At 47.2% G+C, this 72,089-nt stretch overlaps 1 protein-coding gene across 1 annotated transcript; it reads right to left on the bottom strand.

Annotated features, from left to right (window-relative positions):
- Positions 1-37,281: 37,281 nt before the first annotated feature.
- aqp4 (aquaporin 4) lies at positions 37,282-54,009 on the bottom strand. The gene is made up of 5 exons (XM_080194738.1): positions 53,836-54,009; positions 46,800-47,208; positions 42,118-42,282; positions 41,950-42,030; positions 37,282-39,646 (listed from the first exon to the last, which is right to left on the bottom strand). Exons 1-5 carry the CDS (start codon positions 53,931-53,933, stop codon positions 39,371-39,373), a joined length of 1,029 nt encoding a protein of 342 aa, XP_080050864.1. The 5' UTR covers positions 53,934-54,009; the 3' UTR covers positions 37,282-39,370.
- Positions 54,010-72,089: the final 18,080 nt, after the last annotated feature.

The following is a 72,089-nucleotide window of genomic DNA, read 5'->3' as shown; positions in this document are numbered from 1 at the left end:
TGCGAAGAAAGCTTATGGAATGCTAGCCTTTATAGGAAGGAGTGTAGAGTATAAGAGCTGGAGTCTAATGCTTCAGTTGTACAGAACGTTGGTTAGGCCGCATTTGGAGTACTGCGTCCAGTTCTGGTCACCTTACTACCGGAAGGACGTGGAGACCCTGGAGAGAGTGCAGAGGAGGTTTACCAGGATGCTGCCTGGTATGGAAGGACTGGGTTATAAGGAAAGGTTGGGTAAACTGGGGCTCTTCTCTTTAGAAAGATGGAGATTAAGGGGGGATCTGTTAGAGGTGTATAAAATAATGAAGGGTATAGATAGAGTCAACAGTGGTAGGCTTTTCCCTAGATTGGAGACAAATATCACAAGAGGTCATGAGCTAAGGGTGAGGGGGAGAAGTATAATTTGGATACTAGAGGGAGGTTTTTCACACACAGGGTCGTGGGGGTATGGAATGCACTACCAAGTAAGGTGGTGGAGGCAGGCACGCTGGACTTGTTTAAGGTTTACTTAGACAGGCACATGAGTGAAACAGGGATGGAGGGTTATAGAAGACGGTTTTAAAAAGGGTCAGAGTCTCGGGACGATACTGGAAATGTAGTATTACATGTTAATGTTTTGTCTCTTTTACTCTGCAGGTGTGTCAGTCCACCTTGTTGTCAAACGAGGGGCATGCACACGGTGGGTCGTGCGTGGGCTGCTCTTGGAGGTTTCGAGAGTGGCCTAGTACTAAGCGTCGTTGTGTGTGTATAAAACTGGACCAGTAGACGGGCACCATGACAGCTCAGTGACTATCACTGCTAGCTGTGCAGATACATGGATTTGGGCCTGTGTCTGTGGGAGTTTGCGCATTCTCCCCGTGGTTGCGTGGGTTTCCTCCGGGTGCTCCGGTTTCCTCCCACACCCCAAAGATGTGCCCTTAGGCTGATTGATGTAACAAATTGACCCTACACTATTCTCCCCTGAATCTGGCGACAATAGGGGTACCATTCACATACACACGGGGCAAGGTAGGTGTAGGAAAATGCTTTGTTAAGATGGCGGCGTGGGCTCGTTGGGCCGAAGGGCCTATTTCCCGTTCTGGGTTGTTCTTTGTTCTTTGTACTACCTCTGGCGGCTTGTTCCAGACACTCACCACCCTCTGTGGGAAAAAAATTGCTCCTCTGGATCTTTTTTCACCTCTCCCATCTCACCTTAAATCTATGCCCTCTAGTTTTAGACTCCCCTACCTTTGGGAAAAGATATTGACTATCTAGCTGATCTATGCCCCTCATTAATTTACAGGCCTTTATAAGATCACCCCTAAGCCTTCTACGTTCCAGGGAATCTATCCAGTCTCTCCTTATAACTCCAAATTGTTGATTGTTGGAAAAACCCATCTGGTTCATTTATGTTCCTTTAGGGAAGGAAATCTGCCGTCCTTACCTGGTCTGGCCTACATGTGACTCCAGAGTCACAGCAATGTGGTTGACTCTTAACTGCCCCCTGAAATGGCCAAGTGAGACACTCAGTTCGAAGGGGCAATTAGGGATGGGCAATAAATGCTGGTCCAGCCAGCGAGGCCCAAATCCCACAAATAAATTGAAAATAATGTCCCTACACAATGACGGACAGTACATTCTCAGTAATGTTTCATTACTCTGCCAATTGTGTGATCGGAGGAGCAAGGCACTGTCACAAACAACAGGACTGGAGTTACAGAAGGAGGCCACTCAGCCCCTCCCATATGTCCTGCCATTCAATAAGATCAGAGCAAAGGGTGGCGAATCGCTGGAAAAGGTGGTGGAGGCTGGATCATTAGAAATATTCAAGGTGGAGGTGGATAAATATTTGATAGATCGAGGAAAATCTGTGGGGAAATGGAATAGACAAAGAGCCAAGGCCAGCACACATCAGCCATGATGGTAATGAATGGCGGGGCAGGTTTTAAGGGCTTGGTGGCCATTCCTGTTTCTATTTCTTGTGTTCTTGAGTTCATAGCTGACTCAGTATAGACTCATGTTTAAGATGATTCACTGAGCCCCACTCTCAAAGACCAAAGAACAAAAACAGCCTGGGAAACAGGCCCTCCGGCCCAACGAGCCCGCGCTGCCATTTTAACATTACCAGTCCCCCCCTCCACCCATGACCCCTATCTATGCTTATGGCATTCCACATTGAGGGAAAACTAATTTAGGGAAAATTTATTACCTCCAATCAGCCTAATAGCACATCTTTGGGGTGTGGGAGGAAACCGGAGCACCCGGAGAAAACCCACGCAAGCACGGGGAGAATGCGCAAACTCCCACAGACACTGGCCCAAATCCATGTGTCTGCACAGCAATCAGCGATTGTCACTGAGCTGTCGTCTTGCCCAGCATCTAAGAACATAAGAACATAAGAAATAGGAGCAGGAGTAGGCCAACTAGCCCTTCGAGCCTGCCCCGCCATTCAATAAGATCATGGCTGATCTGTCGTGGCTCAGTTCCACATTCCCACCCTCTCCCCATAACCCTTAATCCCCTCTCTTATCAAAAACCCATCAACCCGCTTCTTAAAAATATTTAGCGAGGGAGCCTCCACCACTTCAACGGGCAGAGAATTCCAGAGATTCACCACCCTTTGAGTGAAGAAGTTCCTCCTCAACTCCGTTCTAAACTGCCCCCCTTTTATCTTGAGGCTGTGCCCCCGAGTCCTACTGTCTTTTTTGAGCGGGAAGAGTCTCTCCACCTCTATCCTATCCATCCCATTCATCATCTTATACGTCTCAATGAGATCTCCCCTCATTCTTCTAAACTCTAACGAGTACAAGTCCAGTTTAAGCACACACTATCGACGTGAAGCACTAGGCCAATCTCGAACAACCAAGAGCAGCCCCAGTACGACCCATCGCGTGTATGCCCCTCGTTGGACAACAAGGCGGACCGACTTAAAACCTGTGAATTAACTCTCGACTGCTTTTAGACAGAGGTTCACAATTCATCGCTGTTGGTGTGATGAAGTATTTCCTAACCTCACCCCAGAAGGCTTGGCTGCGATTTTAAACTTTTGGTTACAGCCCAGAGGACGGCCATCCAGCCCATTTTGTCAGTTTCTGGCTCTCTGTGAGGGCACCTTAGGTGATCTCTGTTTTTGTTTTGTATCCAGAGGTCCAGTTCTTTACAAATGGGCCTAGGGATTTGGAATGGGGATGGAAGCCTCCAGCTTCTTAAAGACAAGGATGCCACCGTCTCTTGCTGCAGTTGCCGTCCTGGTGGTTTTTGTAGATTGCCCAGGCCTTTTTGGGTCTTCAGATGAAACTCCTTGGCTGGGATTCTTCGGCCGCGTTCACCTGCAAACGGGAGATTCCTGCCAGATTTTGGTGGACTTTTACATGGTCCCTCCACCCCCCCCCAGCCCGCTAGAATTCCAGTGGCGAGCGGGATGGGAGAATCCTGGCCCTTATCCCCAGCTTGTTTCACTCACATGACCAATACTAGCACTGACCACCTGGAAAGCTATTATTACACAATGGAGATACTGGGTGAATCCTTCACACTTGCTTCGGATGGATTGGTTTCCACCCAGCCCTCATTGTTGGGGTTCCAGTTTGGACGTACAGAAACTGGACTTTGTAAATCCCCAATCAATATCAAGTCTGAATTCCACAGCTCGTGTTTGGAGTGATATATCCATTCCAGGGGGAAGACCCCACCCAGGATAATGCAGTCAGAACACAGAATCCCTACTACAGTGCAGAAACAGGCCCTTCAGCCCATCGAGTCTACACTGACCACAATCCCACCCAGGCCCTATCCCCATACATTCACCCGCTAATCCCTCTAACCTACATATCCCAGGACACGAAGGGGCAATCCACCTAACCCGCACATCTTTGGACTGTGGGAGGAAACCGGAGCACCCGGAGGAAACCCACGCAGACACGGGGAGAATGTGCAAACTCCACACAGACAGTGACCCGAGAATTGAACCCGGGACCCTGGAGCTGTGAAGCAGCAGTGCTAACCACTGTGCTACCGTGCCACCCCTTCCCTATGTTTTTCCCGAAACTTCCCTATGTTTACCTTCCATGACAGTATACTCCAATACTGGGCTGCTTCCAGGATGTCTGTCCTGTCTCAATGAATCCTCGTTAGTGGTGTCCGATTTTTGATGGGAATTCCTTTCCGCCCAGATAATTGGTGATTATTTCCTTCTGGCAGGCTCCCCTTTTCTGTCATCTGGCCATTTATTAAACTCTTTGCCGCGTTCGCCTCTTTCCTGACTGTTTTAATTCGATTTGATTTATTATTGTCACATGTATTAACACGCAGTGAAAAGTATTGCCTCTTGCGCACTCTACAGACAAAGCGTACCGTTCATAGAGAAGGAAAGGAGAGGGTGCAGAACATAGTGTTGCAGTCATAGCTAGGGTGTAGAGAAAAAACAAAGAACAACACAGCACGGGAAACAGGCCCTTCGGCCCAACGAGCCCGCGCCGCCATTTTAACATTATGAGTCCCCCCTCCACCCATGACCCTTGTCTATGCTTATGACATTCCACATCGAGGGAAGGCTAATTTAGGGACAATTTGTTACACCAATCAGCCGAATAGCACATCTTTAGGGTGTAGAAGGATCAACTTGATACGAGGTGGATCCATTCAAAAGTCTGACGGCAGCAGGGAAGAATCTGTTCTTGAGTCGGTTGGTATGTGATCTCAGACCTTTGTATCTTTTTCCCGACGGGAGAAGGTGGAAGAGAGAATGTCCGGGGGTGCGTGGGGACCTTTAATTACGCTGGCTGCTTTTCCCAGGGCAGCGGGAAGCGTAGACAGAGTCAATGGATGGGGGGCTAGTTTGAGTGATGGACTGGGCTTCATTCATGACCCTTTGCAATTCCTTGCATTCTTGGGCAGAGCAGGAGCCCATACCAAGCTATTTGTCTCATGGAATTTCCGTTCAGCAGTGAGAACTTCCCATGTATTGATTCTGATTACACTGACTTGTGGTGTCTCCTGCAGACATCCTTGTATTGCCGAGATGGGCGTGGTATTGATACGTTGCCAATTGCAAGCTGGCCAAAGGGTCTATCCTTGGGGATATGGCTGTTAAGCTCTCATAGCCCAACCAACAGTCCCGCTGGCTCAAGAGTACAACAGTCTAAAGATGTGCGGGTTAGGTGGATTGGCCATGAAAAATTGCCCCTTAGTGTCAGGGGCACCAGCTAGGGTAAATGCATGGGGTTATGGGGATAGGGCCTGAGTGGGATTGTGGTTGGAGCAGACTCGAAGGGCTGAGTGGCCTCCTTCTGCACTGTAGGGATTCTGTGATTCTAAGACTTGCATTTCTGTAGCACCGTTCACAATCTGGCAATATACCAAGGCACATTGTGTTGCAATGTACAAAACAGAGCAGCCAATATGCACAGAGCAAGCTCCCATAAAGGGCAATTGGTCAGATAATCTGTTTCTCCTGATGTAGATTGAGGGATGAAGGGAAAGAAACAGTGTGATGGGTGGGGGTGGGTGGCGGGGGGGGGGGGGGGGGGGGGGGAGGTGGGGGAGGGGGAGGGGTGGAGAGCTTTGATGTCAAAGTTAGTTTACACCAACGATGAAATTTGAAATCAATAAAAATCTGGAATTAAGGGTCTAACGATGACCGTGAAACCATTGTCAATTGTCGGAAAAACCCATCTGGTTCACTAATGTCCTTTAGGGAAGGAACTGCCCTCTGGGACGGCCCAGCAAGCCACCCAGTTCAAGGGCAATTAAGGATGGGTAACAAATGCTGGCCCAGCGATGCCCACGCCCCCTAAAAAAAAAGGAAAGAAACACACTTCCATCTACACTGCTTCCAAAAGACTTTGTGTCATTGGCCAATTTGTCTATCCCAGCATCCAACTCACTAATAAATACAGTGTGTTGTGTATCTGGGCACTTGGGAGCATTGGATTAAAAACAATATGAGTCTTTATTGATGGAGTGTGATCTCACCCTTGGCTGCTGCTTCTCTCACCATTTCCCACTCGAAACCTTCAAACATCATTTCCCTTTGCAGTGTTACTACAGCAGGGCTCCACAATGAGCCAACAGGAACATGTACAGACGCACAACACAGTGAATAACTCAGCAGGTAGCTCAGTGGTTAGCTCTGCTGCCTCACAGCGCCAGGGACCTGGGTTCGATTCCCCGGCTCGGGTCACTGTCTGTGCGGAGTCTGCATGTTCTCCCCGTGTCTGCGTGGGTTTCCTCCGGTTTCCTCCCACAGTCTGAAGGACGTGCTGGTTAGGGTGCATTGGCCGTGCTAAATTCTCCCTCAGTGTACCCGAACAGGTGCCGGAGTGTGGCAACTAGGGGTCTTTCACAGTAACTTCATTGTAGTGTTAATGTAAAGCCTACTTATGATAAAATTTTAAACTTTTTAAAAAGACTTTTGTACGGTTGAGGCCTAAGCACAGATGCCTGTGGAACACCACAGCCAGAACTTCACTGTGGCTGTAACTACACCTCAGGGACTGGGTAATTCAAAAAGGCAGCTTACCACCACCTTTTCAGGGCAATTAAGGATGGGCAATAAACACTGGCCTCTGCAGCGACACCTACAACCCATGAATGAATAAATAAAATCCGCTTTTTCATGTCCCAATTCCTTTCCCTTGTGCGTTACCTGTGGCGCCGACTACACAATTCATCTTCAAATCTGATGACCCCAGGGTAATCCTGGAGCACTCTCCAATTAGTCCAGGTATATAAAGAGTGGCTGACCTGATACTTTGTGTTGCCTCTGAAGGAGGGATTGAAAATAAGCCTGGTTACCATTGCAGTGGGGAAATTAAGTTACATCAAAGTTGGCAGGCAAAAATAGAAAAAACTTTTTATCAAACAAGGCCTCATTGAGGTCAATGTTTGTGCATTCAGGAAAGAGACTAATCTAACCTTGTGTCAGTTCCATAAACACTGCATTCCTGGCCTTGGCCACAGGATGAAACAAAGACAAGTTACCGTGACAAATACCAAAAAACAAGACATGGTGATATATTACGCTAAGGAAGGAGACAGTTTTCTACTGGATAAGAAAGGTCAAAAAGGTATGCTATGTTTGGTAGACTATGTATGTAAATGAAGGACAGCAGGACTAGAGGGCACAGCTTCAAGATAAGCGGGGGGGCAGTTTAGAACGGAGTTGAGGAGGAACTTCTTGGGGGAACTTCTATGATAGGGAGTGGGATAGCTTGATCTTGGGTTTGGACATAGCTCGGCACAACATTGAGGGCCGAAGGGTCTGTACTGTGCTGTACTGTTCTATGTTCTTTTCTCAAAACAAGCCTTGTTTAACTGTTATATAGTTTAATTATAACAGATGTAAATGGACGGACCACCTGGTATTGACCTGGGCATCTGAAAAGAACGGCAAAACAAACAGCCCCGTCAACCCTGCAAAGTCCTTACTAACATCCAGGGGCTGGTGCTACAACTGGGAGAGCTGTCTCTCAGCCTAACCAACAACAGCCTGATGTAGGCACTGTCACGGAATTGTACCTTACAGTTAACACCCCAGACACCAACATTGCCACCCTCATAGAATCCCTACAGTGCAGAAAGAGGCCCTTCGGCCCATCGAGTCTGCACTGAACACAATCCCACCCAGGCCCTACCTCCCACATATTATACCCACTAATCCCCTCTAACCTACGCATCCCTGGACACTAAGGGGCAATTTCTTACCATGGCCAATCAACCTAACCTGCACATCTTTGGACTGCGGGAGGAAACCGGAGTAAACCCACGCAGACACGAGGAGAATGTGCAAACTCCCCACAGACAGTGACCCGAGCCGGGAATCGAACCCAGGACCCTGGAGCTGTGAAGCAGCCGTGCTAACCACTGTGCTACCGTGCCATCCCTGAATATGCTCTGTCCCACCAGCAGGTCAGATCCAGCAGAAGCAGCAGCACAGTGGTATACACTCGGGGGGGGGGGGGGGGGGGGGTGCGGGGAGCTGCCCTGGAAATGCTCAACACTGACTCCAGTCTCTATGAAGTCCCATGGCTTCAGGTTAAACATGGGCAAGGACTCTCCCTCACTCCCCCTCACTCCTCCTCACTCTCCTCATCTGCCTCACTCTCCCTCTCACTCTCCCTCACTCCTCCTCACTCTCCTCATCTGCCTCACTCTCTCCCTCTCACTCTCCCTCACTGTCCTCATTCTCCCTCACTCTCCTCACTCTGCCTCACTTTCTCCCTCACACTTTCCTCACTCTCGCCTCCTCACTCGCAGCAAACTGTGGGGGCACCGGGATGTTTAGAGATAAACCGAGACAGTCCTGGCAAGTCTGGGACTGGTCCCCAGAACTGGGGTTTATCTCGGCTCCTGCGTCACTTGTTCCCGAACACGATTAACTCTGCTGCACGGACCGTACATCATGGGCTGTGACCGCCATCTGCTGGTCAGGGCAGGGATTGTTGGCTGATAGACTCACCTTGTCAGAGGTAACACACGGGCCAGGATGTAACCAGTTTGTCCCCATCCATCGCTGGGCGCAGCGAGCAGGTAAAATCGTGCGAGAGCCCGGATCACACCCGATTCATCGGTTCTCGCGATCATTTGGCACTGGGTTTCCAGCAAGAGGCTGAATGATTTATTTAAAAATATTAAAACTCTTATTTGCTTGTCTTTAGTGAGCCTGGATACTATTAAACTAGAAAGAGTGCAGAAAAGATTTACTAGGATGCTACCGGGACTTGATGGATTGAGTTATAAGGAGAGGCTGGACAGACTGGGACTTTTCTCTCTGGAGTGTAGGAGGCTGAGGGGTGATCTTACAGAGGTCTATAAAATAATGAGAGGCACAGATCAGCTAGATAGTCAATATCTTTTCCCCAAAGATAGGGGAGTCCAAAACTAGAGGGCATAGGTTTAAGGTGAGAGGGGAGAGATACAAAAGTGTCCAGAGGGGCAATTTTTTCACATAGAGGGTGGTGAGTGTCTGGAACAAGCTGCCAGAGGTAGTAGTAGAGGCGGGTACAATTTTGTCCTTTAAAAAGCATTTAGACAGTTACATGGGTATGATGGGTATAGAGGGATATGGGCCAAATTGGGACTAGCTTAGTGGTAAAAACAGGGCAGCATGGACAAGTTGGGCTGAAGGGCCTGTATCTATGCTTTAAACCTCTATGATTCTATGACTTGCCTCTATGGCCTTGTCAGGACAGTTTATCTCCAGCGAGGAAAACACCTGCTCCCCCCATGAACAGGGAATAGTTCTGTTGCCACCCCCACCCCCACCTCACTGGCGAAACCAGAGGCCACTAAGGCCCTCCGGGGCGGCCGGGTGCAAGGAAAGGTGTCCCTTGGGCACTGCCAGCCTGATTTCAAGAACTTAGATAAGGCTCTTGGGGCTAAAGGGGCCAAGGGGTATAGTGGGGGGGGGGGAATCGGGATATTAAATTCGAAGGTCAGCCGTGATCAGAATGAATGGGGGAGCAGGCTCGGAGGGCCGAATGGCCCCCTCCTGCTTCTAGTTTCCCCACAAAGACACATCGCACCCCCCCCCTACCCGCCCGGATCTCTCTGTGTCCCAGAACGCATGGCGAGAGGGGAATATTCCATCCAGGGATGTGGGGTGAGATCCTCCGGCCTCCCAGCCGTGTGGTTCCTGCCAGTGGGAGGTGGCACGTTGTTTGCCCGTAGCCCGGATTCCCTGGTCCCGCCGCTGTCAGTGAGAATTCCCGCTGATACCGCACGTGCCGGTTGGAAACACGTGGGTAGGGGCGCGCTGCAGGCGGGGCCAGAGAACCCCGCAGGCATGAACGGCGGGAGGGTTCCGGCCTGGATTGGAATATCCTGGATGGAGCCATCTGCTATCACGAAATGTCGCAGATTCCTCAGTGTGCAGGTACTTAACATCATAGAAATCCTACAGTGCAGAAAGAGGCCCTTCGGCCCATCGAGTCTGCACCCACCACAATCCCACCCAGGCCCCATCCCCATATCCCTACATATTTACCCACTAGTCCCTCTAACCTACCCTTCTCAGGACACAAAGGGGCAATTTTAGCACGGCCAATCAACCTAACCCACACATCTTTCAGACTGTGGGAGGAAACCGGAGCACCCGGAGAAAACCCACGCAGACACGAGGAGAATGTGCAAACTCCACACAGACAGTGACCCGAGCCGGGAATCGAACCCAGGTCCCTGGAGCTGTGAAGCAGCAGTGCTATACTCTTCGCCATGTTGAAGGTGTGCTTGAGATGTTTCGATTGTCCCCAAGACATTGTCCTGCTGTAATTCCCCTCGTTAGTGTCAGCTCATTAGTGTCAACAGTTATTGACAGACAAGAGGATTAAGGGTTATGGGGAGAGGGCAGGAAAGTGGAACTGATCCACTTCAGATCAGCCATGATCTTATTGAATGGCGGGGCAGGCTCGAGGGGCTAGATGGCCGACTCCTGCTCCTATTTCTTATGTTCTTATGTTCTTAGCTCCGCTGCGTGTTAGACCATAAGATATAGGAGCAGAGGTTAGGCCATTTGGCCCATTGAGTCTGCTCCGCCATTCAATCATGGCTGATTGGGGCAGCACAATGGTTAGCACTGCTGCCTCACAGCGCCAGGGACCCGGGTTCGATTCCCAGCTTGGGTCACTGTCTGTGTGGAGTTTGCATGTTCTCCCCGTGTCTGCGTGGGTTTCCTCCGGCTGCTCCGGTTTCCTCCCACAGTCTGAAAGACGTGCTGGTTAGGGTGCATTGACCTGAACAGGCACTGGACTGTGGCAACTCAGGGAATTTCACAGTAACTTCATTGCAGTGTTAATGTAAGCCACACTTGTGACTGATAAATAAATAAACTTTTATAAATATAAATAAACTTTAACTGATATGATTCTCATCCCCATTCTCCTGCTTTCTCCCCGCAACCCTTGATCCCTTTATTCATCAAGAACTTATCTATCTCTGTCTTAAAGACACTCAATGACCCGGCCTCCACAGCCTTCTGTGGCAAAGAGTTCCACAGATTCCCCACTCTCTGGCTGAAGAAATTCCTCCTCATCTCAGCTTTAAAGGAGTGTCCCTTCACCCTGAGGTTGTGCCTTCTGGTTCTAGTCTCTCCCACTAGTGGAAACATCCTCTCCACATCTACTCTATCCAGACCGCTCAGTATTCTGTAAGTTTCAATAAGATCCCCCCACCACTCATTTTTCTAAACTCCATGGAGTATAGAGCTAGTCTCCTCAACCACTCCTCATATGACAAACCCTTCATCCCTGGGATCATTCTTGTGACCCTCCTATGGACCCCCTCCAAGGCCCGCACATTCTTCCTTAGAAATGGAGACCAAAACTTCTCACAATACTCCAAAAGGCGTCTGACCAGAGTCTCAGCTGTACATCCCTGCTCTTGTATTCTAGACCTCTGTAAATGATTTTGATTTGATTTGATTTATTATTGTCACATGTATTAGCATACAACAAAAAGTATTGTTTCTTGCGCGCTATACAGACAAAGCATACTGGTCATAGAGAAGGAAAGGAGAGAGTGCAGAATGTATTGTTACAGTCATAGCTAGGGTGTGGAGAAAGATCAACTTAATGCGAGGTAGGGCCATTCAAAAGTCTGACAGCAGCAGGGAAGAAGCTGTTCTTGAGTCGGTTGGTACGTGACCTCAGACTTTTGCATCTTTTCCCGAAGGAAGAAGTTGGAAGAGAGAATGTCCGGGGTGTGTGGGGTCCTTAATTACACTGGCTGCTTAGCCGAGGCAATGGGAAGTGTAGACAGAGTCAGTGGCTGGTTTGTGTGATGGACTGGGCTACATTCATGACCTTTTGTAGTTCCTTACAGTCTTGGGCCACACACCTGGTGAAGGGGCAAACCCCGAAAGCTTGTGGGTTTACTATCGAATAAACTTGTTGGACTTTAACCTGGTGTTGTGAGACTTCCTACTGTCTTGGGGCACAGCAGGAGCCCATACCAAGTGGTGATACAACCAGAAAGAATACTTTCTGTGGTGCGTCTTTAAAAGTTGGTGAGGGTTGTAACTGACATGCCAAATTTCCTTAGTCTTCTGAGAAAGTTGATGGGCTTTCTTAACTATAGAGTCAGCATGGGGGGGGCAACCAGGACAGGTTGAATGAACCCTAACATTGAATTTGCCTCTCAAGGTTGTTCCATTTGCAATATCGCTGCTTCTGAGAGAGAGAGGGATGAACCCAAAGGACTGGAATTTGGCAGCTCAGTTCAATTAGCCTGCAGAGGTCGTTCAAACACTGGAAGTATTTTTTTGTTGCTTAATTAACGTTGCAACACATCACATAAATGAAAATAGCCTTCAAGATCTAATCAGATACATGCGCGCCTGGGAAAAGACTCGGAGGCTATTTGCTTTGGATCCATTATGTTTTAGCCACTTGTGAAAGCCTGATTACCAAGTAGGATGTGAACATTTATCTTTGCCTTCTAGAAAACCTCAAACTCTCATCAAATTAGAATGCCCAGGTCTTGCAATCTTTACGGTCTCTGCCGTTAGTTAAACCTTCTTTCACCTAGAGGGTTTAACATGTTCTTTGCATAACAATTCATTAAAAATGCAAAACATCATTGGATTTGATTAAAAATGTTTTTTTTAAATCATAGGCTGGTTGCAGTGCTGGAAGAGGCCATTCCGCCCATCATATTGGTGCTAGCTCTCTGCAACGACAACTCAGCTGGCCCCCAACTCTCATTTCCTTTCCTCCGCAACCCTGCAATCTTTCTCTTTTCAGATAATTGTCCAATTCTCTTTTGAAAGTTATGATTGTACCAGCTTCCACCACACGCGGGCACAGCTGAAACTCACCAAGGCTCCTTAGGCAACACCTCCCAAACTCACCACCATCTTGAAGGGCAAGGGAAGCTTCAGGTTTTTAGGTGTCCAGATCACCAACAACCTGTCCTGACCCATCCCATGCCGACACTATAGTTAAGAAAGCCCACCAACGCCTCTAGTTTCTCAGAAGAGTAAGGAAATTTGGCATGTCAGTGACAACTCTCACCAACTTTGACTCTTAATTTACTCTTATTGTTAAGGGTAAATATGATTATTTATTTATTAGTAACAACTAGGCTTACATTAACACAGCAATAGTGTGGAAATCCCCTAGTTGCCACAGTCCAGTGCCCGTTTGGGTATATTGAGGGAGAATTTAGCATGGCCAATGCACCTAACCAGTAGGTCTTTTGGATTGTGGGAGGAAACCAGAGCATCCGGAGGAATCCCACGCAGACATGGGGAGAATGTACAAACTCTGTACAGACAGTGACCCAAGCCTGGAATTCAACCTGGGTCCCCTGGTGCTGTGAGGCAGCAGCGCTAACCCACTGTGCCGTTCCATAAATGGGGGCTGCTGAGAGGGTGTGGAGGGAGGTTTACCAGAAAGTCACCAGGGGTTATGGGGATAGGGCTGGGAGGGATTGAGATTGGTGCAGGCTCGATGGGCTGAATGGCCTCCTTCTGCATGTAGGGGTTCTATGATTTCCTCCTTGAAGTGTAGAACTGGATGCAAAACTCTAATCGGCAGTTCAACATGACTTCCTCTCTCAATACCTCTGTTTATGAAGCTCGGGGTCATAGCAGAACTAGAGGGCACAGCCTCAAAATAAGAGGGGGGGGGATCAGTTCAGATCAGAGTTGAGGAGGAACTTCTTCACTCAAAGGGTGGTGAATCTCTGGAATTCTCTGCCCGTTGAAGTGGTGGAGGCTACCTCGCTAAATATATTTAAGTCACGGGTAGATAGGTTTCTGATGGACAGGGGGATTAAGGGTTATGGGGAGAAAGCGGGAAAGTGGAACTGATCCACTTCAGATCAGCCATGATCCTATTGATTGGCGGGGCAGGCTCGAAGGGCTAGATGGCCGACTCCTGCTCCTATTTCTTATGTTCTTATACGCTCTGCTAATTGCTTTGTCAAAATGTCCTGCTGATGATCTAAGCACACGAACCTCAAAGTCTCTTTATCCCTTTGTCTTTAACAATGGGCAATTTTAACAATCCTTTGATATACTTTTACCATTCAGCTTGCTGGAGGCCATTAAACATCAAACGCTGTTTATCAAATGTATGCTTATTGAACTTGTTATCATGATAATAACCAGGTAATTACATAGCTTTTCTAAAGTGGCGAGTTCTTCAGTGACAGAGGCACACATTTCTGAAATGAATGAACGTGGGAATTGGGTGAACCCTGTTTCCGGGTGTTTGATTTGAAATTAGAACATAAGAACATAAGAAATAGGAGCAGGAGCAGGCCATCTAGCCCTTCGAGCCTGCCCCGCCATTCAATAAGATCATGGCTGATCTGTCGTGGCTCAGTTCCACTTTCCCGCCCTCTCCCCATAACCCTTAATCCCCTCACTTATCAAAAACCCATCAACCCGCGTCTTAAAAATATTTAGCGAGGCAGCCTCCACCACTTCAACGGGCAGAGAATTCCAGAGATTCACCACCCTTTGAGTGAAGAAGTTCCTCCTCAACTCCGTTCTAAACCGCTCCCCCCCCTTTATCTTGAGGCTGTGCCCCCTAGTCCTACTGTCCTTTCTGAGCGAGAAGAGTCTCTCCACCTCTATCCTATCCATCCCATTCATCATCTTGTATCAGGACACGGATGACCAAAGAGACCGGCTTTAAGGAGCATCTCAAACAAGGAGGTGAAGAGATTGGAGGAGGAATCCCAGGGACCGAGGCAGATGGAGACTCAGCCCCAGTGACACAGTGACTCAAATTGGAGATGTGTAAAGGGCTGGAATTGGAGGAGTGCAGACAGCACAGAGGCTGGAAGAGGATTATAGAATCGCTACAGTGCAGAAGGAGGCCATTCAGTCCATCGAGTCTTCACCAACAACAATCCCATCCAGGCCCTATCCCCATATTTCGCACGGCTAATCCCCCTAACCTGCAAATCTAGGGAGACTAAGGGAGAATTTAGCATGGCCAATCCGTCCAATCTGCACATCTTTGGACTGTGGGAAGAAATCGGAAGAAATCCACGCAGATATGGGGAGAATGTGTAAGCTCCACATAGACAGTGACCCGAGGCTGGATATTCTGGGATAAGGTGGGAAAGTGGAATTGGGGATTGTCATATCAAATCAGTCATGATCCCATTGAATAGCGGAACAGACTCGATGGGCCAAATGGCCTGCTTCTGCTCCTATTTCTTACGTTTACAGAGATAGACAGGGGCGAGGGTATCTGGGGTGGATGATAAAGATTCCATGGCATTAGTTGGAGGAAGATCAGGTATACTGCCCTCAATGCTTTGCCTGCTCCCTCAATCAACATCACATTGCTGTCTGTGGGATCTTGCTGTGTGCAAATTGGCTGCCGCATTTCTGACATTACAACAGTGACTACTGTTATGACACAGAGATTAGTCCCCTTGACATCACATCGTAATCTGCTACAATTATTTGGGAAGATGTTAGCTGTTTTTAATTAACGGTTAGAGAGTCATTAATATAAAGGTCTGACACTCACATTAAGTGAATAACTAACAAGGTATGTTATTTAAGTAACCAGGAACTTTAACTAAATAAGTAACATATTAATTAAGGTGCAGTACAACTGAAATGCTATTCAAATAATACAAGGAATATTTATTACCAAAACAGTAATAACAGAATTTTAGTCACCCTCAAAGCAATTATACATCCAGGTCATTCAGAAGTTTTGGAGTTCTTCGGTAGTTGTCAGTTGATTTGATTTGATTTGATTTATTATTGTCACATGTATTAACGTACAATGAAAAGTATTGTTTCTTGCGTGCTATACAGACAAAGCATACCGTTCATAGAGAAGGAAAGGAGAGAGTGCAGAATGTAATGTTACAGTCATAGCTAGGGTGTAGAGAAAGATCAACTTAATGCGAGGTAGGTCCATTCAAAAGTCTGACAGCAGCAGGGAAGAAGCTGTTCTTGAGTCGGTTGGTACGTGACCTCAGACTTTTGTATCTTTTTCCCGACAGAAGAAGGTGGAAGAGAGAATGTCCGGGGTGCGTGGGGTCCTTAATTATGCTGGCTGCTTTTCTGAGGCAGTGAGAAGTGTAGACAGAGTCAATGGATGGGAGACAGCTGTCTGTAAACACTGTTTGATTTGGTACTTTTCGTTGGTTAAAGGGTGAATTATCTGAGGATCTGTCTGAAGCTGGCAGAGTTAAGAACCAACTGCTCCACATGATCTAACTGCCAATACCTGCCTCAGGTAATCGGGCCCTGTTTCTGGTTGAACTCCTGGCTCAAATCCTGGTGGAACTGAACTCAAGGCAGTTGAGTTCCTCTTATTTAATCCTTATGACCTATCAACATCCAGTACTCGGATTGGCTTGAGATTGAAGAACAACAGTAAATTCAAATCTGATAGGTCCCCTTTAACTGAATGTTTTCTTTAAACTCATAGGCTGTTAGCTGAGTGTCTCCTTTAAACTCATAGGCTAACAAAATGCAAAAACCTGCAGAGCCGGTTACCAAGGCAACAGTGATGCCGGGTCCTTCTGAAGCAAATGTTGCCGTCTGGAGTCTGTGTATACTCTGCATTTTAGCACAGAACTCAAAAACAGCTTTTAAAGGGAGCACACACTGATTTCTTTCTCTCTAGTATTTTTTACAATTCTTTTATATCTTTATGAACATTCTTTATATCTTTCCAAACTCAACTTCACAACACTAACTTCAGAAAATACTTTGTTGACTTTAGGATATGCAGAAGTCACGAATAGCGTGATATAAATGCAAACACATTGTTAATTAGACATACTGTATCTTGCCTCAGCATAGAATCCCTACAGTGTAGAAGTAGGCCATTTGGCCCATCAAGCCTGCCCCAGCTCTCCAAAAGATCATCTTACCAAGGCCCTTTCTCTGTAACTGTGCACATTTACAACGGCTAATCCACCTCTTTTTATTAATTTGTGGGATATGGGTATCACTGACTGACCAGCATTTATTGCCCTTCCCAGTTGCCCAAAAACATTGCTGTGGCTTTGGAGTCAGATGTAGGTCAGACCAGGTAGCAATAGCAGATTTCCTTTCTTAAAGAACATTAGTTAACCAGATAGGTTTTCCCATAATCAACAATTGTTTCATGGTCATCAGTATTTGATTTGATTTGATTTATTATTATCACATGTATTAGTATGCAGTGAAAAATATTGTTTCTTGTGCACTCTGCAGATAAAGCATACTGTTCATAGAGAAGGAAAGTGTGCAGAATAACGTGTTACAGTCATAGCTAGGGTATAGAGAAAGATCAACTTAGCGCAAGATAGATCCATTCAAAAGTCTGACAGCAGCAGGGAAGAAGCTGTTCCTGAGTCGGTACGTGACCTCAGACTTTTATCTTTTTCCCCAATGGAAGAAGGTGGAAGAGAGAACGTCCTTGTGAACAGGGTCCTTGGTTATGCTGGCTGCTTTTCCAAGTGTAGACGGAGTCAATGGATGGGAGGCTTGTTTGTGTGATGGGTTGGGTTACATTCACAACATTTTGTAGTTCTTTGAGGTCTTGGAGAGGGCAGGAGCCCATACCAAGCTGTGATACAACCAGAAAGAATGCTTTCTATGGTGCATCTGTAAAAGTTGGTGAGAGTCGTAGCTGACATGCCAAACTTCCGTAGTCTTCTGAGAAAGTAGAGGCGTTGGTGGACTTTCTTAACTATAGTGTCGGCATGGGGGGACCAGGACAGGTTGTTGGTGATCTGGACACCTAAAAGCTTGAAGCTCTCGACAATTTCAACTTCATCCCCATTGATGTAGGCAGGGGCATGTTCACCTCTACACTTCCTCGAGTTGACGACAATCTCCTTTGTTTTGTTGACATTGACGGAGAGATTATTGTTGCCGCACCAGTTCACCAGATTGTCCGTCTCATTCCTGTACTCTGTCTCATCATTATTTGAGATCCGACCCACTACAGTTGTGGGATGTCAGCAAACTTGAAAATGGAATTGGAGAGGAATTTAGCCACACAGTCACAGATGTACAAGGAGTATAACAGGGGGCTGAGAACACAGCCTTGTGGGGCACCGGTGTTGAGGATTATCATGGAGGAGGTGTTGTTGCCTATCCTTACTGATTGTGGTCTGTGAGTTAGGAAGTTCAGGATCCGGTCGCAGAGGGAGGTACCGAGACCCAGGCCACGGAGTTTGAAGATGAGTTTAGTGGGAATAATGGTGTTGAAGGCTGAGCTGTAGTCAATAAATAGGAGTCTGACATAAGTGTCCTTGTTATCTAGGTGTTCCAGGGTTGAGTGCAGGGCCAGGGAGATGGTGTCTGGGGTGGACCTGTTGTGGTGGTAGGCAAACTGTGGTGGATCCAGGTATCCGGGAGGCTGGAATTAATTCATGCCATGACTAAGTAATTCATAATGATGGATGTCAGAGCCACTGGCCGATTGTCATTAAGGCACGTTGCTTGGTTTTTCTTAGGTACCGGGATGATGGTCGTCTCCTTGAAGCAGATAGGGACCTCAGATTGTTGTAAGGAGAGGTTGGAGATGCCTGTGAATATCCCTGCTGATCCGCGCAGGATCTGAGTGCTTGTCCGGGTACCCCATCCGGGCCAGTCCCTCTCCGTGGGTTGACTTTCAAGAAAGCTGCTCTGACATCTGCAATGGTGACCCCAGATTCAGGTTCATCCAGGGCTTCCAGGGTGGAGGGCATGCTCTCGATGACCTCTAGCTTAAAACGGGTGTAGAATGTATTGAGCTGATCAGGGAGGGGTGTGTTGGAGCCGGCGATTTTACATACCTTCATCTCGTAGCCTGTTTTGTCTTGCAGACCTTGCTATAGTCAGTGGGGGTCAGTGTGGCTAACCTGGGACTCGAGCTTGGTCCAGTATTGTCTTTTATCATCATTGATGAATCTCCTTAGGTTGTGTCTGGCTTTCTTGTATAGATCAGAGTCGCTTAACTTAACACCTCAGACCTGGACTTCAACAAGCAGTGGATATCCCTGTTCGTCCAAGGTTTCTGGTTGGGAAACATGCAGTAGATTCTTAATTCCTGATTGTTTTTTTTATCGAATTCAAATTCCACCATCTGCCGTGGTGAGATTCGAACCCGGGTCCCCAGAACATGAGCTGAGTTTCTGGATTAATAGTCTAGCGATAACACCACTGGGCCGTCACCTCCCCTAATCTACTCATCCATTGACTGAGGATTGTGAAGAGCGTGAAGCCTCTAGATTCAGACATGGTGAGGATGTGCTTGTTAAAATATTGTCACTGATCCTGAGAGCAGACTTTTAGCCTGCTGCTGATATTAGAACAAAGAACATAGAAACTTACAGCACAGGAACAGGCCCTTCGGCCCCTCCAAGCCTGCACCGGCCGACTGAACTAAAACCCCCTACCCTTCCGGGGACCCTATCCCTCTATTCCCATCCTATTCAAGTATTTGTCAAGGCGCCCCTTAAAACTCACTACCGTATCCGCTTCCACTACCTCGATGTGGAGATGCCGGCGTTGGACTGGGGTCAACACGGTAAGAAGTCTCACAACACCAGGTTCGAGTCCAACTAGTTTATATTTAATAACCTGGTTGGACTCAAACCTGGTGTTGTGAGACTTCTTACTGTGTCCGCTCCTTCCCCCAGTAGCGAGTTCCAGACACCTGACATCCACTGTGTGAAATACTTGCCTCGTACATCTCCTTTAAACCTTGCCCCTCGCTCCTGTGCCCCCCCCACCCCCTAGTAATTGACTTTTCCACCCTGGGAGAAAGTTTCTGACTATTGCTTGGGTGCGTACACTTCTTGAGTCAAACTGCAGCTATTAGTGTGTTGGCCACTAGGCGGGAGTGCAGCTCCACTGCACGATTTCACGACCACTTAAAGCAACGTCTGGTGGGATCTCGCGCAAGTGTCGGGGGTCCCGTTTACCGGCTGGAGTGTTGGTGAGAGCCCCCCCCCCCCAACCTCCTCCCTCCCCCGCCGCCCACCATCGCCGCTGCTGTCTCTTCTCAGGAAGGCTGACCGAATCACAAGCCAGTCAGTAGGTGGCGAGGTCAGGGTGGGGTGGGGCCTTCCGTTGGAGTCAGAGCTGTTGGCCAGTCAGGAGCCAGCATGGAGTCCCAGCATCATGGAATGAGTCAGGACAAGAATAAGGGGGGGGCGGGGGGTGGGGGGGAGAGAGTGGGGTTGGCGGGGAGATGGTTTAAGACTTATCTGGACAGCCACATGAACAGGCTGGGAATGGAAGGATACGAACGAATGGTCTAGTTGGACCAATGAGCGGCGCAGGCTTGGAGGGCCGAAGGGCCTGTTTCCTGTGCTGTACTGTTCTTTGAGATGGGTGAGGCCTGGGCAGTGGCTCTAACAAGGGCCTGCTCTCTTCCCAGTGTCCAGTCACTCCATCAGGCACGGGACCCCTTGGGTTAATGGACATCTTCCTCCCACACCAACCACCGACCCTACCACCTCTCCCCCCCCCCACCCCCACCCACTCCCACCCCTTCCCTCCACCACCCCCCCCCCCCCCACCGCCGCCTGGAGGTGGCAAGAGTGGCACTTGTCATGCATGCCACATGGTAACAGGTCTGTCGGGTTAACCTTGGTGGCACGGTGGCACAGTGGGTTAGCACTGCTGCCTCACAGCGCCGGGGACCCGAGTTCAATTCCGGCCTCGGGTCACTGTCTGTGTGGAGTTTGCACATTCTCCCCGTGTCTGCGTGGGTTTCCTCCGGGTGCTCCGGTTTCCTCCCACGCTCCAAAGATGTGCTGCTTAGTTGCATTGGCCGTGCTAAATTCTCCCTTAGTGTCCCAAGATGTGTAGATTAGGGGCATTAGCCATGGTAAACGTGTGGCGTTAGATAGAGTGGAGGAGAGGTGTTGGGTTTAGATGCTCTTTCGGAGAGTCATTGCAGACTCGGTAGACCTCTTTCTGCACTGTAGCAGTTCTCTGGTGGGATGCGGCACTTTACTGGTATTTAATTGGCTACTTAAGGACACCAATTGGCAACAGGACAGGAAAGTTGACCATGGGCCGTCCTGTCAAAGAAGGTAAGCTGGGAAGGGTACGCCATCATCCTGCTTGAATGTACACACCTGTCTCCTCTGAGTCACCACCAGCTAAAACACAGGATTCCTACCTATCGTCAAAAAACAGAGAAATCACCATAACCTTCAGCACCAAAGCAGCAGTGATGAGCTAGTTGGGTTTAACATTATTATAACACAGTCATTCATTGTTCTGTGAGTCGTCCCACCTCCTCATAATATCAACACTCCAGGCATGATATGGGGTGGCACGGTGGCACAGCGGTTAGCACTGCTGCCTCACAGTGCCTGGGGCCTGGGTTTGATTCCCGGCTTGGGTCACTGGCTGTGTAGAGTCTGCACGTTCTCCCCATGTCTGCATGGGTTTCCTCCGGGTGCTCCAGTTTCCTCCCACAGTCCTGGTTGGGTGCATTGGCTATGCTAAATTCTCCCTTAGTGTACCTGAATAGGCGCCAGACTGTGGCGACTAGGGGATTTTCATAGTAACTTCACTGCAGCGTTAATGTAAAGGTACTTGCAACTAATAAATAAACTTTAACTTTTGGATTCGTTTGCCAGTTGACATGAAGAACCTACTGGTGACAATGAAACCATTGTCGATTGTCGGAAAAATCCCATCTGGTTCACTGATGTCCTTTAGGGAAGGAAATCTGCCGTCCTTACCCAGTCTGGCCTACATGTGACTCCAGAACCACAGCAATGTGGTTGACTCTCAACTGCCCTCTGAACAAGGGCAGCTAGGGATGGGCAATAAATTCTGGCTCAGCCAGAGACACCCATGTCCCACGAATGAATTTTTAAAAAGTCTTAACTCTGTGTCCTCTGACCCTGCCGTCAATACAGTAAAAAGTCTGACAACACCAGGTTTTAGTCCAACCTATTTATTTGATAATATTCTCACAAGCTTTCGAGGGGTTACCCTCTTCGTCAGGTGAATGGAGAGTTCTGGCCTCAGACAGAGCATATAAAGCACAGACAGTTTAGAGATTACTGATTAAAATGCGAATCCTTACACCTAACCTGCTGTTCAAGACCTGAAGTGGCTGACAATGTGAGTGGTAGGAGCACTGATCACAGTTTAAAGAGATGTGTATTGTCTCCAGACAGTACAGTAAGTGAGGTTTTGCAAACCCAGGCAAGTCACGGGGGTTACAGATAGTGCGACATGAACCCAAGATCCCTGTTGAGACCGTCCTCATGTGTGCGGAACTTGGCTATCAGTCTCTGCTCAGCGACTCTGCGCTGTCGTGTGTTGTGAAGGCCGCCTTGGAGAATGCTTACCCGAAGGTCAGAGGCTGAATGCCCGTGACCACTGAAGTGTTCGCCAACAGGAAGGGAACAGTCTTGCCTGGTGACTGTCGAGCGATGTTCATTCATCCGTTGTCGTAGCGTCTGCATGGTCTCCCCAATGTACCATGCAATGTACCATCCATACGGATGAATGAACATCGCTCGACAGTCACCAGGCAAGACTGTTCCCTTCCTGTTGGCGAACACTTCAGTGGTCACGGGCATTCAGCCTCTGACCTTCGGGTAAGCATTCTCCAAGGCGGCCTTCACAACACACGACAGCGCAGAGTCGCTGAGCAGAGACTGATAGCCAAGTTCCGCACACATGAGGACGGTCTCAACAGGGATCTTGGGTTCATGTCGCACTATCTGTAACCCCCGTGACTCGCCTGGGTTTGCAAAACCTCACTTACTGTACTGTCTGGAGACAATACACATCTCTTTAAACTGTGATCAGTGCTCCTACCACTCACATTGTCAGCCACTTCAGGTCTTGAACAGCAGGTTAGGTGTAAGGATTCGCATTTTAATCAGTAATCTCTAAACTGTCTGTGCTTTATATGCTCTGTCTGAGGCCAGAACTCTCCATTCACCTGACGAAGAGGGTAACCCCTCGAAAGCTTGTGAGAATATTATCAAATAAATAGGTTGGACTAAAACCTGGTGTTGTCAGACTTTTTACTGTGTTTACGCCAGTCCAACGCCGGCATACCCACATCATGCCTGCCGTCAATGGCAGCAATAGTTAGACTCGCTCGATCAAAACGCCTCTTGATTTCGAACGCCCCTGTGAAATCTCCTCATTGACCTTCTCAGCTCTCAGGAGATCAATCCCAACATCTCCAGTCTCCTCCTGTCACTGAAGACCCTCATAGAAGATAGGAGCAGGAGTAGGCCATTTGGCCCTTCGAGCCTACTCCGCCATTCATTATGATCATGGCTGATCATCCAACTCAATATCCTGATCCCCCCTTCCCCCCCATATCCTCCTCACCCCAAGAGCCATATCAAACTGCTTCTTGAAAGCATTCAATGTTTTGGCCTCAACTGATTTCTGGGAATTCTAGTAAGTCTGCTCTGCGCCCTCCCCAAGGCCTTGACTTCCTCCCTGATGTGGTGTCCAGAATCAGATCTAAACCTGCAGATGAGGCCTAACCCTAAGCACTGATATACGGAAAATGAGTTGAATTTCCTTGGAGGAGTTGCTGGTAAATGTCAACACTTTTATAAGCAGATTTCCTTTTTCAAGTTTATTCCATCGGGTTGCCAAATGAGAATTCAGTGTCTCTTGTACTGGAATGTTGCGGCTCACCCTCCTAACAGATCCGCGCGACCAGAGAATGACAGAACTGTTACGGCGCACATTCACGAGATGCGGGTGTGGCTGGCTAGAACAGCACTTACTGCCCATCCCTCCAATTCAGAGGGCAGTTGAGAGTCAACCACATTGTCGTGACTCTGGAGTCACGTGTAGGCCAGATCGGGTAAGGACAGCAGATTTCCTTCCCTAAAGGACATCAGTGAACCAGATGGGTTTTTCCAACAATCAACAATAGTTTCATGGTCATCAGTAGTTTCTTAACTCCAGATTTTTATTGAATTCAAATTTCACCGTCTGCCGTGGTGGGATTCGAACCCAGGTCCCCAGAGCCTTACCCTGGGTCTCTGGATTACTGGTCCAGTGATAATACCACATGGTCTGGCCTACATGTGACTCCAGATCCACAGCAATGTGTTTGACTCTCCATTGCCCTCAGAAATGGAGGGCAGTTGGGGATGGGCAATAAATGGTGGCTTTGTGAATGTGCTCCGTAACAGTTCTTTCATTCTCTGGTCACATGGATTGTGAATGTGCTCCGTAACAGTTCTTTCATTCTCTGGTCACATGGATTGTGAATGTGCTCCGTAACAGTTCTTTCATTCTCTGGTCACATGGATTGTGAATGTGCTCCGTAACAGTTCTTTCATTCTCTGGTCACATGGATTGTGTCTGGACCGGGTCTACAAACAAGCATCATGACTTAGCACCATTCCCCTGCCTTTTCCCCGTACCCCTGCACACGGTTTCTATTCAAATAACCATCTAATGTCCTCCTGAATGCCCTAATTGAACCTGCCTCCACTACACATCCAGGCAGAGCATTCTAGACCCCAACCACTCGCTGGGTGGAAAAGTTTTTTCCTCACATCACATTCACCTCTTTTACAAATCACTTTAAATCTGTGCCCTCTCATTATTGATCCTTTAACGGGATCCTTGAGTGGGGACAGTTTCTCCCTGTCTACTCTGATTTTGAACATCTCTGTCAAATCTTCTCTCAGCCTTCTTCTCCCCAAGGAGAACAGTCCCAACCTCTCCAATCAATCCTCATCACTGAAGTTTCTCATCCCTGGAACCATTTCTCCAGTGTGTTCACATCCTTCTGTTGAGGATTAACCAGACAATGCACAGTGAGTACTCAATCTCCTAAGCTTTTATTATTTGCTAGCAAGGACAACAGATACTATGAATTTCACTACGGTGTTCTGTTGATTCATACAGATAATTAGCAGTTATAGTTAATTACAGCAAATGAAAAGTGAGCAATGTTCTAACCCTTCATTTGCACACTTAGTCCACCAATCATAGCATAGATATTTGCCCTTTCTTATCCAATAGAAAACCATCTCCTTCATTAGCATAATATATCACCATGTCTTGTTTTTTGGTATTTGTCATGGTAACTTGTATTTGTTTCATCCTGTGGCCAATTCTGGGAATGTAGTGTTTATGAAACTGACACGAGGTTAGATTAGTCTCTTTCCTGAATGCGTAACCGTTGGCCTCAATGAGGCCTTAGTTCCATTTTTGCTGATGGAGTTGCCTGCCTTTATTGTTGTAACTTAATCTCCGCACTACGGTTTTTAACTATAGTTTCTCAAGTCGCAGCAAACCCACGGTGCTTTATTTGAAATGAACATCTTTAATCTTGCAGAACAAAGAGAATTAAATATTTGGCCACAGCTGAAATTACAACTTAATTTCCACACTTCCTACAGTGTGGAGACCAGAACTGTACACAGTACTCCAGCTGAGGTCTAACTAGTGTCTAGTGTGAGTTCAGCATAGCCTCCTTGCTCTGGTCCCTAAAGGATAAAGCCCAGGATGCTGTCCTCTCCAACTGTTCAATGATGTATGGACATGTACGCCCAGATCCCTCTGCTCCCGCACAGTTTGCAAAAATTAGGAGGCAGGGCAACAAAATGAGGGCCGTTTTGTTGGATTTAAGCGCACGGTTAGTTAGCAGATGCATTTTATTATGGGTAAAGTTAAACTAATTAATGTGGGAGCAGAGGACCGAGATAGCAGAAGGTGTTTAATGGAACCAGTTGCCACAAGCTGATGGGGATCGATGGGCCAATTGTTAGTGGAGGCAGCTCTGAGTCCCATGGCAGCTGGCGGTTTGAAGATATATCTGATTGGAAGCAAGCTGAAAGCCATTGTATTTCTGGATGCAGCAAGTTATTAGCATATAGACAAATGCCAGCTGTAATAACCATCTGCTGTTGGCTGTTCCAACAAGGACAATGCGCATTTATATAGCACCTTTAGAATCATAGAATCCTACAGTGCAGAATGAGGCCATCAAGTCTGCACTGAAAATAATCCCACCCAGGCTCTATCCCCACAACTCCATATATTTACCCTGCTAATCCCTCTAACCTACGCACCTGGACCACTAAGGGGCAGTTTAGGTTGGCCAATCAACCTAACCCGCACATCCGGGGAGCACCTGGAGGAAACCCACGCAGACACGGGGAGGATGTGCAAACTCTGCTCAGACAATGACCCCAGGCAGGAACCAAACCCAGGTCCCTGGTGCTGTGAGGCAGCAGTGCTAACCACTGTGCCACTGTGCCGCCCTTGGATTTTTTCCCCATCCCTTGAGAAGGTGGCCTGGTGGTATTATTGCTAAACTGTTAATCCAGAGACACAGGGTAATGCTCTGAGGACCTGGGTTCGAATCCCACCACGGCAGATGGTGAAATTAGAATTCATTAAAAAAAAACCTGGAATTAAGGATCTACTGATGACTATGAAACCATTGTCGATTGTCAGAAAACCCATCAAGTTCACTAATGCCCTTTAGGGAAGGAAATCTGCCGTCCTTACCTGGTCTGGCCTACATGTGACTCCAGAGCCACAGCAATGTGGTTGACTCTTAACTGCCCTCGGGATGGGTAATATTTGCTGGCCCAGCCAGCGACACCCATGTCCCATGAATGAATGAAAAGAAAATCCCTTGAGAAGGTGGTGATGAGCTGCCTTCTTGAACTGTTGCAGTCTATGAGTGGAGTGGAAAATCATGTTTCACAATTTGATTGTCTTTTTTTGAAGGGGTAACCAAGAAGGTAGATGGGGGCAGTGCAGTTGGTGTTGTCTACATGGACTTTAGCAAGGCCTTTGACAAGGTATCACGTGGCAGGTTGTTGCATAAAGTTAAATCTCATGGGATCCAGGGTAAGGTACCTAAATGGATTAAACATTGGCTTCTTGACAGAAGCCAGAGGATGGTTGTAGAGGGTTGTTTTTCAAACTGGAGGTCTGTAACCAGCGGTGTGCCTCAGGGATCAGTGCTGGATCCACTGTTATTTGTCATTTTATATTAATGATTTGGGTGAGAATATGGGGGGCATGGTTAGTAAGTTTGCAGATGACACTAAGATTGGTGGTATAGTGGACAGTGAAGAAAGTTATCTCCAATTGCAATGGGATCTTGATCAATTGGGCCAGTGGGCTGACGAATGGCAGATGGAGTTTAATTTAGACAAATGTGAGGTGATGCACTTTGGTAGATTGAACCAGGACAGGACTTACTCAGTTAATGGTAGGGTGTTGGGGAGAATTACAGCATAAAGAGATCTAGGGGTACATGTTCATAGCTCCTTGAAAGTGGAGTCACAGGTGGACAGAGTGCTGAAGAAGACATTCAGCATGCTTGGTTTCATCGGTCAGAACATTGAATACAGGAGTTGGAATGTTTTGTTGAAGTTGTACAAGTCATTGGTAAGGCCACACTTGGAATACTGTGTGCAATTCTGGTCACCCTATTATAGAAAGGATATTATTAAACTGGAAAGAGTGTAGAAAAGATTTACTAGGATGCTACCGGGACTTGATGGTTTGAGTTAGAAGGAGAGGCTGGATAGACTGGGACTTTTCTCTCTGGAGCGTAGGAGGCTGAGGGGTGACCTTATAGAGGTTTATAAAATAATGAGGGGCATAGATCAGCTAGATAGTCAATATCTTTTCCCAAAGGTAGGGGAGTCTAAAACTAGAGGGCATAGGTTTAAGGTGAGAGGGGAGAAATACAAAAGTGTCCAGAGGGACAAATTTTTCACACAGAGGGTGGTGAGTGTCTGGAACAAGCTGCCAGAGGTAGTAGTAGAGGCGGGTACAATTTTGCCTTTTAAAAAACACTTAGATAGTTATATGGGTATGATGAGTATAGAGGGATATGAACCAAATGCAGGCAATTGGGATTAGCTTAAGGAGTTGAGGGGGTTGAGCTATGAGGAGAGGCTGAATAAATTAGGCTTGTACTCGTTAGAGTTTAGAAGAATGAGGGGAGATCTCATTGAGACATATAAGATGATGAATGGGATGGATAGGATAGAGGTGGAGAGACTCTTCCCGCTCAGAAAGGTCAGTAGGACTAGAGGGCACAGCCTCAAGATAAAGGGGGGGCGGTTTAGAATGGAGTTGAGGAGGAACTTCTTCACTCAAAGGGTGGTGAATCTCTGGAATTCTCTGCCCGTTGAAGTGGTGGAGGCTACCTCGCTAAATATTTTTAAGATGTGGGTTGATGGGTTTTTGATAAGAGAGGGGATTAAGGGTTATGGGGAGAGGGCGGGAATGTGGAACTGAGCAGCGACAGATCAGCCATGATCTTATTGAATGGCGGGGCAGGCTCGAAGGGCTAGATGGCCTACTCCTGCTCCTATTTCTTATGTTCTTATGTTCTATTTAAAAAAAAAGGCGGCATGGACAAGTTGGGCTGAAGGGCCTGTTTCCCTGCTGTAAACATGTATGACTCTATGTGGTGTAGGTACACCCAAAGTGCCTGTTAGAGAAGGAGTTCCAGGATTTTGACCCAGCGACAGTAAAAGAAAGGCTGATAGATTTCTAAGTCAGGATGGTGAGTGGTTTGGAGGTGATGGTGTTCCCATTTGCCCTCTACCCTCCTCCTTCCAGGTGGTAGAGGTTGAGTTGAGGGCGAGGTGTTTTTTTAAGTACTCGTGAGCAAGTGGCGAAATGTGAAGTTGTGACAACAATCAGATCATCCATAGTCTTAATAAATGACAGAACAGGCTTGAGGGGCCAAATGGCCAATTCCTGCTCCTAATCCATGTTGGTAAGCTCCATAGTTTGATCAGGGTTTCTGCAATCACAGCCAGGCGAGGTGCAGAGATACGCCAGGCGGCCACGCACAGCCTGTATTCTATTAGGAATTGGCCTCAATCTTCAGGGGAGACTGAAGCCATCTCATTGAGCTCCAGGCTGGAATTCTCTTGTCCTGTCCACCATGGTAATTGTAGTGGGTGGGGTGGGGTGCTGGGAGGGGTGGGAGGGCGGACCATGCAAAGGTCCATTGACCTTGGGTGGGATTCTCTGATTTTGAGGTGAGCACGGCCAGAGGCTCTGGCTTGTAGGGTTAAAGACAAAGGCCAAATCTTTGCTTCAGGGTCAGATGCATCAATACGGGAGAATCTCAGCTCTGTGAACCATACCTGTAAAAATGGCTGGCTGCTGGTCCAATTTTCATTTGGGGGATGCGGGCTGGATCAGAAGTTGGGCCCACTGCCCCGACAGAGAGTGAGGAGGCTGCTTGGCGTGGAGGTGGATAGTATCCCTTGACAGTTCCTTGCTAGCTTTGAAAGTTCCAATGAGTTTATGTATTTTTTGATTTGATTTGATTAATTATTGTCACATGTATGAACATACAGTGAAAAGTATTGTTCCTTGCGTGCTACACAGACAAAGCATACTGTTCATCGAGAAGGAAAGAAGAGAGCACAGACTGTGGTGTTACAGTCATAGCTAGGGTGTAGAGGAAGATCAACTTAGTGCGAGGTAGGTCCATTCAAAAGTCTGACAGCAGCAGGGAAGAAGCTGTTCTTGAGTCGGTTGGTACATGACCTCAGACTTTTATATCCTTTTCCCAACGGAAGAAGGTGGAAGAGAGAATGTCCGAGGTGCGTGGGGTCCTTAATTATGCTGAGGCAGCGGGAAGTGTAGACAGGGTCAGTGGATGGGAGGATGGTTTGTGTGATGGACACAATCATTTTTTATACACAATCATGTTTAATTTAGTGTTTGGATCCCAGACCTGAACCCCAGGGTATACAATGTGCTGCCGGAGGATGCGGTGGAGACAAATTCTATAACAAGTCTGCACACTCTCCCCGTGTCTGCATGGGTTTCCTCCGGGTGCTCCGGTTTCCGAAAGACGTGCTGGTTAGGTGGATTGGCCATTCTAAATTACCCCCTTAGTGTCAGGTAGATTAGCAGGATAAATACATGGGGATAGGACCTGGTTAGGATTGTGGTCAGTGCAGACTCGATGGGCTGAATGACCTCCTTCTGCACTGTAAGGATTCTATGATCTGAAACATTGACCCTGCTCCTCTCTCCACAGGTCCTGCCTGGCCAGCTGTGTATAACAAACACTCTCTGCTTTAAGACAAACACAACTGCTGCCAGGGATTGGTGGGCTAGACATACCAGGGTTTAAATAAGAAACCACAATAAGATAATCACAGCGTTTTCCTTTTGTTAACTAGAAACAGCTTTCCAAACAGAGCTGGGAGAAGTTATTTTCGGAGGGCAGACCTTATGATGACATTCACTGGCCGACTGTGAATCCTGATTAAGCTAAAAAAGGAAATTTGGAGCTTAAAAAGGAAATTAGGAGAGCCAGAAGGGGTCATGAGAAGGCCTTGGCAGGTAAGATTAAGGAGAATCCCAAGGCCTTCTACAAATATGTAAAAAGTAAAAGGATGAGAAGAGAAGGGATTGGACCTATAAAAGGTAAAGGGGGAAAAGTCTGTGTGGATCCGGAAGAAATGGCAGAGGTGCTTAATGAGTACTTTGCCTCAGTATTCACGGTGGAAAGTGATCTGGGTGGTTGTACTACAGGTTTGCGGCAGTCTGAAAAGATTGAGTATGTGGATGTTAAGGAAGAGGATGTGTTAGAACTTTTAAATTCTATCAAGATAGACAAGTCGCCGGGACCGGATGGGATGTACCCCAGGTTACTGTGGGAGGCGAGGGAAGTGATTGCAGAGCCCCTGGTGATGATCTTTGCGTCATTGATGGAGATGGGAGAGGTTCCGGAGGATTGGAGGATTGTAGATGTGGTTCCTATTTTCAAGAAAGGGAACAGGGATAGCCCGGGAAATTACCGACTGGTGAGTCTGACCTCAGTGGTTGGTAAATTGATGGAGAGGATTCTGACGGACAGGATTTATGAGCATTTGGAGAAGTTTAGTATGATCAGAAATAGTCAACATCGTTTTGTCAAGGGCAGGTCGTGCCTTGCGAGCCTAGTTGAGTTCTTTGAGAATGTGACTGAACACATCGACGAAGGAAGAGTGGTGGATGTGGTTTACATGGATTTCAGCAAGGCGTTTGATAAGGTCCCCCATGCAAGACTTCTTGAGAAGGTGAGAGGGCATGGGATCCAAGGGGCTTTGGCCTTGTGGATCCAGAACTGGCTTGCCTGCAGAAAGCAGAGAGTGGTTGTGGATGGGTCTTTTTCTGCATGGAGGTCAGTCACCAGTGGAGTGCCCCAGGGATCTGTTCTAGGACCCTTGCTGTTTGTCATTTTCATAAATGACCTGGATGAGGAAGTGGAGGGATGGGTTAGCAAGTTCGCAGACGATACGAAGGTTGGTGGTGTTGTGGATGGTCTGGAGGGATGTCAGAAGTTGCAGCGGGACACTGATAGGATGCAAGACTGGGTGGAGAAGTGGCAGATGGACTTCAACGCAGATAAATGTGTAGTGGCCCATTTTGGCAGGACCAATGGGATGAAGGAATTCAATATCAAGGGTAGGAGTCTTAGCTGTATTGAAGTGCAGAAGGATCTTGGGGTCCGTGTCCATAGGACTCTTAAATTGGCCTCGCAGGTGGAGGATGTGGCCAAGAAGGCGTATGGTGTACTAGCCTTCATTAATCGAGGGATTGAGTTTAGGAGTCGGGAGGTAATGCTGCAACTTTATAAGGCCCTTGTCAGGCCCCACTTGGAGTGCTGTGCGCAGTTCTGGTCGCCTCACTATAGGAAGGATGTGGAAGCTATTGAGAGGGTACAGAGGAGATTTACAAGGATGTTGCCTGGATTGGGAGGCATGCCTTATGAAGATAGGTTGAGGGAGCTGGGACTCTTCTCCCTGGAGAGACGAAGGTTGAGAGGTGACCTGATAGAGGTTTATAAAATGTTGAGAGGAATAGATAGGGTGGATTCTTAGAGGCTATTTCCCAGGGCTGAAATGGTCGCTACGAGAGGACACAGATTTAAGGTGCAGGGAAGCAAGTACAGAGGAGATGTTAGGGGTAAGTTTTTCACTCAGAGGGTGGTGAGTGAATGGAATCGGCTGCCGTCGTTGGTGGTGGAGACGAACTCGCTGGGGTCTTTTAAAAGAATTTTGGATGAGTATATGGGATCTAATGGGATTGGGGGTTATAGATAGGTCTATGGTTTAGTAGGTATAGAAGTGATCGGTGCAACTTGTGGGCTGAAAGGCCTGTTTGTGCTGTAGTGTTCTATGTTCTAAAAGGATTTTAAAATTCTCACCCTCTGTAATCAATCTCTTCCAGGCCTACAATTCTCAATCACCTCTGCACTCCTCTGATTGGTCCTCTGATTTTGGTTACTCCACCTACAGCAACCAAGGCCCTAAATCTCCGGAATTCCCTTCCCGAACATTCCCATCCCCCTTTAGTTATTCAATGTGCCCCCCTCTCTCTCTCTTCACTTGTTCTAATATCTCTTCATCTGGCCTGGTGCCTGATAGAAATAGAAACTGGGAGCAGGAAGTAGGCCACTCGGTCTCTCGAGCCCATTCATTTTGACAAGAACAAAGAAAATTACCTTCACTCTATCTACCCACCTTGACTCCCTGATTCCCCCACTCTCTTCCCCAATAAATAACCTACCAATCTCACCTTTTGACATTTTTGAGTGACTACCAACTTCAATAGCTTTTTATGACAAAGAGTGTCCTGGATTCCGACTGTCCTTTGGGTGAAGCTCGGCCTTCTGAGATCACCCCAAATAGCCTGCCTCTGATTTCAAGGTTCTTAGTCTCTATTCTTGACCACCCCTACCACCCCTCCCCCTGACTGCCAGCCTCACTCTCCCAGACCACCCTGTCATCTCCCTCAATCAAACACCTCAATTAAGCCACCCCATCGTCTTCTTCCCTCAATGGAATACAAAGCCTGCTCTGTGTGACCTGGTCAGTAATCCTGTTAGCCCTGGTGCTTTTTTTTTAACCAGTTTGTACAGCCCAGCAAGGAATGAAATCCCTTCACTGTTTAAGGGGGAAATCTGGAAGAGCCAACGACCCATCAGTTTTGAGTTAGAACGTAGAACACTATGTCACAAACAGGCCCTTCGGCCCACAAGTTGCGCCGATCATATCCATACCTACCAGGCCTATCTATAACTCCCAATCCCATTAAATCCCATGTACTCATCCAGAAGTCTCTTAAAAGACCCCAGCGAGTTCGCCTCTACCACCACCGATGGCAGCCGATTCCATTCTCTCACCACCCTCTGAGTGAAAAACTTACCCCTGACATCCCCCAAGTTGAGGAGTTTTGAGAGTTGAGCCTCTTTTTGGATGGGGTCCTTAGTGGGGAATGGCTTGTTTGATGTTATCCCTCACTGATTACACAAATCTGATCACAACTCAAGAGGAGGCGATGGCCTAATGGTATTATCGCTTGACTATTAATCCAGAAACTCATCTGGGGGCACCTGGGTTTGAATCCCACCACGGCAGATGGTGGAATTTGAATTCAGTAAAAAAAATCTGGGATTAAGAATCTACTGATGAGCGTGAAACTATTTTCGGAAAAACCCATCTGGTTCACTATGTCCTTTAGGGAAGGAAATCTGCCGTCCTTACCCGGTCTGGCCTATATGTGACTCCTGAGCCACAGCCAATGTGGTTGACTCTCAACTGTCCTCTGAAATGGCTGAGTGAGGTACTCAGTTCAAGGGCAACTAGGGATGGGCAATAAATGCTGGCCTCATCAGCGATGCCCATGTCCAACGAATGAATTAAAAAAATATCTAGTGGTGGCATGGCATAGTGGTATTGTCGCTAGACTAGATTCCAGAGACTCAGGGTAATGGTCTAGGGACCTGGGCTCGAATCCCGTCACAGCAGATGGTGAGATTTGAATTCAATAAATATCTGGGATTAAGAATCTACTGATGACCATGAAACCATTGTCGGAAAAACCCATCTGGTTCTCTAATGTCCTTTAGGGAAGGAAATCAGCCGTCCTTACCCCGGTCTGGCCTACATGTGACTCCAGAGCCAAAGCAATGTGGTTGACTCTCAACTGCCCTCCAAGGGCAACTAGGGATGGGCAATAAATGCTCAGCCAGCCAGTGACACCCACGTTCAATAAAAGATAACAGACACAGTGCAATATTTCTGGAAGTTTTTTGTTGCTTGTTGGAAATTTGAATTGATTTCTTCAGAGTAAAGTTTACAACACAGTGACAGCATTATATCAAAGTATAAAGAGTCAGAGAATAAAGAAATCATAATCATGCAAGCTGTATCTTAGAAAATTCACAGAGCAAACCCAGAGCTCAGTGTTCATTTAAAATATGTCAGATTCTTCATATCAAGCGTCTAAAGGCGGCACAGTGGCACAGTGGTTAGCACTGCTGCCTCACAGTGCCAGGGACCCGGGTTTGATACCCAGCTTAGGTCGCTGTCTATGCGAAGTCTGCACATTCTCCCCGTGTCTGCGTGGGTTTCCTCCCACAGTCTGGAAAGACGTGCAGGTTAGGGTGCATTGACCCGAGCATGCGCAGGAGTGTGGCGACGAGGGGAGTTTCACAGCAGTTTCATTGCAGTGTTAATGTAAGCCTTACTTGTGACTAATAAATAAACTTTCTTTCACACCAGGTTCAACTGGGTAGGCAACCTATTCGAAAGACAGGAAGACTGAATGTATCTATTAGATATAAACAAAGTAAATGGCTTCATATAATGAAACACGTATGAACAAAAAATAGAAAAGGCTGACAAATTGTAAATCGGTATAACAACAACAATATGCCATGATATAGCATTTTATCACAGTAAAGCATCCAAGGTGACTCATAGCAGTGTTATCGGAGAATATTTGCCAATGAACTACAAGGGGAGCTATTGAGGCAGGTGACCAAAGCTTTGTCAAGGAGGTAAGGCAGGCGGTGGTATAGTGGTATTTTCACTGGAGTGGTAATCCAGAGACCCAGTGTGATCCCCTGGGGACCCGGGTTCGAATCCCTCACAGCAGATGGTCAAATTTGTACTCAGTAGAACATTAGAAATAAAAGTCTAATGGTGACTGTCTTTCGGAGAGGGATAGATAGGGGATCAAGGGTTATGAGGAGAATGGGCATGAGAATCATATCAGCCATGATTAAATAAATGGTGGAGCAGGCTTGATGAGCCGAATGGCTGAATTCTGCTCCTATATCTTATGATCATTGAGCCATTGTTAATTGTTGTAAATACCCATCTGGTTCGCTAATGCCCTTTAGGGAAGGAAATCTGTGTCCTTACCTGGTCTGGTCTATATTTGGTAAGGCCATACTTGGAATACTGTGTGCAGTACTGGTCACCCTTTTATAGAAAGGATATTATTAAACTAGAAAGAGTGCAGAAAAGATTTACGAGGATGCTGCTGGAACTTGATGGATTGAGTTATAAGGAGAGGCTGGATAGATTGGGACTTTTTTCTCTGGAGTGTAGGAGGCTGAGGGGTGACCTTATAGAGGTCTATAAAATAATGAGGGGCACAGATCAGCTAGATAGTCAATATCTTTTCCCAAGGGTAGGGGAGTCTAAAACCAGAGGGCGTAGGTTTAAGGTGAGAGAGGAGAGATACAGAAGGGTCCAGAGGGGCAATTGTTTCACACAGAGGGTGGTGAGTGTCTGGAAAAAGCTGCCAGAGGTAGTAGTAGAGATGGGTACAATTTTATCTTTTGAAAAGCATTTAGACAGTTACATGGGTATGATGGATATAGAGGGATATGGACCAAATGTGGGCATTTGGGATTAGCTTAGATGTTTTAAAAAAAATGTGCGGCATGGACAAGTTGGGCCGAAGGGCCTGTTTCCTTGTGTAAATCTCTATGACTTTATGTGATTCCAGAACCACAGCCTCCAGACACTCAATTCGAGGACAGCAAGTACTGGCCCTGCTGGCAACGCAGACATCCAATGAATAAAATAAAATTGAATAACACCATTTGCAAAGGGCTTCACGGACAGTGAAATATTTTCCCAGTAAAGTAGAAAATCAAGCTCACACAAACAGGAATGTGATAAGGGTCACCTGTTTTGGCCATGTTGATTAAAGCACTGACCAGACAGAACACCCCTGCACTTTTTCAAAGCAGCTCACGTGTACCTGAGGGAGCAGACAGATCGATTCTAAAAGCAGCACCTCTGACAATGTGGCACTCCCTCAGTACTGACCCTCTGACAGTGCGGCACTCCCTCAGTACTGACCCTCTGACAGTGCGGCACTCCCTCAGTACTGACCCTCTGACAGTGCGGCACTCCCTCAGCACTGACCCTCTGACAGTGCGGCACTCCCTCAGCACTGACCCTCTGACAGTGCGGCACTCCCTCAGCACTGACCCTCTGACAGTGCGGCACTCCCTCAGCACTGACCCTCTGACAGTGCGGCACTCCCTCAGTACTGACCCTCTGACAGTGCGGCACTCCCTCAGCACTGACCCTCTGACAGTGCAGCACTCCCTCAGTACTGACCCTCTGACAGTGCGGCGCTCCTTCAGTACTGACCCTCTGACAGTGCGGCACTCCCTCAGCACTGACCCTCTGACAGTGCGGCACTCCCTCAGCACTGACCCTCTGACAGTGCAGCACTCCCTCAGCACTGACCCTCTGACAGTGCAGCACTCCCTCAGCACTGACCCTCTGACAGTGCGGCACTCCCTCAGTACTGACCCTCTGACAGTGCGGCACTCCCTCAGCACTGACCCTCTGACAGTGCGGCGCTCCCTCAGCACTGACCCTCTGACAGTGCGGCGCTCCCTCAGCACTGACCCTCTGACAGTGTGGCACTCCCTCAGTACTGACCCTCTGACAGTGCGGCACTCCCTCAGCACTGACCCTCTGACAGTGCGGCGCTCCCTCAGCACTGACCCTCTGACAGTGCGGCGCTCCCTCAGCACTGACCCTCTGACAGTGCGGCACTCCCTCAGTACTGACCCTCTGACAGTGCAGCACTCCCTCAGTACTGACCCTCTGACAGTGCGGCACTCCCTCAGTACTGACCCTCTGACAGTGCAGCACTCCCTCAGCACTGACCCTCTGACAGTGCGGCACTCCCTCAGCACTGACCCTCTGACAGTGCGGCACTCCCTCAGCACTGACCCTCTGACAGTGCGGCACTCCCTCAGTACTGACCCTCTGACAGTGCGGCACTCCCTCAGCACTGACCCTCTGACAGTGCGGCACTCCCTCAGCACTGACCCTCTGACAGTGCGGCACTCCCTCAGCACTGACCCTCTGACAGTGCGGCACTCCCTCAGCACTGACCCTCTGACAGTGCGGCACTCCCTCAGTACTGACCCTCTGACAGTGCGGCACTCCCTCAGTACTGACCCTCTGACAGTGCGGCACTCCCTCAGTACTGACCCTCTGACAGTGCGGCACTCCCTCAGTACTGACCCTCTGACAGTGCGGCACTCCCTCAGCACTGACCCTCTGACAGTGCGGCACTCCCTCAGTACTGACCCTCTGACAGTGCGGCACTCCCTCAGTACTGACCCTCTGACAGTGCGGCACTCCCTCAGCACTGACCCTCTGACAGTGCGGCACTCCCTCAGTACTGACCCTCTGACAGTGCAGCACTCCCTCAGCACTGACCCTCTGACAGTGCAGCACTCCCTCAGAATAACAGTGCAGGGTCAGTTTTTGATTTTTCACCCCAGTGCTGGGAGTGAGATTCGAACACCCAACCTCCTAGTTCAGCAACAAGTGTGCTCCCTCTGCCCCCCCTCGAGAGGGCTGAAGGCAATAAAAAGGATGTAGCCTCCTGCCTACAGGAGGAGAGGAGAGAGTTGGAGCGAACCCGGGAGAAACTTCCAGTGGTTGGGATTGAACCAGCTGATGCCACCAGTGCCAATGATGGGGTTCAGGATATCAGGGCATGTGTTAGTATCCGGTATTGGTGCAAGGCTGAGATCTTGGTGGAAGTTTTAAAAAGTTCTTTAATGGGACATGGGCGTTGCTGGCTGGTCAGCATTTATCGCCCAATCCCTCGTTACCCTTGAGAAGGTGGTGGTGAGCTGTTTTTGCTGCAGTCCATGTGGTGTAAGTACACCCACAGCGCTGTTAGGGAGGGAGTTCCAGCAATTTGACCCAGCGACAGTGAAGGAACGGCCGATATATTTCCAAGTCCACAAGGTGAGTGACTGGGAAGGGAACCTTCAGCTGATGCTATTCCCATGTACCTTGGCCTTGGGTCACTGGCTGTGCGGAGTTTGCACGTTCTCCCCATGTCCGCGTGGGTTTCCTCCCACACTCCAAAGGTGTGCAGGTTAGGAGGAGTGGTCATTCCAAATTGCTCCTTAGTGTCCTAAGCGGTGTAAATTAGGGTGATTAGCGGGGTAAATATGTGGGATTATGGGGATAGGGTATGTGTGGAATGCTCTGCTGGAGAGTGATGCAGACTCAACGGGGCCAAATGACCTCTTCCTGGGTGGCACGGTGGCACAGTGGTTGGCACTGCTGCCTCACAGTGCGGGTTCAATTCCCGACTTGGGTCACTGTCTGTGTGGAGTTTGCACGTTCTCCCCGTGTCTGCGTGGGTTTCCTCTGGATGCTCCGGTTTCCTCCCACAGTCCAAAGATGTGCGGGTTAGGTCAATGTGCAAGGCTAGGGGGATAGGGTGGTGTGGTGGACCTGGGAAGATAGTCTGTCAGAGAGTTGTTGCAGACTCGATGGCCTCCTTCTGCACTGCAGGAATTCTATGATACCGCCTGCTGCCCATGACCTTCTAAGTGGGGGAGTTTGTGGGTTTGGGACTTGCGGTCAAAGAGATGGGAACGGAATGCAGAGGTCAGAACACAACAATCAGAATCCTGAACTTTTTGGCTTACTCTAAATACAGTAGGCTTACAATATTAGTCCTAGCATCACAGTATGCTGTACTATTCAACAAAGCAATTTCACTCATTGCAAATAATGCTCCATACTGTCAAAGGTGAGTTAAGAATGGACAGGTCTGTGTGCATTCTGTCACCAGACAGGCACAGATTCTTGCAGAGTTCCATTCTCGGAACCAGCAGAGGATTTAAACTCGTAGTGAACACAAAACCACCTTGGGTTTTAGATTGCAAAGGATTTTCTGCGACTAAATCCAAAACCATTTATTGCCACCTGACTAACCGTGTTGCTTTCCGCAGCTTATCTTGTTCTGCCTGCAGAGCATCAGGTGGATTTTGACTGCTGGTAACGCCCTCTCTCAAAGAAATCCTTTTAGGGACTTTTGCCATTGAGGGGGGTTCTGCATTGTTCTGGGATAAAGCTTCTCTATAAAAACATCTAAGCGAGAAGGAAAATCAGCTGGGCTACAAACTCAAACAGTGCTTCATCACATTGCGTGACCCCGAATTAACCTTCCCGAAATAGTCTGAAGCTAAAGTTATTCTCCTGACAATGGAATAACTGCGACTGGAGTTCCAAGGCGGGTACACAGTACCGTGTATTTACAGTAAATCTGTTTCCTTTATAGGAATGACACTAACACTCGACATTTCACAAGCCTCTTCTCTGTCTCCAGTGCCCTTTGCTAGTCATACAGATGACAGGAGTTCCTTTGTGGCGTCTTTCTCCTTCTCCTCACTCTTATCGATGTCCATGGCCTCGGAACTGCCAGGTTTGATGGCCAGGTCCTCGTACTCGACAGCGTGGCTCCTGTTGTCCTCCGCCTCGGTGTATTTATCCCCAGGGGGCTGCGTGTGCTTGAAAATATCTTTGAAGCGGTGCTTCAACTCTGTATCCGGGCAGAGGAGATACTCATAGAGCGCGGCTGCAATGATCCCACCTATCATTGGACCCACCCAGTAAACCTGACAGGGAGGGGGTGCAGGGGGAAAGAAAGGAACAATAAGAAACACAATCGTTTAAGAGTACGCAGCACAGAATCATAGTCGTAGAGTCATAGAGGTTTTCCAGCATGGAAATAGTCTAACTTGTCCAGATAATATAGGACAGATGTCAGAGGTGGGGCAGCACGGTGGCACAGTGGGTTAGCACTGCTGCTTCACAGCTCCAGGGGCCTGGGTTCGATTCCCGGCTCGGGTCGCTGTCAGTGTGGAGTTTGCACATTCTCCTCGTGTCTGTGTGGGTTTCCTCCAGGTGCTCCGGTTTCCCCCCACAGTCCAAAGATGTGCGGGGTTAGGTTAATTCGCCGTGCTAAGAAATTGCCCCTTAGTGTCCAGGGATGCTTAAGTTAGAGGGATTAGTGGGTATAATGTGTCGGGATATGGGGGTAGGGCCTGGGTGGGATTGTGGTCGGTGCGGACTCGATGGGCCGAAGGGCCTCTTTCTGCACTGTAGGGTTCTATGATTCTTTACCCAGAGGGTAGTAAGGGTGTGGAATGCCCTGCCTGCAGCAGTTGTGGACTCACCAACTTTAAGGGTGTTCAAATGGTCAGTGGATAGGCATATGGATAACATTGGAATAGTTTAGGTTACAGGGTCATTAGATTGGTTCCACTGGTCGGCGCAACATCGAGGGCTGAAGGGCCTGGACTGTGCTGGAATGTTCTATGTCACCCTTTTTTTTTAACCACTGAGCAAGTCCCAATTGCTCACATTTGGCCCATATCCCCCCATACCTGTGTAAGAATCTAAATGCTTTTTAAAAGACAAAATTGTACCTGTCTGCACTACTACCAGTGGAACCATTGATTGAAGGGCTAAATGGCCTACTCCAACTACTACTTCCTATGCTCCTAAAGTCATAGCCAGACTGCCTACTGTGGGCCATTGCAAACTGCTAGTAACTAACTCGGGATGTCAGAGTGTTGAATGGCCATTATTCCTGCTCCTATTGGCAAAATTACTGGGATGGGAATGATGAAGAAATTTCTTTCTGCAATGAGTTGTTGTGATCTGGAAGGTGCTGTCTGAAAGGGTGGTGGAAGAAGTCCAACTTCCAACATGTAATTGGAGCAGGAACATTTTCAGGACTATGGGAATGAGGAGAATGATGTACTTAGCCCTTTCAAAGCCATGATCATATTGAATGGTGGTGGAAACTCAGCGGGCTGAATGGCCAATGCCTCTACCTATTCATTGACCCAAACAGGCGCTGGAGTGAGGCAACTAGGAGAATTTCCGGAGGTGAGGGGGTTAGCTTCTGAGGAGAGATTGAATCGACTGGGCCTGTACTCGTTGGAGTTTAGAAGGCTGAGGGGGCTCCTTCATTATCTTATAGAGACATATAAGATAATGAAGGAGCTATACAGGGTAGAAGCAGAGAGATTCTTTCCACTTACAATGGAAACAAGATCTAGAGAGCACAGTCTCAAAATAAGGGGGAGTCAGTTTAGAACAGAATTGAGGAGAAACTTCTTCTCCCAGAGGGTAGTGAATCTTTGGAATTCTCTGCCCATCAAAGCAGTGGAGGCTACCTCGTTGAATATGTTTAAGTCATGGATAGATAGATTTTTGACCAATAACGAAATTTAGGGTTATGGGGAGTGGGTGGGTAAGTGGAACTGAACCACGATTAGATCAGTCATGATCTTATTGAATGGTGGGGCAGGCTCGAGGGGCTAGATGGCCTCCTCCTGCTCCTATTTCTTATGTTCTTATGTTCACAGTAACTTCATTGCGGTGTTAATTAAACCTTACTTGTGACTACTGAATAAACTTTATTTTCTATGTTTCTATGATGGGCAGAGTGGCCTCCTTTGGTGCTGTGTCATTGCAGTTGTGAAGGAGGCGATTCAGCCCATCCAGTCTGTGAGTGGTTAGCGCTGCCGCCCCACAATGCCAAGGACCCGGGTTCGATTCCCGGCTTGGGTCACCTTCTGGGTGGAGTGTGCATGTTCTCCTCGTGTCTGCGTGGGTTTCCTCCAGGTGCTCTGGCTGCCCAAAGCTGTGTGAATTAGGTGGATCGGCCATGAAAAATTGTCGCTTAGTGTCAAGGAATTAGCGGGGTAAATATGTGGGGGTTACAGGGATAGGGTCTGGGTGGGATTGTGGTTGACGCAGGCTCGATGGGCCAAATGGCCTCCTTCTGCGCTGTAGGGATTCTATGAGTCTGTGAGGTGGGCAATATTGACCACACAGCCCCTCATTTACCATCATTTCAAAGCGAGTTACCTTTAATTGATACGAATGATAGGTGATTAATAGTTACCCAGTGATTCTCCCAACTCCCTGTAATAACTGCAGGTCCAAATGATCGAGCGGGGTTCATACTCGCTCCCGTGTAGTTAATCTGAAACAGAGGAGGAGAAGTCAGCAAGTACTGCAGCTAGCTTTGAATCAACAGCAATCTCTTTCATGGAGAGTTCGATAGACTTACAGCAAACAAGTGGCCAATGACCACAGAGAGACCAATTGCCAAAGCAGCTGAACCCTTGAGGTCTTCGCGTCGAGAGTCACATGTGGCAAAGATGGTGAGAACCAGCTGGAATGTGATCAACAATTCAACCAACAGACCATGTCCTGCTGAAAGTTTCCTATTTACCTGCAATATTGAGGAGAATCTGTCACAGCTCGCTGCTTTATATGTGTACATCATAGAATCCCGATAGTGCAGAAGGAGGCCATTCAGCCCATCGAGTCTGCACCGACAACAATCCCACCCAAGTCCTATCCCCGTTACCCCATGTATTTACCCTGCTAATCCTCCTGACGTTAAGAGGCAATTTGGCATGGCCAATCAACCCAATCTGCCCATCTTTGGGAGCACCCGGCGGAAACCCACGCAGGCCCGGGGAGAACGTGCAGACTCCACACAGACAGTGACCCAAGGCCGGAACTGAACCCGGGTCCCTGGCATAAAGGAAAGTATTAATTCCATTCTACGGTGAGGTAGTTTAAAGTTAAAGTAAGGCTTACATTAACACTGCAATTAAGTTGCTCTGAAATTCCCCTAGTTGCCAGCTCCAGCCCCTGTTCGGGTCGATGCACCCCAACCAACACATCTTTTAGACTGTGGGAGGATACCAGAGCACCCGGAGGAAACCCACGCAGACATGGGGAGAACGTGCAAACTCCACACAGATGGTGACCCAAGCTGGGAATCAAACCTTGGCCCCTGGCACTGTGAGAACATAAGAACATAAGAACATAAGAAATAGGAGCAGGAGTAGGCCATCTAGCCCTTCGAGCCTGCCCCGCCATTCAATAAGATCATGGCTGATCTGTCGTGGCTCAGTTCCACTTTCCCGCCCTCTCCCCATAACCCTTAATCCCCTCTCTTATCAAAAACCCATCAACCCGCGTCTTAAAAATATTTAGCGAGGCAGCCTCCACCACTTCAACGGGCAGAGAATTCCAGAGATTCACCACCCTTTGAGTGAAGAAGTTCCTCCTCAACTCCGTTCTAAACCGCCCCCCCTTTATCTTGAGGCTGTGCCCCCTAGTCCTACTGTCTTTTTTGAGTGGGAAGAGTCTCTCCACCTCTATCCTATCCATCCCGTTCATCATCTTATACGTCTCAATGAGATCTCCCCTCATTCTTCTAAACTCTAACGAGTACAAGCCCAGTTTATTCAGCCTCTCCTCATAGCTCAACCCCCTCAACTCCGGTATCAGCCTAGTAAACCTCCTCTGCACTCCCTCCAAGGCCAAAATATCTTTGCGCAGGTGCGGCGCCCAAAACTGCACACAGTACTCCAGCTGCGGCCTCACCAATGCCCTATACAGCTGCAGCAAGACCTCCCTACTTTTTTATTCAATCCCCCTCGCTATGAAGGCCAGCATCCCATTCGCCTTCCTGACCACCTGCTGCACCTGCAAGCTGGGTTTTTGCGACTCATGCACAAGGACCCCGAGGTCCCTCTGCACCGTCGCCTGCTGCAGTTTTTCGCCCCGTAAGTAATAGTCCTTCCTACCATTATTCCTACCAAAGTGGACCACCTCGCACTTGCCAACATTAAATTCCATTTGCCATTTCCTGGCCCATTTGCCCAGCCTATCTAGATCCTTCTGCAGACTCTCCACACCCTCCGCACAATTTGCCATTCCCCCAATCTTGGTGTCATCAGCAAATTTCGACACCGTACACTCGGTTCCCTCCTCCAGATCATCTATATAAATGGTAAAAAGCTGAGGCCCCAGCACCGACCCCTGGGGCACTCCACTAGTCACCATCCGCCAATCCGAATAGCACCCATTGACCCCCACTCTCTGCCTCCTATTTGACAACCAATCCTCTATCCATGCTAACACCCTACCCCCAACTCCATGTCCCTCGACCTTCTGCAATAACCTCTTGTGAGGTACTTTGTCAAACGCCTTCTGAAAATCTAGAAAGACCACATCCACCGGCTCTCCTCTATCCACCGCCCTAGACACATCCTCATAGAACTCCAGTAAATTTGTCAGACACGACTTCCCTTTAATGAAACCGTGCGGCGTCTGCTCTATCAAGCAATTCCCTTCAAGATGCCTTGCAATTTCCTCCTTAATGACAGATTCTAACATTTTACCTACCACAGACGTTAAACTAACCGGCCTATAATTCCCCGCCTTTTGCCTGGCACCCTTCTTAAACAGTGCTAACCACTGTGCCACCATGATAGTGGTAATATCATTTGGACTAGCAATCCAGAGACCTAGGCTAATGCTAGATAGATGTGGGTTCAAATCCCACGACGGTTGTGTTTAAATTCCCATCCAAAGGCATCAGACTTTTGAACGGACCTACCTGAAATTAAATTGATCTTTCTCTACAGCTTAGCTTTCACTGCAATATTACATTCTGCACCTTCTTTCCTGCTCCCCTAACTGCTCTATGAACAGTATGCTTTGTCTGCATACCATGCAGGAAACAATACTATTCACTGTATACGTGTTTACCCCAGTCCAACGCCGGCATCTCTACATCATGACTACCAATACATGTGACAATAAATCAAATCAAATTTATATTCAGTGAATAAATCTGGAGAATGAAGTTAGTCTCAGTAATGGTGACTGTGAAACTATTGTCAATTGTCATGAAAACTCATCTGATTCACTAATGTCCTTTTGGGAAGGAAATCTGCCATCCTTACCCGGTCTGGCCTACATGCGACTCCAGACCCACAGCAACGTGATTGACCTTAAATGCCCTCTGAAATGGCCAAGAAAGTCACTTGGCTCAAGGACAATCAGGAATGGGCAATAAATGCTGATTTTGACAGTGATACCCGTAAAAAAATGGGTAGAAGTACATCCGTCTGTCAGACATGGTCTGCAATGACCACAGATATCTCTTGAGTGAGGAGAACCTCTCCAAACCCAACATGGCTGACCAGGAATCTCTGGAGCTCTTACGTACTGGAGGGTAAGCAGCTTGGTTGTTAACTTGTCCAGCCATGTCATGTCGACCACTTCCGTGGCCAACGAGTCTTGGAATTATCTGATTTGATTTATTATTGTTATGGTTCAAGCGCAGGTCAGTGGGACTGGGCAAAAAATGGTTCGGCACAGACAAGAAGGGCCAAAAGGCCTGTTTCTGAGCTGTAATTTTCTATGGTTCTTTTCTATGGTTCTATGTATTAGTATACAGTGAAAAGTATTGTTTCTTGCACACTATACAGATAAAGCATACTGTTCATAGAGAAGGAAACAAGAGACACCCCCTCTAAACCTCCCGCCCCTCATTTTTAACTTGTATCCCCTTGTAATTTACCCTTCAGCTAAGGGGAACAGCTGCTGCTCATCCACTCTGTCCATGTCCCTCATAGTTTTGCACACCCTACTGCTCCAGAGAAAACAACACAAGCCTTTCCAACCTGTCTTTTTAATTAAATATTTCATCCCAGGCAGTATCCTGGTTAATCTCCTCTGCACCCTCTCCAGTGCACTCACATTCTCCCTATAGTGTGGTGACCAGAACTGCACACACAGTACTCCAGCTGTGGTCTCATCAAAGTTCTGTACAACTCCAACACAACCTCTCTGCTTTTGTAATCTGTACCCTGATTGATAAAGGTGAATGTGCCGCATGCTTTTTTCACCACCCTATTTAGATGCCTTTCTACCTTCAGGGATCTATGAACAAACACGCCAAGGTCTCTTTGTTCTTAGTGTTCGACACTTTGTCAAGCTTTCCGTCTTTCACTCATCAGGACATTCACAAGCGTACCAATGTCAGGGGAAACAACAACCTTACGCTGAATGAGGAGTATTGTTTGGTTGGCAAGAGGACTCTGATTGGTAGAGACTTTGCCATGGAGAATGCATCAGTTGATGGTGACTGACAGTTAACTGCCGAGCATAGTTTGAAATTTTAACCAGGCAACTTGACTCCCTCAGTATTTCACTGCATTATCAGCCTACATGTGTTTAAGTCTCCGTGGTGGGGCAATGTGTGACCCGCTGAGTGACGGCTGATCATATTGTCCTTAACAACTTTTGATAATTCATTGTGGCATGGTGGTTGACACTGCTGCCTCACATTGCCAGGAACCCGTGTTCAATCCTGCCCTCGGGTTACTGTCTGTGTGAAGTTTGCACGTTCTCCCACTGTTCTGTGTATGTTTTCTTTGAGTGCTCTGGTTTCCTTCCAAACTCCAAAGATGTGCAGATTAAATGGAGTGGCCATGCTAAATTGCGCCTTAGTATCTCAAGATGTATAAGTTAGGGGAGATTAGGTCCACGTTGTACTGATAACAACTAGTGGCTCTGCATTCTAAACTTTTCTCTGGCACGGTGGCACAGTGGTTAGCACTGCTGCCTCACAGCGCCAGGGACATGGGTTGAGCTCCAACCTTGGGCCACTGTCTGTACAGAGTTGGCACCTTCTCCATGTGTCTACATGGGTTTCCTCCGGGTGCTCCAGTTTCCTCCCTCCAGGTTAGGTTGATTGGCTGTACTAAATTGCCCCTTATTGTCAGGGGGATTAGCAGGGTAAAAATGTTGGGGTTATGATGATAGGGTCTGGGTGGGATTGTTGTCGGTGCAGACCTAATGGGCCGAATGGCCTCCTTTGGCATTGTAGGTATTCTATGATTCTACCAATCAGCTCATAGCTTTCTGAGATTGAATTACCATGGTAACTCCTAGTCCACCCTTGACATCTGATGGCGTGATGAGGTAGAGGATTCCTGCTCCCGCGATGGCACCAAGACATTGCCCAACAACGTAGAAGAATCCCTTGGCCAGGCTTAGCTTCCTTGTGCACACCATGGCAACAGTTACCACGGGGTTAATGTGTCCCCCACTGATGTGTCCAAAACACTGTACCATGGTCGCAATGCTGAGCCCAAAACACAGAGCTATGAGGACAAGGTCCAACTGTTCATTTTTACTGTCCCAGTCAATGGTGGAGCCCAGACCAAGGAGGACAAAGATGAGTGTGGCCAGGAACTCCCCAGAAACTGCTCTCCAGAAGCGCTGTGTCCAGATCCCTTTGAAAGCTGTCATTGCTGCCCTGAACCTGCACAGTGGTGAGTGCTTACTGAAAAGAGAAAGAGACAGGGTCAATTTAGGATGTTCTAAAAGAGACCTTCCCAAATACATTAGCCCCAGTATTGAAACCAACAGAACTGTAGCGGCAATCTGTCATTAACCTTCATTATAGGGTGGGCACGGCGGCACAGTGAGTAACACTGCTGCCTCACAGTGCCAGGGACCCGGGTTCGATTCCCGGCCTTGGGTCACTGTCTGAGCGGAGTCTGCATGTTCTCCCCGTGTCTGCATGGGTTTCCTCTGGGTACTCCGGTTTCCTGTGTGTCTGAAAGACGTGCTGGTCAGGTGCATTGGCCGTGCTAAATTCTCCCTCAGTGTACCTGAACAGGTGCCGGAGTGTGGCGACTAGGAGGATCACTGGCATGGTCTTCTCGGGCTGAATGGCCTCTTTCTGGGAGTATATTCCATGTAATGTGATCCTGTGCGGTGTGGTTTTCCAAGTACCCTCATGATTGGTTCCTGTGGTGCTGTATTATTGGTGTCCCCTTTATCTGTGAAAATACCCACTCAGCCCAGATGAATTCTGACAAATAACATTCACCCTTAAGAGCGGGTGATTCAGTCCCCACTGCCCTGCTCGACATTAATTCAGATTATCTGGCCATTACCTCTGTACTGTTTGTGGGAGCTTGCTGTGCACAAATTAGCCATCATGTTCTCTTCATTTCAACAGTGGCCCCACTTCAGAAGAAGCATAGAACCATAGAATAGAATCACTACAATGCAGAAGGGGGCCATTCAGCCCATTGAGTCTGCATCAGCTCTTTGATAGAGTATCTTCCCTGGGCCCTCTCTTCCTCCCTATCCCTGTAGTCCCACACATTTGCATTGGCTAAGCCATCTAACCTACACATCTTGGGACACCAAGGGGCAATTTAACATGACCAATCCCCCTAACCAACACAAGGGGCAATTTAACATGACCAATCCCCCTAACCAACACATCTTGGGACATCAAGGGGCAATTTAACATGACCAATCCCCCTAACCTACACACTTTGGGACACCAAGGGGCAATTTAACATGACCAATCCCCCTAACCTACACACTTTGGGACACCAAGGGGCAATTTAACATGACCAATCCCCCTAACCAACACATCTTGGGACATCAAGGGGCAATTTAACATGACCAATCCCCCTAATCTACACATCTTGGGACACCAAGGGGGAATTTAGCATGGCCAACCCATCTTATTTGCACATCTTGGAACGTTAAGGGTCAATTTAACATGGCCAATTCCCTCTAACCTACACATCTTGGGACATCAAGGGGCAATTTAACATGACCAATCCCCCTAACCTACACATCTTGGGACACCACAGGGGAATTTAGCATGGCCAATCCACTTAGCCCGTATATCTTTGGAGTGGGGGAGGGAACTGGAGCACCCGGAGGAAACCGATGCAGGAACGAGAAGTATAAACTCCACACAGTCAGTCACCCAAGATTGGAATCGAACTGGGGCCCCCGGTGCAGTGATGCAACAGTACTGACCACTGTGCCACCGTGCTGAAGGAAGGGATGTCCTGAGGTTATGAAAGATATTGTAGAAATGTGAGCCTGGTATTTTTAATGATTAAATCATGGAATCATTGAATCTTACAGTGCAGAAGGAGATCATTTGGCCCATCGAGTCTGCACTGACCACAATCCCATCCAGGCCCTATCCCCACAATCCCATGCATTTACCCCAGCTAGTCTCCCTGACGCTGAGGGGCAATTTAGCATGGCCAATCCACCTAATCCACGCAGACATGGGGAGAATGTGCAAACTCCACATAGACAGTGACCCAAGCCAGGAATCGAACCTGGGTCCCTGGAGCTGTGAGGCAGCAGTGCTAACCATGTGCTACTGTGCATCCTTGAGGTGCCTTTAATTCATTTGTATATCAGTTCTAGCCAATTGCTTGTGATCCAATGTTATCCTTAAGACTATCTGGGTGGGACTGTCTGCGTTGTATGATGCTAGGACTGTATGACCCCTGTGTTGCAGTGAAATGTTTCCCATATCTCATGGAGATCCAATAGCTTTGTACCAAAAGCTGTGCTCAACTGCAGCAAGTAACTGAGCTCCATCCTATATTCCTACCCAAGATTGGACAACAAGATCAAGAACTTGCATTTATATAGCACCTTTAATATGGTAAAGCCAGCGCAAGGTGTATGACAGGAGGATCATCACTAAAATTGGGAGGAATCACGAGGACAGGTGACCAAAACTTTAGCCAGGTGAGTAGTTTCAAAGAGTTTACCTCCTGGAGGAAGAGAGAGAGAGAAAAAACATGGGAGATGCTTAGGGAGAGAATTCCAGAGTGTCGGCCCAAGCAGCTGAAGCACAGCTTCCAATGGTGGAGTGGTTAAAATATGTAAGCTGAGGGCAGAGATCTCGGAGGGTGGTGGGGTGAGAGGAGGTTACAGAAATAGAGAGGGAGGCGAGGTTTTGGAGAGATTTGAAGACCTGTGCTTCAAAGCCCCCTAGTGCGGAGAGTTTTGGGACCTTCTACAGATGCCCAGTTTCATCACATAAGATTAGACTGAATATCGAACGCAGAAACAGGTCATTTATCTCAACTGGTCAATGTTCTATTTAATGAAAGATAAAGAGCCAGAGTCCATTTTAGAATGCAAACCTTATTGGAGTCCCAGTCATATAGTCATGAAGTTTTACAGCATAGAAACATCAAAACTAGAAGCAGGAGCAGGCCATTCGGCCCTCCGAGCCTGCTCCACCATTCATTTTGATCATGGCTGATCATCGAATTCAATATCCTGATCCCTCCCTTTCCCCCCATATCCCTCGATCCCTTTAGCCCCGAGAACTATATCTAATTTCTTCTCGAAATCAGACAATGTTTTGGCCTCAACTACTTTCTGTGGGAGTGAATTCCACACATTCCCCACCCTCTGGGTGAAGAAATTTCTCCTCACCTCAATTCTAAAAGGTTTACCCCTCATCCTCAAACTGTGACCCCTAGTTCTGGACTCCCCCACCATCGGGAACATTCTTTCTGAATCTACCCTGTCTAACCCTGTTAATATTTTATATGTTTCTATGAGATCCCTTCCTCAGAAAGAGGCCTTTCAGCCCATGGTGTCTGTGCCGGCCATCAAACATCTATCCATTCTGATCCCATTTTCCAACACTTGCTCTGTAGTCTTGCCTACTATGGTGCTCATCCAAATGCTTCTTAAATGTTGTGAGGGTTCCCGCCTCTACCACCCTGTCAGGCAGCGAGTTCCAGATCCCCACCACCCTCCGGGTGCGAAGGATTTTCCTTAAATCCCGTCTAAATCTCCTGTCCCTCCCCTTAAACCTAATGCCCCCTGATTATTGAGCGCTCTGCTACGAGGAAACGTTCCTTTCTAACCACCTTATCTATGACCTTTATAATCTTACACACCTCAGCTAGGTCCCCCCTCAACTTTCTCTGCTGGAAGGAAGCTGAAACACTCCATCCCAGGCATCACCCTGGGGAATCTCCTCGGCACCCTTTCTGTCAAAGGCACCAAACACATGAAAGCAATCAGTAATCTGACTGTGTTTGTAGAATGATACAGCACAGAAGGCCATTCAGCCCATTGTGTCTATGTTAGTTTTTCGATAAAGCTATCCAATTAACCCTCTGTTTCTTCTCCATTGGTAGCACAAGCCGCTAGCTTTTGGAGCACTGCTCCCTGTTTGTGAACAGAATTCCCACTTACCTGATGAAGGAGCAGCGCTCTGAAGGCTAGTGGCTTGTGCTACCAAATAAACCTGTTGGACTTTAACCTGGTGTTGTGAGATTTCTTACTGTGTTTACCCCAGTCCAATGCCAGCATCTCCACGTCTTCTCCATTGTCCAGCCAATGTTTCGCTTCCTAATATTAATTGAATTCCCTTTTTAAAGGATTTAGCACTCGTCGAATGCATTAATCATAAAACGTCAGGGACCTGGTTCGATTCCCGGGTTGGGTCACTGTCTGTGTGGAGTTTGCACATTCTCCCCGTGTCTGCGTGGGTTTCCTCCGGGTGCTCTGGTTTCCTCCCACATTCCAAAGATGTGCAGGTTTGGTGGATTGGCCATGCCATGCAGTGCGAATGTAAGCCTACTAATAAATATACTTTAGCCTTTTGGTCCTAATCGACGTCAGTAACAGATCGCTGACAGTTCCATCATTGACAGTCGTGTCTTCAGCTGCCTGGGTCTAAACTCGGGGATTCTCTCTGCCCTGTGTCTCACCTCCATTAAGATGTTCCTTCAAGCTAACGTCTTTGACTAAACATTTGGTGACCTGTTCTAATGTCTCCTTACATAGCTGGCTGTCAGATTTTTGTGGTGATGTTTCTATGAAGCACTTTGGGAAGTTTTACAAGAAGGTGCAAAGACAATTAATTAGTCTGTTTAATGTGAGTAAGTGTTAATATTTGGGATTTGGATAAATATTTGAAAGGGAAACACTTGCGGGATAGCAGGGAAAGAGCAGGGAAATTAATTGGATAGCTTTAGAGAAAAAAGAAACACTTGTGTATTATTATGCAAATAGAATTTTCTGCTCTGTATCATTCAATAAACACATTCAGATTGCTGATTGCCTTGACATGTTTGTTCTTTTAACTGACAGAATAAAATTAGCGTCACTAAAATGGATTTTAATTCTCTTAATTATGCCTTTGTACTTGGGTAGCACAGTGGTTAGCGCTGCTGCCTCACAGTGCCAGGGACCTGGGTTCAATTCCTGGCTTGGGTCATTGTCTGTCTGGAGTTTGCAGGTTCCCCCCATGTCTGCGTGGGTTTCCTCTGGGTTCTCCAGTTTCCTCCCAGAGTCCAAAAGCTGTGCTGGTTAGGGTGCATTGGCCATGTTAAATTCTCCCTCAGTGTACCCGAACAGGCACTGGAGTGTGGCGACTAGAAGATTTTCACACTAACTTCGTTGCGGTGTTAATGTAAGTCTACTTGTGACACTAATAAATAAACTTTCAACCTTTTAACCTATTAAATTGGGCAGCAGCGACCAGTTAGAGCAACAGAAATATTACAGCACAGGAGGAAGCCATTCTGCCCATCTTTTCTGTGCTAGTTGGGCTGAATATTGGACATTCTAGTTAATTCTATCTGATGGTGTAGAACATTCCAAAACTCTGTATTGTGATTTGAAGCATACAAAACATATGGCATCCCCTCCATCCCTATCTCTGTAGCATTCCCCAGCCCTAGAACTCTCCTGGACTTCTGCAACACTTCACTTCAGCCTTGATTGTAACCGTTCCATCATTGACAGATGTCCTTTTTGCTACCCAGGCTCAAGACTCTGGAATTCTCTCCACACACCCCTCCCTCATCTCTTTCTCTCTCTCTGTCTCTCTTTCTGAAAGACAGTCCTGAAACCCAGCCCTTTGGCCAAATCTTTGGTCACCTGCCCTAATACCCCCCCCCTTGTCTGCTTCAGTCTCACCTCCTGTGGGATTGTCTTTTTAATTCATTCATGGGACACGGGTGTCACCGGCTGGGCCAGCATTTATTGCCCATCCCTAGTTGCCCTTGGGGGACAGTTGAGAGTCAACCACATTGCTGTGGCTCTGGAGCCACATTGCAGGTCAGACCAGGGTAAATATAGCAGATTTCCTTCCCTAAAGGACATTAGTCAATCAGATGGGTTTTCCGACAATCGACAATGGTTTCGTGGTCATCAGTAGATTCTTAATTCTAGATTTTTTTAATTGAATTCAAATTCCATCATCTTCCATTGGGTCCCCAGAACATTAGCTGAGTTTCTGGATTAACAGTCTGGCGATAATGACACTCGGGCATCGCCTCCCCTTTACCATGTTAAAAGTCACCATATAAATGCAGGTTGTTGTTGAAAGAAATAAGTTTTGACTGGAGAGAATTTAACCCCAAACTCCCCAAAGAGTCAGAAATGAACGTGATATTGTAATGAAATCATCAGCAGCTCAGCCCTGGATGTTTTCAACGCACAACAAGGCAATCACATCTCACTTCAGACTGGACAATTTCCTGTGATTAATTTATTACGTAAAATCACAGAATCCCTACAGTGCAGAAAGAGACCATTCGGCCCACCCAGTCTGCACTGACTGCAATCCCATCCCAGGCCCTATCCCCATAACCTCACGCATTTACCCTAGCTAGTTCCCCTGAAACTAAGGGGCAATTTAGCATGGCCAATCCACCAATCTTTGGACTGTGGGAGGAAACCGGAGCACCCGGAGGAAACCCATGCAGACACGGGGAGAATGTGCAAACCCCACACAGAGAAGCCGGGAATTGAGCCCGGGTCCCTGGCACTGTGAGGTAGCACTGTGTCACCATGCCATGATCGTGCGGCGCTAGCTATTATTGGGATTTAAGCAATCAATTTTTGAATGCACAATCCTTTCACTAGCCGAACATGAATTCAAAGTGCTTGCTTACTCTCACTGACCATTTCTCCGTTGCTAACCTTGCGCTTGCTCCAGCTCTGATATTTTAGTTGCAAATTTAACTCCTGCCAAAAGCCACTACATTTACAATGGATTGTTTCCAACACATATTCCTTACTTTTCGCAAAGACTGCCTGCAAGGCTCGACCTCCTCTTAAACCCGACGTGTAAGAGGTTTTCAAAGTTAAATACCTTGCTGCCGGTGGCTGGGAAGTTGTGACAGGGACCAGAGAGCGGACCAAAGGCTGGCATTGAGATTCTGGCTCTGTTCCTTGGTGTGAGCGATGCATTGTACTCCTGCAGCCCCAGTGACTCTCTTTAATAAGCAGCCAGAGAGAGAGAGAGAGAGAGACGTCCCACACTGGGTAACACCTGAATAAGTAGGACAGTTTGCTCCATCTCACTCATGTCTTAAATAACAGACCAGCACATATCACATATACACATACACATATAATTTATATAAATAGACAAGCACACACACACACACATATACACACACATATAATATATATAAATAGACACACATACTTGCATACACACAGATAATATATAAATAGACACACAGACACACAAACATGCACACATATAATATATATAAATAGACACATATATATATAAACACACAAACATACACATAATTTATATAAGTAGACAACACACACATATAAATAGACACATATATATATACACACACGCAATATATTAATAGACACACACACATATACAAACACACAGAAATTCTTGCACACATAAACACACAAACGTTCTCGTACACACACTAACACTCATTCACACACACACGCACACACATACACACGTGCATATACACATGCATGCATACACACACACATACACACACACATATGCACACACAAGTACACATGCATGCACACACTTGCACACACACATACGCACACACATAAACGCACTGATATAGAGACACGCGTATAGATACACGCACACATATTGACAAACACACATGTAAACACACACATTTCTCTGTTCCATTGTCTTCCGTCGGGAAAAAGGTACAAAAGTCTGAGGTCACGTACCAACCGACTCAAGAACAGCTTCTTCCCTGCTGCTGTCAGACTTTTGAATGGACCTACCTCGCATTAAGTTGATCTTTCTCTACACCCTAGCTATGACTGTAACACTACATTCTGCACTCTCTCCTTTTCTTCTCCCCTATGTACTCTATGAACGGCATGCTTTGTCTGTACAGCGTGCAAGAAACAATACTTTTCACTGCATGTTAACACGTGACAGTAATAAATCAAATCAAACAGACACACACACACATACACACAGATATGTAGAGATTTAGTAACACACACACATTGTAGACACTCTTGCACACATATACTCAATCGTATACTCGTTCACACATACACATGCACAAATCCTCACTCAGGCACTGGGCTGAACAATGTGCTTCCGATGGTGGGTTCTGCACCCGGAACCTAGTGGTTTTTCGACTTCTGAGCCCCAAGTTGGCGTAGGCCTGATAATACACTAATCGCTGCCAATTAGCAGGTTATATACATCGACCCTGCCCAAAGCACGCTGGAGGGTGGGATGTCCAGTCTGAGGCTAAAAATAGAGAATTTGCAAGAAATCTTGATCTCTCCAACCAGAATATGGAATGCGTGTCCACTGGGAGTGGTGAGGCGAATGGTGTAGATGCATTTACAGGGAAAACGAGATAAACATGGTTGTGGGGGGGGGGGAGTGGGGGATTGGAAGGTTGGGGGATGGGGAAGATGGGAATAGAAGGCTATACAGAAGGTGTGTGATGTGGAAATCCAGGAGGAGGTTTGAGAGAAGTATAAACACCAGTCTGGTCTGAGTGCTGCTGGGTTCTGTGTAGAGGAACAGAGAAATGCATCCATTCCAGCAATTGGGCATCTTCACTATTGAGTAGAGTAGCAAGAGTAATCCAGGTAATTACAGGCTGGTGAGCCTTACATCAGTGGTAAGGAAGTTATTGGAGAGGATTCTTCGAGACAGGATGTATTCCCACTTGGAAATAAGTGGATATATTAGTGAGAGGCAACATGGTTTTGTGAACGGGAGGTCATGTCTCACGAACTTCACAGAGTTTTTCAAGGAAGTGATGAAGATGCGGGTAGAGCAGTGGATATTGTCTACATGGACTTCAGTAAGGCCTTTGACAAGGTCCCTCATGGCAGACTGGTGCAGAAGGTGAAGTTGCATGGAATCAGAGGTGAGCTGGCAAGGTGGATACAAAACTGGCTTGGTCAAAGAAGGCAGAGGGTAGCAGTGGAAGGGTGCGTTTCTGAATGGAGGGCTGTGACAAGTGGCGTTCCTCAGGGGTCAGTGCTGGGACCTTTGCTGTTTGTAATATATATAAGTGATTTGGAGGAAAATGTAACTGGATTGATTAGTAAGTTTGCGGATGACACAAAAGTTGGTGGATTTGCGGATAGCAATGAGGACCAACAGAGGATACAGCAGGATATAGATCAATTGGAGACTTGGGCAGAGAGATGGCAGATGCAGTTTAGTACGGCAAATGTGAGGTAATACATTTTGGAAGGTCTAATACAGTTAGGAAATATACAGTAAATGGCAGAACCCTTAAGAGTATTGGTATGTAGAGAGATCTGGGTGTACAGGTACACAGATCACTGAAAGTGGAAATGCAGGTGGAGAAGGTAGCCAAGAAGGCATATGGCATTCTTGCCTTCATAGGCCGGGACATTGAGTTTAAAAATTGGCAAGTCATGTTGCAGCTTTATAGAACCTTAGTTAGGCTGCACTTGGAATATAGTGTTCAATTCTGGTGGCCACACTACCAGAAGGATGTGGAGGCTTTGGAGAGGGTACAGAAAAGATTTACCAGGATGTTGCTTGGTGTGGAGGGCATTGGCTATGAGGAGAGGCTGGAGAAACTTGGTTTCTTCTCACTGGAATTACGGAGGTTGAGGGGAGACCTGATTGAAGTCTATAAGATTATGAGGGGCATGGACAGAGTGGATAGTCAGGAGCTTCTTCCCAGGTGGAAGAGTCAATTACTAGGGGGCACAGGTTTAAGGTGTGAGGGGTAAGGTTTAAAGGAGATGTACGAGGCAGATTTTTTACAGAGTAATGAGTGCCTGGAACTCGTTGCTGAGGGAGGTAGTGGAAGCAGATATGGTAGTGACTTTTAAGGGGCGTCTTGACAAATACATGACTAAGAACAAATAACAAAGAACAAAAACAGCCCGGGAAATAGGCCCTTTGGCCCAATGAGCCCATGCCGCCATTTTAACATTACCAGTCCCCCCCTCCACCCATGACCCTTATCTATGCTTATGGCATTCCACATTGAGGGAAACTAATTTAGGGACAATTTATTACCTCCAATCAGCCTAAATAGCACATAGGATGGGAACAGAGGGATATGGTCCCCGGAAGGGTAGGGGATTTTAGTTCAATCGAGCAGCATAGTTGGTGCAGCCTTGGAGGGCCGTAGGGCCTGTTCCTGTGCTGTAATTTTCTTTGTTCTTTGAGTTACAAGGTCGAACGGAGATTCAGAAATTAAGTGTATTGACCCTGGGAGGTGTGGCACACCACCAGATTACAAAGCAAGTGGCCAAATAAAAGAACTGAGTCTGTTGAGCAAAGCAAACATCCACTGTGATTGAGAAGATTACTGATATTGTGTCAGGATTCATTTAGAATTCAAGGTCTACCCAAGACAAATTGGGTGATGGTTTAGAATGAGCTTGATACTGATACTGGGATCTGAAATTCCTCAATTTAACTGAAATCATAGAATCTCTACAGGGCAGAAGGAGAGCATTCGGCCCATCGAGCCTGCGCTGACAACAATCCTACACAGGTCCTATCTATGTAACCTCACACATTTACCCAAGCTAGTCCCCCAGTACTAAGAGCCAATTTAGCATGGCCAATCCACCTAATCTGCACATCTTTGGACTGTGGGAAGAAATCGGAGCACCCAGAGGAAACCCACACAGACACAGGGAGAATGTGCAAACTCCATACATACAGTGACCCAAAGTCAGAATTGAGCCCTTTGGCGCTGTGAGACAGCAGTGCTAACCACTGTGCCACAGCAATGCTAACCGCTGTACCACTGTGTCACCTCATCTTTCCATAATAAAAGCAGAAAATGCTGGAAAAACTCAGCTGGTCTGACAGCATCTGTGGAGGCAGAAAGAGTTAACGTTTCACAACCAAAACAACTCTATGGAACTGTGGAAGGGTCACATGGACTTGACACAATAACTGTGTTTCTCTCTCCACAGACTCTGCCACCCTGCTGAGATTTTCCAGCATTTTTCCTTCTTATTTCAGATTTCCGGCATGCGCAATATTTTGCTTTTATTAGAGTACTGTGTTTTGGAGTTCTGTTCAGAGAACAGGGCAGAATCTTAGCAAGATTTACTAGGATGCGACCGGGACTTGATGGATTGGGTTATAAGGAGAGGCTGGATAGACTGGGACTTTAGTTCCCTGGAGTGTAGAAGACTTGGAGGTGATCTTATCGAGGTCTATAAAATAAAGAGGGACATAGATCAGCTAGATAGTCAATATCTAGATAGTCAAAGTCTAAAACTAGACGGCATAGATTTAAGGTGAGAGGGGAGAGATTTAAAGTGTCCAGAGGGACAATATTTTCGCAGAGGGTGCTGAGTGTCTGGAACAAGCTGCCAGGGGTAGTAGTAGAAGCGGGTACAATTTTGTCTTTTAAAAAGCATTTAGACAGTTACATTTGTAAGATGGGTATAGAGGGATATGGACCAAATGTGGGCAATTGGGAGTAGGTTACTGGTTTACAAAAAAGGGTGGCGTGGACAAGTTAGCCTGAAGGGCCTGTTTCCATGCTGTAAACCTCTATGACTCTAAGTCATGATCTGGATGCAAGTCACCAGCGACCCATTACAGAGCCCCCAGGTACGGGACAGTATCAGGTGACCCGTCATGGGATACCAGAGGAGAAGGAGGTTTGTGACAGTGAGGAATTTAGCATTTTGCCCTCTATCATGGTTAATCAGTGCTTATCCATCTTGCTGTTACCCACATAAGATCAGCAAGTCTACCAATGTCAGGCATTGAGTGGTCAAACAGTGATGTTACATTTCCACGTACAGATGTCTGCATTGTTGGAACACGGGGACAGGTACTCCAGAAAGGGGCAAAGCTTCCCCCAACGAGGCTTCCCTTCGTGTCCTTGTCTGGGCAGTTGAGGAGTGACATAACCGGCTCACTCTGAACGGTGGGAACAGGGGGAGCCCCAGGCAGACTTGAGCTAAATGGGAAGAGGTGTCCAAGGGAGGGGAGGGGGCAAAGAGCTTGTTGCCCTGCCATGAAATGTTCAATAACCATCATGAGGTTAGCAATATGGCATCAGTGTGAGCAAATACATGCCTGGCCCCTTATCTAAGGAAGGATGTGCTGGTTTGAAGGGAATGGAGGGAAGTTATGGTCTCATTGAATGGCGGGGCAGGCTTGAAGGGCTAGATGGCCTACTCATGCTCCTATTTCTTATGTTCTTATGTCTGGAACCCCAGGAAGTGAGTGAAATCCTTAATGAGTACTTTGTATCGGCATTTACCAAGGACAAGGACATGATGGATGTTGAGGTCAGGGATAGGTGTGTGAACACTCTAGAAAACGTCACTGCATCAAAACAGGAAGTGTGGAGTATCCTAAATTGCATTAAGGTAGACAAGTCCCCAGGTCCTGATGGGATCTATCCTTGTAGGAGGCAAGGGGAGAAATAGCTGGGGCCTTAACAAATATCTTAACATCATCTTTGACCACAGGTGAGGTTCCAGGTGACTAGAGAATAGCTAATGTTGTTCCATTCTTTAAGCAAGGAAGCAGGGATCTGAAAGGAGGAGGAAGTTCTTTAGCCAGAGGGTGGTGGAGCTGTGGAATTTGTTGCCACAGAGGGCTGTGGAGGACAGGTCACTGAGTATCTTTAAGAAAGAGACAGATAGGTTCTTGATTGGTAATGGGATCAAAGGTTATGGTGAAAAGGTGGGAGAATGGGGTTGAAAAGCTTACCAACCGTGATTGAACAGCGGAGCAGACTCGATGGGCCGAATGGCCCAAGTCTGCCCCTATATTTTAAGATCTTATAAACGTGTGGTGTGAGACTGGTGTAGAAAGCCAATGCAACAGGCGTTGGAGATCTGCCGTTTATGCAAAGTTACATGTTCCCGCAAGTGTACAGCTGTCCGGAACCATGTAATTGTGCATTCCAAACCATCGCAGATGGAAGTGGTGGCTGGAAGGCAGGAAGACATTCTGACATCCCAGCATTGACTGAGTCAGGCGTGCGCTGCTCTGAGAATGGGGCTGAGACTGTCTGAGATTGTTGAAGCCAACTCCATGTCAAACCTTTTCAGGAGCAGTGAGCCCACACACTGCCGCGAATGACGCCTTTAAGGAATAGTGCAGATAGTATGAGGAGCCGGGAGGATGGGGTGACTCGGGGTATTGGCAGCGACAAGAGAGGGCAGGAAGTCAGAAGCTTCTTCCCAGGGTGGAAGAGTCAATTACTAGGGGGGGCGCAGGTTTAACGTGCGAGGGGCAAAGTTTAAAGAGGCAGATTTTTTAAACAGAGATTAGCCCGCGTCCGGAACTTGTTGCCAGGGGAGATAGTAGAGGCGGATATGGTAGTGACTTTTAAGGGGTGTCTTGACAAGTATATGAATAGGATGGGAATAGAGGGATATGGTCCCCAGAAAGGTAGGAGGTTTTAGTTCAGTCAGGCAGCATGGTCGGTGCAGGCTTGGCGGGCCGAAGGGCCTGTTCCTGTGCTATAATTTTCTTTGTTCTTTGTTCTTTGGAGGCACGGTTCGGCCAAGATGACAGAAGTAAGAGACTGGCTAATAGGAGGAGGTGCTCGGTGTGGTTTGAAGGGGGTTAGCAGAAAGGCAAGGTGCTTGGTATTGGCATTTCAATCTCTGGAATCCTACGAAGTATTATTGAAGTTACAAAAGTCTGCGAACACTTACCAACCGATTCAAGAACAGCTTCTTCCCTGTTGCTGTCAGACTTTTGAAATAGGAGCAGGAGTAGGCCATTTGGCCCCTCGAGCCTGCTCTGCCATCATGGCTGTTCTGATTGTTGCCTGAACTCCGCTTACCTGCCTGGGTCTGTACTCATAGTTTAGAAGGCTGAGGGGGGATCTTATAGAGACATATAAGATAATGAAGGGGCTAGACAGGGTAGAGGTAGAGAGATTCTTTCCACTTAGAAAGAAAACCAGAACTAGAGGGCACAGCCTCAAAATAAGGGGGGGCGGTTTAGAACAGAGTTGAGGAGGAACTTCTTCACTCAAAGGATGGTGAATCTCTGGAATTCTCTGTCCATTGAAGTGGTGGAGGCTGCCTCGCTGAATATATTTAAGTCACGGGTAGATAGGTTTTTGATAGACAGGGGAATTAAGGGTTATGGGGAGAAAGTGGGAAAGTGGAACTGATCCACTTCAGATCAGCCATAATCTTATTGAATGGCGGGGCAGGCTCGAAGGGCTAGATGGCCTACTCCTGCTCCTATTTCTTATGTTCTTATGTTCTTATCCAATGTTCCCCACCCCCATGGGTGGGGAAGGTTGGGCACCAAATGATTAAAATTGAGTGATTAAAATTGGGGATTAAAATCAAAGAGTAAGAATTAGAGCAGCACAGAGATCTCGAGAAGTTATAGGACAGGAGGAGGTTCCAGAGATTGGGATAATCAGTTGTAGTCACAGACTCCACAAGCTTGCAAGTGGCAGTGTGTAAGTGAAGGTGTGTTTGATATATGTTGCTGTTAAAGATTTGCAGAAGATTTTTATTATCATTGCAGTTTTTAATGTTTTATTTGCCACTAGATTCTCAGCAGGTCCCTGAATGCTTAGATCTCAATTTGCAGTCTGAGGGTAAATGAGGATTTGGAATGAAACTGCCTTGGCGGATAAAATCCCCTTTAAATAACCAACTGGCAAAACTGCAACTGACAACCTCCAGCTTGGAAGGACAAGAGCAACAGGTGCACTGGAACAAGTTCCTTCCAAGCTGCGCACCATCCTGACTTGGAAATATATCGGCCATTCCTTCACTGTTGCTGGGTCAAAATCCTGGAGCTCCCTCGCTCACTGCAGCCACTCGCCGAGGCTCATTCCAAACTCACTACCATCTAGAAGGATAAGAACAGCAGATATCTGGGAACACCAGCAACTGGAGGTCCCTCTCCAAGTCACTCACCAACCTGACTTGGAAATATATCGGCCGTTCTTTCACTGTTGCTGGGTCAAAATTCTGGCACTCCCTTCCTAACAGCATTGTGGGTGTACCTACACCACACAGATTGCAGCGGTTCAAGAAGGCAGCTCGCCACCACCTTCACAAGGGCAATTAGGGATGGGCAATAAAGCCACCAATGCCCAAATCACATGAAAGAATGAGTGAAAAAAGAAAGATTTGCATTTCTATATAAATCCTTTCATGACATCATGACTTCCCAAAGCAGCCTACAGTCAGTGAAGTACTTACTGAAGTGTAGTGAATGTTGTTGTGTAAGAGACATATCTTCAGAGTTCGAGAAAGCAGCTCACCACCCCCTTCTCAAGGGCAACTCCATAGAACCACAGAAAATTACAGCTCAGAAACAGGTCTTTTGGCCCTTCTTGTCTATGCTGAACCATTTTTTGCCTAGTCCCACTGACCTGCACTTGGACCATATCCCTCCACACCCCTCTCATCCATGAACCCGTCCAAGTTTTTCTTAAATGTTAAAACGCATTTACCACTTTATCCGGCAGCTCATTCCCACCACTCCCACCACTTTCTGTGTGAAGGAGCCCCCCCCAATATTCCCTTTAAACTTTTCTCCTTGGGCCTGTACCCATTGGAGTTTAGAAGGCTGATGGGAGGATCTTATAGAGACTTACAAGATAATGAAGAGGATGGATAGGGTAGAGGTAGAGAGATTCTTCCCGCTTAGAAAGGAAAACCAGAACTAGAGGGCACAGCCTCAAAATAAGCGGGGGGGGGTCAGTTTAGAATGGAGTTGAGGAGGAACTTCTTCACTCAAAGGGTGATGAATCTCTGGAATTCTCTGCCCATTGAAGTGGTGGAGGCTACCTCGCTGAATATATTTAAGTCTCTGGTAGATAGGTTTCTGATAGACAAGGGAATTAAGGGTCATGGGGAGAAAGCAGGAAAGTGGAACTGATCCACTTCAGATCAGCCATGATCTTATTGAATGGCGGGGCAGGCTCGAAGGGCTAGATGGCCTACTCCTGCTCCTATTTCTTATGTTCTTATGTTCTTTCACCCTTAACCCATGCGCTCTGGTTTTTTTTCTCCTCTAGCCTCAGTGGAAAAAGCCTGCTTCCATTCACTCTATCTATACCCATCAAAATCTTATACACCTCTATCAAATCTCCCCTCATTCTTCTACACTCCAGGGAATAAAGTCCTAAACTCAAGAGGTGCAATATCTTGGATGGGATTTTCTGGCCACCCTCACCCCGAAACCAGAAAATCCAGCCGGAGGCCAACGGACCTTTCCATGGCCTGCCCCCGGCCCACTACGATTCCTGTGGTGGGGTAAAGGGGAAAATTCACCCCCTGTCATTGAATAAACAGAAGGAAATTAGTCTCCGCCAACTGTGTGCAATGGGGTCATATCAAACTGATTGATGAACTGCCGCTCCAACTCCCAGCTTTTCTTCTCTCCGCCAAAGTTCTCAGAACAATTGATCCGACTCTTAAAGGAATCTGGTTTTCTCGTCTCTCTCTGTCATTTTCACTGGTTTAGAATTTCAAAATCTTGTTAATATTTTCCACGCCAGTTGAATGACTTGGAGTAGAACTTGCAGATATTGGTGTTCCCACCCGTTTTCTGCCTTCTCAGTGGTTGAAGTTACAGGTTTGGAAGGTGCTGTTGAAGGAACCTTGGTGAGTTGCTGCAGTGCATCTTGTGGACGGCACATACGGCTGTCACTCTGTGTTGCTGTTGGAGGGAGTGAACGTTGAGTGCCAATCAAGCGGGCAGCTTTGTCCTGGATGGTGTTGAATTTATTGAGTGTTGTTGGAGCCGTACATATCCAGGCAAGTGGAGAATGGAGAGGAGAACTTGCAGGTGGTGGTGATCCCAGGTATCTGCTGCTCGTATCCTTCTAGATGTTAGTTATTGTGGGTTTTGAAGGTGCTATCTATGGAGCCTTGGTGAGTACCTACAGTGTGTCTTGTAGATGGTATAAACAGCTACAACTTTGCGTTGGTGGTGAGAGGAGTTGATGTTTGTGGATGGGGTGCCAATCAAGATGGGCTGCTTTGACTTGGATGGTGTTAGGCTTCTTGAGTGTTGTTGAAGCCACATTCATCCAGGCAAGTGGGAAGTATTCCATTACCCTCTTGATTTGGAGATGTTGGCCAGGCGTTGGTGAGTGTTAAGGTCCAGACTAGAAACTCCAAAGTGTTTTATGAAGTTAGCCTAGATCTTAACATTTACATTCGATTTTGACATTAGGGTAAGCGTAAGATGTTTCACCCCCAGTATGATTCAAGTGACCCACTAGGAAGCTTTTATCAAAACAAACTTTAAAAACACAGAATGTACAAAACTTTTACCAATTGAAATACTTAGACATGGCAAAGTATAATCATTAACAGCTAGCTATCTCTGTTGTTCCAATTTAAAGCAATACCCCATAGACATACATTCTTCTTCAGAATTAGTTAGCACAAAATTAGGTATGCTCATGAGATGTTGGATCTTCAGCTTTTTAACACATCTGGACAGAGATCCAGACAGCAATGTTCATAGAAAGATCACTTTCATACAGCAGAATCTCCAAGAAAGAAACATATCTTCTGGCAGATTCCAGTCAGAGAAGGGAAAGAGAGATACTGCTCTCTCTTTACTCAAAATATTCTGTGTAAGCCCACCTTCCCCATCACGTGACCATATCTGCCAATCATCCCAAACAAGCCCTACTCTGCAAAATCCCTGGGGGAAAAAAAAACAACAGGACAGCATTAGTTCAGATTAAAATCAACATTCTAGCCATTAGAAGCAATTATGCTGCTGCAGCAACATTACGGGATGCCGGGAAACAGGACAGCTCCAAGTGCATTGAACTGCTATGACAGAACTTGTCCAAGAACATTAGTCAAATACATTTTTTAGGGGCACCATCCCATCACAGGAGTTATTCGCCACACAATTCCCAGCCTCTGACCTGTTACTCTCTGGGTCACTATTTATATTCTCATGAAAGGTAGTTAAGAGACCAGGGTTCTCCCACAAAAGTTAAGTGCAATGATCAATTGCATCAGGGTTTGTCCAAAATTGTCTATTTAAAAATATTGAAGCCACATAATTTCTGGTTTTGGTGTAAGCTCTCTACAACTCTGCATAACTCCATCTCTCATCAGGATTCCCCAACATTGGTTCAAACGGGTACTGGAATAGTCCAACCTAAAAAAATAGGATGGAGGTTATTGGCTAGCCTCACAGAGGTACAATAATGGCAAAGGGAACTGGAGGTTAATATTTCCTGATCACGTGTTGGCAACACTCCGGGATTGTCCTCAGATCCCCAGGGATTGAAGGGAGGGACTAGAACTCGAGGGCACAACCTCAGAGTGAAGCAACGTTCCTTTAAAACTGAGATGAGGAGGAATTCCTTCAGCCAGAGAGTGGTGAATCTGTGGAACTCATTGCCACAAAGAGCTGTGGAGGCCAGGTCACGTCTTTATATAGCGAGGGGGATAGAATATAAAAGTAGGGAGGTCTTGCTGCAACTGTACAGGGCACTGGTGAGGCCGCAGCTGGAGTACTGTGTGCAGTTTTGGTCGCCGCACTTGCGCAAGGATATTTTGGCCTTGGAGGGAGTGCAGAGGAGGTTCACTAGGCTGATACCGGAGATGAGGGGGTTGGACTATGAAGAGAGACTAAATAGACTGGGTCTGTACTCGTTGGAGTTTAGAAGGATGAGGGGGGATCTTATAGAGACGTATTAGATAATGAAGGGGATGGATAGGGTAGAGGTAGAGAGATTCTTCCCACTTAGAAAGGATAGCAGGACTAGAGGGCACAGTCTCAAAATAAGTGGGGGGGCAGTTTAGATCAGAGTTGAGGAGGAACTTCTTCACTCAAAGGGTGGTGAATCTCTGGAATTCTCTGCCCGTTGAAGTGGTGGAGGCTACCTCGCTAAATATTTTTAAGTCACGGGTAGATAGGTTTTTGGCAGGCAAGGGGAATTAAGGGTTATGGGGAGAAAGCGGGAAAGTGGAACTGATCCACTTCAGATCAGCCATGATCTTATTGAATGGCGGGGCAGGCTCAAAGGGCTAGATGGCCTACTCCTGCTCCTACTTCTTATGCTCTTGTGTTCTTAAGGACAGAGATAGATTCTTGATCAATAAGGAGATCAAGGGTTACGGGGAGAAGGCAGGAGAATGGGGATGAGAATCACATCAGCCATGATTGAATGGCAGAGCATGTGCAATGGGCAGAATGGCCTAATTCTGCTCCTATTTCTTATGGTTTTATGGTCCATTCCAGTACACCATCACAAGCAATTAGCCTTGAGAAAAATCATAGCGACATTCAAAAATCCTTGTGCCTTTGTACAATATCTTTGAATGCTTTAATTTCTTCATTGTGAAAGTATTGGAGCTCGGTTACAAAGGACTGTACGAGGTTGATGGAGGGCGAGCAGGTCAGGTGCCAAAATCAGAACTGAATCCTTCCAATCAGATTTCAAAACCCCAAGATACAGAGGAAAGAAGCACCAGGCCCCGCGAGGAGAGAAGTAAAACCTAATAATAGCTGGTAAAGTTTATAGAGTGAGGTGATTCCCAACTCAGCTGAAAGATTTGCTGTTATGTAAGTGCCTAGACACGCATAGGCTGAATGGTGTGATGGATTTAACAGTGACCTTTTACAGGTTTCAGATGTAGGCTAAAGATGGAATATCAATTCTGCCCTCTTGAGTATCTCTATCTTGCATCACTCCATTGGCAGTCATGCACTGGGTTGCTTGCCGGGACCCCAAATTACCTTCCTGCCTCTCTATAAGAACACTCTTGAAAACCTACCTCTCCGAACAAGCTTTTTGGTCTGCCCTAATATCTCAAGGGTGGCAATCCCACCCAGGCCCAATCCCTGTAACCCCGCACACATTTACCCTGCTAATCCCCTGACACAACGGTCAATTTTAGCACGGCCATTCGACCTAACCCACACATCTTTGGAGTGTGGGAGGAAACCGGAGCACCCGGAGGAAACCCACGCAGACACGGGGAGAGTGTGCAAACTCCACACAGACAGTGACCCGAGCCGGAATCAAACCTGGGTCCCTGGCGCTGTGAGGCAGCAGTGTAACCACTGTTGCCACCATGCCACCCTATCCCCAGGTACTTAACCTGCTAGTACCCTGATATTAAGGGGCAATTTAGCATGGCAAATCTACCTAACCTGCAAATCTTTGGAATATGGGAGGGAACTGGAGCACCCGGAGAAAACCCATGCAAGCACGGGGAGAATGCGCAAACTCCCGCAGACACTGGCCCAAATCCACGTATCTGCACAGCAAACAGTGATAGTCACTGAGCTGTCGTGTTGCCCAGCATCTGGTCCATTTTAAGCGTACACTAATGACGTGAAGTACTAGGCTACTCTCGAAACATCCAAGAGCAGCCCTCGTACACCCCATCGTGTGTATGCCCCTTGTTGGACATGCAGACTCCACACAAACAGTCGTGGGCTGGCACGTTTGGCACTGTTAGCACAGTGGTTAGCACTGCTGCCTCACAGTGCCAGGGACCCGGGTTCGATTCTGGGTGACTATTGAAGTTTATTTATTCGCCACAAGTAAGGCTTACATTAACACCGCAATGAAGTTACTGTGAAAATCCCCTAGTCGCCACAGTCCGGTACTTGTTCGGGTCAATGCACCTAATCAGCATATCTTTCAGAATGAGGGAGGAAACTGGAGCACCCGGAAAAACCCACGCAAACATGGGGAGAACGTGCAAACTCCGCAAGACATGACCCAAGCTGGGAATCGAATCCAGGTCCATGGCACTGTGAAGCAGCGGTCCTAACTGTGCTAACAGTGCCAACATGCCACTCTTGTTTGATTGGAGTCTGCATGTTCTCCCTATATCTGTGTGGGTTTCCTGTGGGTGTTCCAGTTCCCTCCCATACTCCCAAAGATGTGTGAGTTAGGTAGATTGACCATGCTAAGTTGCTCCTTAGTATCAGGGTACTAGCGGGATAAATATCTGGGGATGGGGTCAAATGATGGCGCAGTGGTTACGCTGCTGCCTCACAGCACCAGAGATCCAAGTTCGATTCCGGCATTGGTCACTGTCTGAGTGGAGTCTGCACATTCTCCCCGTGTCTGCGTGGGTTTCCCCTGGGTGTTCCGGTTTCCTCCCACACTCCAAAGATGTGCAGGTTAGGCTAATTGGCCGTGCTAAAACTGACCATTATGTCAGACGATTAGCAGGGTAAATGTGTGTGGGGTTACAGGAATTGGGCCTGGGTGGGATTGTGGTTGGTACAAACTCGATGGGCCAAATGGCCTCCTTCTGAACTGTAGGGATCCTATGACTTAGTTTGATTGTTGTCGGTGCAAACTTGATGGACCAAATGGCCTCCTTTTGCACTGCAGGGATTCTATCGTTCTACGATTATGTGGTTCGGTGTTTGATATTCGCCCCAGTGAAGCATCTTGGAATGTTTTACCATGTTCAGGATGCTACGTAAATGCAAGCTTCTATTTGGTTTGATTTGGTTTTGATTTATTATTGCCACATGTATTAACACACAGTGAAAAGTATTGTTTCTTGTGCGCTATACAGACAAAGCATACCCTTCAAAGAGAAGGAAAGGAGAGAGTACAGAACGTAGTGTTACAGTCATAGCGAGGGTGTAGAGAAAGATCAACTTAATGCGAGGTAGGTCCATTCAAAACAGCAGCAGGGAAGAAGCTGTTCTTGAGTTGGTTGGTACGCGATCTTACACTTTTGTATCTTTTACCCGAAGGAAGAAGGTGGAAGAGAGAATGTCCGGGGTGCGTGGGATCCTTAATTATTCTGGCTGCTTTGCCGAGGCAGTGGGAAGTGTAGACAGAGTCAATGGATGGGAGGCTGGTTTGTGTGATGGATTGGGCTACATTCACGACTTTTTGTAGTTCCTTACAGTCTTGAACAGAGCAGAAGCCATACCAAGCTGTGATACAACCAGAAAGAATGCTTTCTTTGGTGCATCTGTAGGAGTTGGTGAGAGTTGTAGCTGACATGCTAGATTTCCTTAGTCTTCTGAGAAAGTAGAGGCGTTGGTGGGGCTTTGTTCACTATTGTGTCAGCATGGGGGGAGCCAGGACAGGTTGTTGGTGATCTGGCCACATTAAAACTTGAAGCTCTTGATCCTTCCTACTTTATCCCCATTGATGTAGACAGGGCATGTTCTCCTTTACACTTCCTGAAGTTGATGACAGTCTCCTTCATTTTATTGACATTGAGGGACAGATTATTGTCGCTGTACCAGATTCCCTATCTCATTCCTGTACTCTGCCTCGTCATTGTTTGAGAATTTGCTGAAAATAAGAAAGTCGCAATAAATAGCATCAACCCAAAATCCTTGTGAGCCCATTCCGTTGTGTAACCTTGTTTTTAATTACAGCGCCGTTATTGGTATAACGTCATCTCGCCTGGGGTCTGGATAGAAAGCCATTCCCTCAGATTATGAAATGATAAACTGAACTCACAACGTTCTCTGTAGAATTTGCTGCGAGTATATGAAGCGTTTTGAGTAATTGAGCTGGCAATCATTTCTTGCTGAAGTTGTAGAGTCTATCTTATAATTAGAAATCTGCCGTAATAGGTCACTGTGCGTACAAACCGTCTCACGCTTAATGAGACTATCAGTTTTGATGTGATTGCGATCAACAGGCCCATTTGCCCCCTTCCTTCCGCCCCCCAGAAAATAGCTACGATTTCACACGAATTTCTGGTGAATCTCTGGTTTTGATTTTGACACGCTAACCTCGATAGGAAGGATAAGAGTAACCCTGGGGTGACCCCTGTTTAGCCTTAATCTGCTTGGATCTGATTTCAACATCTGTTCTGAGCTGCCAATTAGGTGTTCGAACAGCTGCCACGACAAATTTCTTGTCCTTTTTGCACTCATTTATCACTGGGGCCAGGAATTCTCTGACATGTGAAACCACGCAAGTTGGAACATGTGACCTTACTGTCAAGCTCCCGGCTTTTACCCTGGAGCACATAGGGAGCGAGGATTTTCCCATTAACCCCGTCCGTCGCTTTTCCATCAAGCTTGAATCCTGCCAGAAATCCACCCTCCTTCGTCGACCCCAACAACACATCAAAGAACAAAGAGAGTGAAGAACAAAAGAAAATTACACCACAGGAACAGGCCCTTCGGCCCCCCCAAGCCTGCACCACGCTGCCAGACTGAACTAAAACTCCTTACCTTTCCAGGGACCATATCCCTCTATTCCCATCCTATTCATGCATTTGTCCAGATGCCCCTTAAAAGTCACTATTGTATCTGTTCCCACTACCTCCCCCGGCAGCGAGTTCCAGGCAGCCATCACCCTCTGTGTAAAAAAACTTGCCTCGTATATCTCCTTTAAACCTTGCCCCTCGCACCTCAAACCTGTGCCCCCCCCTAGTAATTGACTCTTCCACCCTGGGAAAAAGCTTCTGACAATCCAATCTGTCCATGCTCCTCATTATCTTGTAGACTTCTATCAGGTTGCCCCTCAACCTCTGTCATTCCAGTGAGAACAAACCAACCTCTCATCATATCTAATGCCCTCCATACCAGGGCAACATCCTGGTAAATCTTTTCTGTACCCTCTCCAAAGCCTCCACATCCTTCTGGTAGTGAGGCGACCAGAATTGAACACTATATTCCAAGTGAGGCCTAGCTAAGGTTCTATAAAGGTGCAACATGACTTGCCAATTTTTAAACTCAGTGCCCTGGCCGATGAAGGCAAGCATGCCGTATGTCTTCTTGACAACCTTCTCCCCCTGCATTGCCACTTTCAGTGACCTCTGTACCTGTACACCCAGGTCCCTCTGCCTATCAATACTCTTAAGGGTCCTGCCATTTACTGAATGTTTCCCATCTGTATTAGACCTTCCAAAATGCATTACCTCACATTTGTCCTTCCGTCCCCTTCTCTCGCCAACTCATGGAATGCTTACTGCACAAGAGGAGGCCACTCGGCCCATCTGCCAGCTCTCCGAATGAACAATGCACCTATTTCCACTCCCTTGGCACAGGTTTAAGATGAGAGTGGGTAAGTTGAGGGGAGACGTGTGGGGGAGGTTTTTCACACAGAGGGTGGGGAGGGGTGCCTGGAACGCGCTGTCTGGGGAGATGGTGGAAGCAAACACATAAGCAAAGTTCGCTGAGCGGAGGGATAGAAACTGCATATTTGCACAGGGTTGATGGGCCAAAGGGCTATTTCAAAGGGGTATTGCTCTTGGTTCTCCCCATAACCCTATACATTCTCCCTTTCCAGATATTAATCCAATTCCCTCCTGAATTCTCTGATTAAAGTTGCCTTATGGGGTAGCAGTGGCCTAGTAGGCTAGTGCAAAGATGTGTGGGTTAGATGGATTAGCCGTGCTAAATTGCCCCTTAGTGTCAGGAGGATTAGCAGGGTAAATATGTGTGGTTGCAGGAATAGGACCTGGGGGGCATTGTTGCTGGTATAGGCTCGATGGGCTGTATGGTCTCATTCTGTGCTGTAGGGTTTCTATGATTCTATGATACTATCGCAAGGCTATTAGTCCAGAAGCTCAACTAATATTCTGGGGATCCAGGTTCGAATCCCGCCACGGCAGATGGTGGAATTTGAATTCAATTAAAAAAAATCTGGAATTAAGAATCTACTGATGACCATGAAACCATTGTTGGAAAAACCCATCTGGTTCACTATTGTCCTTTAGGGAAGGAAATCTGCTGTCCTTACCCGGTCTGGCCTACACGTGACTCCAAAGCCACAGCAATGTGGTTGACTTTCAACTGCCCTCCAGGGGCAATTAGGGATGGGCAATATATCCTGGCCCAGCCAGTGACACCCATGTCCAATGAATGAGTAAAAAATCCCCCACACTCAGGTCGGGCATGCCAGATTTTAATCGTTTATTGCATGAATGTTTCTTCCCTCTGTCGCCATTGCTTCTGCGGCCAGTTACAGTCAGTCTGTGTCCTCTGGTTCTCAAACCTTTCTCTAAAATTCATTTTATGGGATGTGGGCATCACTAGCTAGAGCAGTATTAATTACCCATCTCTAGTTGCCCTTCAGAAGGTGGTGGCGAGCTGCCTTCTTGAGCCGCTGCAGTCCGTGTGGTGCAGGTACACCCACAGGGAGGAAGGTCCAGGATTTTGCCCCAGCGACAGTGAAGGAACGGCCGATA

The sequence above is a fragment of the Carcharhinus amblyrhynchos genome, chromosome 8 (genome assembly GCF_965287045.1).
Source record: "Carcharhinus amblyrhynchos chromosome 8, sCarAmb.v2.hapA, whole genome shotgun sequence".
NCBI classification, from domain to species: Eukaryota; Metazoa; Chordata; class Chondrichthyes; order Carcharhiniformes; family Carcharhinidae; genus Carcharhinus; species Carcharhinus amblyrhynchos.
This window is presented reverse-complemented; position numbering and strand designations above follow the sequence as displayed.

Coding starts and splice junctions, on each gene's coding strand:
- aqp4 (XM_080194738.1), bottom strand. CDS start 53,933: ATGCATCGCTCACACCAAGGAACAGAGCCAGAATCTCAATGCCAGCCT. Junction 47,209..53,835: donor TCCCAGCCACCGGCAGCAAG/GTATTTAACTTT, acceptor TTCTCTTTTCAG/TAAGCACTCACCACTGTGCA. Junction 42,031..42,117: donor TCATTGGCCACTTGTTTGCT/GTAAGTCTATCG, acceptor CCTCTGTTTCAG/ATTAACTACACGGGAGCGAG.